This window comes from Mauremys mutica, chromosome 1 (assembly GCF_020497125.1).
Source record: "Mauremys mutica isolate MM-2020 ecotype Southern chromosome 1, ASM2049712v1, whole genome shotgun sequence".
In the NCBI taxonomy this organism is placed as follows: Eukaryota; Metazoa; Chordata; order Testudines; family Geoemydidae; genus Mauremys; species Mauremys mutica.
Window position 1 is genome coordinate 11,437,375 of NC_059072.1, and position 63,183 is coordinate 11,500,557.

The 63,183-nt window shown below is 46.5% G+C and overlaps 1 protein-coding gene and 1 non-coding gene across 2 annotated transcripts; both read left to right on the forward strand.

Moving 5' to 3' along the window:
* The first annotated feature begins 30,016 nt into the window (after positions 1–30,016).
* On the forward strand, positions 30,017–52,865 carry RBM17 (RNA binding motif protein 17). Its single transcript, XM_044989844.1, has 12 exons — positions 30,017–30,166; positions 33,623–33,764; positions 37,182–37,298; positions 38,540–38,706; positions 40,928–41,025; positions 42,361–42,417; positions 46,478–46,619; positions 47,895–48,046; positions 49,886–49,962; positions 50,485–50,583; positions 50,941–51,013; positions 51,166–52,865. The coding sequence occupies exons 2-12, from the start codon at positions 33,642–33,644 to the stop codon at positions 51,267–51,269; spliced, it is 1,209 nt and encodes a 402-aa protein (XP_044845779.1). The 5' UTR covers positions 30,017–30,166; positions 33,623–33,641; the 3' UTR covers positions 51,270–52,865.
* Positions 32,385–32,548, forward strand: LOC123362307. The gene has a single exon (XR_006576415.1). It is a non-coding gene; the product is annotated as a U1 spliceosomal RNA (small nuclear RNA).
* Positions 52,866–63,183: the final 10,318 nt, after the last annotated feature.

A 63,183-nucleotide genomic window follows, 5' to 3' on the forward strand; every position in this document is an offset into this window, starting at 1 on the left:
TAGATCAGGTTGTGAAGTTGTTCATATAAACATCAGTTTTTATGGCAATAACTGACGACCTCTCCTTTATCTTCCCCCCTCGATCTCACTCTGCAGAACACAGTACCTAACCCAACAGGGTCCTGTCCACAGGGCTCCTAGGCACTACAAATAATAAATAATAATAATTAACATCCACAGTAAATTCACTTCGATGCAAGTTGTGGGTGCTCTGAAAATCAGGCCATGACTGTATTGCCATGAATCTGAACACTTGGATGGAGTCGGTTTTCACTGCCCTCTCCTACTCATGGGCTTTCTCTGTTACTGGGTGGGAAGGTCTCTGTGCTGTGGATAAAGCAAGGGAAGCCAGTGTTATTGACTGCCAATAAAGGAGGCACGTGTGATAATGTTAAAGCTGCTCTTGAAGGTCCACCGAATCCCACTGTGAAACTGCAGCATATTTGATCTCATTGCCTAGCTACGGGGGACCACCTTTTCAAAATAAGAAACCAGGATGCCTTTGTGGCAACATTTTGTAGGCTTGGGTCTAAATGAACTCACCCCTGACATCCAGTGATGAGCTGGGGGAAAAGACTTGAAGACAAGACCACATAGGCACTGACTCCAGGGCTGGAGCACCCACAGGGAAAAAAATGGTGGGTGCTGAGCTTCCACCAGTGTCCTAGTCCCTCCCGCCCACTGGCAGGCCCTGCAGATCAGCGCCTCCCCCTCTCTCCCGACACCTCCTGCCTGCCACAATCAGCTGTTTCACAGTGTTCAGGAGGCTGGGAAGGATGAGGGAGGAGTGAGGACGTGGTGCACTCGGGGGAGGAGATGGAACTGGTCAGGAAGAAGCAGTGTGGGGGTGGAGCGGGGTGGGAAGAGGCGGGGCGTGGATGTGGCCTTGGGGGAAGGGGTGGAGTGAGGGCAGGGCCTGGGCAGAGCCGGGGGTCGAGCACCTCTTGCACTTTGGAAAGTCGGTGCCTGTGCCAGACCGTATTTGCATTAACATGCCTACTCTGCTTAGGTATCCAGCAAACTGAACTGCGTTGCCAAAGTGATCAATTTTGACTGGTGTTGAGTTACAAATCACTTTAGTATTGATTTGGGCCCCACACTACAAGAAGGATGTGGATAAATTGGAGAGAGTCCAGCGGAGGGCAACAAAAATGATTAGGGGGCTGGAGCACATGACTTATGAGGAGAGGCTGAGGGAACTGGGATTGTTTAGTCTGCAGAAGAGAAGAATGAGGGGGGATTTGATAGCTGCTTTCAACTACCTGAAAGGGGGTTCCAAAGAGGATGGAGCTCGGCTGTTCTCAGTGGGTGTCAGATGACAGAACAAGGAGTAATGGTCTCAAGTTGCAGAGGGGGAGGTTTAGGTTGGACATTAGGAAAAACTTTTTCACTAGTAGGGTGGTGAAGAACTGGAATGGGTTACCTAGGGAGGTGGTGGAATCTCCTTCCTTAGAGGTTTTTAAGGTCAGGCTTGAGAAAGCCCTGGCTGGGATGATTTAGTTGGGTTTGGTCCTGCTTTGAGCAGGGAGTTGGACTAGATGACCTCCTGAGGTCCCTTCCAACCCTGAGATTCTGATTCTATGAATGCAGGGGTAATGAAATGTTGTTAGCCTTATCGTGTGAGTAATGGGGCACAGCAGAACTGTGCTTAGTGTACCCTGATTGAGGGGGTCACCCTCAACTGAGCTGTACTCACTGAGCAGGGGGGTAGGGATGCCAAATCCCAGTGAAAAGTGAGGATGGGGACAGGTGTTCTTAAGTGGTGGGAAGGCTTTTGACTAAGAGTCCTAGACTCCACTTGGTCCTCTCCACTGTTTGAAGACAGAGCTGATTAGACTCAGCAGACAATCTCTATTTTGTTAAGTGATTGCCAGAGCTGAAATTATTGATAACCAAGTCTAGCGGCTGAGTCTTAGACCTGGAGTGGGACATCTTGCCGTGAAAGAGACTGCCTAGCCTGCACTACTCCTGAGGTTCCCTACGACCCACCATAATCACTGAGACCCGGCTCAAAGTGCGGCATTGCACAGGGCGGCAGCGGAGAAGCAGGGTCAGAGTGAGTGACAGCATCAGAGTGAACCGTGGCCGGAACGACCGAGTGAGGGATGGCAACTGTGAGTCACTTGTGGCGGTGTCAGCCGCAGCTGAAGCATTGCTCAATGCTTTCTCCCCACACATGAACACACCCTCTGGGTCTTTGCTGACCAAGAATAGCCAACTGTGTGCGTGTGGGGGGGGGCAGTGGAGAGAGAGGCGAGCGATGTGCTTGTGGGACATTCGTTTGTCAGACTTTCCCACTGCAAGGTGGGAAAATGAGACAAAGGACACTGCCCAATGCACTGTGGGGTCAGGCTGGCTTATGATCGCATGTTTTTGAATGTGGTGGTGGCGTTTTCCCAAACAAATGCTGGGTTCCCTTTCCCTTTTAAAAAAAGTTCTCTCTTGTTGGACACAGAGTCAGTGCTTGTGCATGGGGAAGTATTGCCTCTTACCAGCACCCGGGGGTGGTGGTAAGTTTTCCCAGATTAGTGGGTGGGAGCTCGAGCTGGTTCTGGTTGTAGAGTTAAGAGGAGCCCCTAGATATTGAACCCGGTCCTTCCTGCTGCCAACTTCACCTGGCAGATGGGTTACACGGATACTTAGTGAGCTGTATGAATTCATCATGGGACGCTGGACATGTATCATTAACATTCACTTGGAGCAAAAGAACACCTTTTCTCTCCACTCCAAACTGTTCATCACACTGAACTCTTGTTCCACCAGATTGTTTGCTACCACTAAACACAGAGCGAATGCTGCTCAGTACAGCAATATGTCTTCAGCACATATCACATGTGATAAAAACCCCAAACATTTTAACTGATGAAATGAAAAACTGAACACATTTAATGTGTCCTGAAAGCAGTTCCTGGCGCACTGGGATATCATATGAAAAATCAAGACTGTCCCAGTAAAAGCAGGACATAGATTTACTTTATATTTATGCTTCATTGTAACAAACCAGGAAAGGAAGGGATTAATGAGTTCTCTAGCCCCTGATGGGAACTTTGATAAACACTGTATAATACTGGAGAAACTTTCCTCTGCATGAGTCTTCTGCAACCCTGTAGTCACAAGAGCTGGATCGTTCCAAGCATGGTTGGACTGGGGGTTGGGAGGCTAATTTATCTTCCAAATACAAAGAACCAAACCCACCAATGTTTGCTACATGTGTGAATGCTTCGTGTGCAGCTCCCTCTGGGTGTGATAGAGTCTGCAGGAATTAAATTTCTCAGAAGACCAGGTTTCTAAGAGTTAGTCCCATTTCGTACACCAGCAGAATTCGATCAATATGTGCATATTCCGAACTGGCTGTTACAAACATGTAGACTCGTGTTTTTTTGATAATTTCCTCCTTATTGATTTTCTATTTTAAAAGTGCGATGAAAGTGGAATGACAGTGCAAGACGAATATCACAAGACATTTCAACACTTTTATGAAGAGGCGTGAGCTCTTCAGAGTACAGCGGTGACACCTGGTGAGAATAAACGTGAAAGCAGTTTAAATTGTTGCTTTATGTAAGCCTTTCCTGGGACTCCAGCTATTGCTGTGTATAGTCCACTCTAAATAATTTCTCTTTTACATTAGCTGGCTTGCTATTTATGTGGCTTTCATCACTGTGGAAGCGAGGCATCTCACAAACACTAATGTATTTATCTTCACAACAGCCTTCTGAGGTGAGGAATTACAATTATCCCCATTTTGCAGATGGGCAGAGAGAATATGTAACTTGCTGAAGATGACACAGGATGAACTCTGATGTCCTGAGTCCTAGAACACACTCTGTCTGACAAGACCACCTTTCCTCTATTCCCAGTGCTGAGGATGAGAGAGTTCTAGTAAACCCAGCCAGCAGTCACAGTATCATTCAGGCCTCCTCCATGGCAGAGGTGAAGTTGTCAGAGTTTAGGGGCAGGAATTGTACAGTGATGTATCGGCCTTCTGATGATTCTCTAACCCTACCTCTCCAGGATGCTTTCAAGAAACACTGAGCCACTCGGGATGTAGGATCCATCCTTGAGGGACTCCTTGGTGGTGACACACAATTGTCCATCACAACCAGTTGGACTCTGCCTCGTAGGTATGTCAGGAATCACCAGAGGGAAATCCCAGATCCAGCAGCATTCCCTGCTCCAAAATAACAATCCATGGTCACTCATTCAGCACGTAGCTTGTAAATTCATCACTCTGCTTAGCATGGTCTCAACCCTAAAAAAAGGACCGGAACCTACCCAGGATGTTGCTGGTACCCAGCTGGGCACACCTGAAGAGCTTGCACCTTCTCCACACAGGGAAGTATAAAGACTAAGGGGCAAGTGAAAGCTGTGCCAGCATGAAGAGACTGTTTAATTGAGGAATCCAACCTCTGTCTGTTCAAGGGTTGCCCGTCCCTTCTGCTTGCTGGGGGAGATGCTTGTAATGCTGCAGGCCAACCCATGCAGTCAAACAACCAGGAAGGAAAATTCCCATTTCTTCTAGAACATCACAATCTAGGGAAAAACATCCCATGGAGGAGCCTGGATTTTCACGGGATTAGCATGTAGCTGGTCTGAATCATAAGGAAGCATTGTGCCCCTAGGGGCTGGATCATGTAGTATCAGTCTCCCTCTCTGGGAGGTCTGAATCATAGGGGATCAATGTACAGCGAGGGGCTGTGCCATGTGGGACCAATATTGTCCTATGCAGTGTAGGAAGAGGGTCAGGAGTGCAATGACTTGGGGACAGACTATGTAGGATACAATATACATTAAGCTACCCCAAGATGCTCTTCATGGCAAGTACCGCCTCTGGAGCAAAGGCCAGAGGCTCATCCGCAAGAGATGTGTGATCTGTCTGGATTTGTCCTGTTGGGAAGCTGATTCTCTGCTCCTGGAGCAGTGGCCTGAACTGAACCCAGTGGGCCAGGGAGCACCAGTCTCTGCCGTTGAGGAGGCTGTGAGAATGATTTCCACTCCTCAGACCAAGAGCAGCCTGGTCCTTTAGTGTCAGTGAGGAAGTATTGGGTGTTCAGTGTCTCTGTCAAAGATGTACCAGACTCACTTAGTCCTGGTCTCCCCCTGCTGTGTTGGGCCTTGGGAGTCCTTCCTGCTCCTTCTGGACACTTAGCTCTCGCCCCCTTGGGTGTAGGGTGGCTCATTCCCTTTGTAGCTTGTCTGTCTCCGTCAGAAAAGGAGATGCTTCTCTGCCCGGTGGCCCAGGCTTCAGGCTGCCTCCCCCTAAGCGGGAAAAGATGTGTTGATTTTCTCCTTGTGATTCTGGGACCATGGGCAGTGGGTAGCATAGGCCGGGGAAGGCTCAGCCTCCCCAAACAGCCTGGGATGGCCCCACCTGATTCCAGTTCCCTTCCCACTTTTTCATGGCGGAGAGGCTCGGGCAGACAAGCTGGGGCCGGTGCTCACAAGGCTGGGGGCGAGCGCTGGGGCTAGGGCCATGCTGCGCCGCCCATCTGTCTACCTGGCACTGGGGTTGGGGGCGCTCCCGCTGCGCCGCCCACCCAGTGCTCTGGGGCTGGAGCTATGGGTGTGCAGTGGGCCGGCGGCCATGGGGGAGGAGATGTGCTCTGGACTCTGGTGGGGGAGAGGGGATGGAAGGGGAGGAGTGGGGCCTTGGGCAGAGGGGGAGGGGCTGGGGCCCCACCCCCCATGTCTGGGACCTGCTGGCTGACTCAGTGAATTCACATTGAGCCAGCTGCCTTCTTCCCCCTGAAGAAAATTCAATTCAGTGCTTCAGGTTCCACTACATGAAAGTCTTTGAAAGTATTGGCATCAGTGGGAGAAGTAACACTATGAAATGACCTTCCACACTGGAACCAAGAGAACATCAGCTCAGTCCCAACAGCGAATTAGCGCATGGGCCATGGCCAATTTGGGGGTCCCTGCAGAAGCGCTGGAACCTGGGGAAAAGTCGGGGGGCACAGCTGCTGGACCCATGGCCCTGCCCCTTGCTCCTCCTCTTCCCCCCCCCGAGGCCCTGCCCCCTGTAGGGTTGCCAACTTTCTACTCGCACAAAGCTGAACACCCTTGCCCCGCCCCGCACCCCTCCTCTGATGCCCCGCCCCTTCTCTGAGGCCCCGCCCCTGCTCACTCCATCACCCCTCCCTCTGTCGCTTGCTCTCCCCACCCTCACTCATTTGCTCATTTTCACCGGGCTGGCTCAGGGGGCTGGGGTGTGGGAGGGGGTGAGGGCTCCGCCTGGGGGTGCGGGCTCCGGGTCAGGGCCAGAAATGAGGAGTTCAGAGTGCGGGAGAGAGCTCCAGGCTGAGGCAGTGGGTTGGGATGTGAGAGGGGGTGAGGACTCCGGCTTGGGGGGTGTGGGCTCTGGAGTGAGACTGGCAATGAGGGGTTTGGGGTGCAGGAGGTTGCTCTGGACTGGGATTGAGGGGTTCAGAGGGTGGGAGGGGGATCAGGGCTCGGGCAGGGGGTTGGGGCCCAGGAGGGGGTCAGAGTGCAGGCTCCAGGCAGCGCTTACCTCAAGCAGCTCCCAGAAGCAGTGGCATGTACCCCCTCCAGCTCCTACGCAGAGGCATGGCCAGGCAGTTCTGCACACTGCCCCGTCCACAGGCGCTGCCCCCGCAGCTCCCATTGGCCACGGTGCTCGGACAATGGGAGCTGCGGGGGCGGTGCTTGAGGTGGGGGTAGTGTGCGGAGCCTCCTGGCTACCCCTACACACAGGAGCTGGAGGGGAGACATGCCGGCTGCTTCCCAGGAGCCACGCAGCACGGAGGTTAGCAGGGAGCCTGACAGCCCCACTGCGCAGCTCCACCAACAGCCCAGTGAGCGGTGCTGACAGGAGCTGACAGGATCCCTTTTCGACCGGGTGTTCTGGTCAAAAACCGGACACCTGGTCACCCTAATCCCCTGGCCAGACCAGAAGCCAGAGTCGGGCAGTGGTAAGAGCTTCCCAGGGAGCCCAGGCCGCTCTGGTGAGTCCTGGACCCTCCACCTGCCCTGGGCCGGGGCTGGAGTGCCTGAGAGCAGCCCCCAGCCCTTGTCTCCACCCCCCCCTGTGCCACGCCACTGCCGGTGAGATCCAGGGGCAGGGGCTCCGGTCCAACCTCCTGCCCCTTCCCTGGGATGTGCAGACACTCTGCAGGGAGAGGAGGCCCTGGCCCAGCTGGGAGGTGGCGGGGATCCAGCAAGGAGACGGGCAGAGAGCGCTCCTCCGGCAGAGCTCCTGCTGCTATGGCCTGGACTCGGTGGCTACCACACTCTCCCCAGGATTGCTCAGCGGCTGCGTCTCGCTCCCCCTGCCGGGTCCCTCCTGCTCCTGGTGACACGCTGCCCCCACTGCTGCCCGGGCTTTGTGCCCAAGGCAGCAGCCACGTACGGCACGGCTTCTCCTGTCACCTCTGGCCCAAAGCTTGCAGTCGGGCGGGGGGGGAACTATGCCCCTGCTGCCACCACTCCACACCTGCCCAAGGCTACTACGCTCGTGTTAAAAAATGAGCAGGCCTGGCCCGCCTGCCCCCCGCCCAGTTGTGGCAGCCCTGGTCCCCCGGGGTGTGGGGGGCCCAAATGTTCTTTGTGCTCAGGGCCCCAATAAATCTTAATCCGCCTCTGCTCAGCCCTAAATCTGAGCCTAGGCTGGCTCCAGAGCATGAGGGCTTTCCCCAGTTCTGCTGGCCAATCAGCAGAATCATTTCCCCACTCCCAGCAGGGAGTGAACAGAGCCCCCACTCCTCTCACTGTTATCACAGCAAAGCCCATGCATCCTACTGCCAGCACAGAGCTTTCACTTCCCAACCCCCATAGGGATTTTCTTTATTTTATCATTTCTCCTTCAGATAAACAGTGCAATCGTTATCGCTGATTTCTCAGTTCTTCCTCCTTTCTCTGCTGTAAGATCTGATTTGGTCCCTGCATTGTGCAACATAAGGAGGGTTTTGTATTTCTCCATTACATAAAATGAAAGGAGGAGAGGAAAAAGTAAACTCTTTGTAGCACAACCCTACTAGGCTGTCTTTCTCGTTGCTAGAGGGTGACTAGCCCCTCTAAGAGAAATGAGTCCAGCTCCTTTGTGGAAAGGCAGGTGTTTCCTAGCTAGACCCGAGTAAAGGGGTGAGGTGGCAGCTGGTGCTAATAAAAGGGAGAACAGGCTGTCTTTTTAGTGAGGGGGAGAAGGTTTTCGGGGAGTGTGGTGTGGCACTGGCTCACAGAGGGTTGGGTAGGAACTCAGGAGAGAGTTGGGAAAGAGAACTGCAAGAAGGTTTTAGTTCTGGGCTGTGGATAAAATGTCAAGGCAGGTGACTGGATACAGCTGAGAGATGTAGGAGTGAGAAGACCATGTATTCTCTCCTATGGAGCAAGCAGATGCAGAACGGACTATGAAAATAAGCTGCTGGAGCCAGGAATAGCTTTAGCAGTAGGCCCATAGGGACGGGGATGTAGCCAAAGATTTTAGTGTATTATCCATTTATTGTGTAATATGATTAATAAACATGTCGTGCAATATATATTCATTGTATGGTAAATAGAATTAAGTTGTAAGATTATAGAAGTATAAGGTTGATCAGTATTTAGAGGGAATCGTGTATTGGATATAAGTAAGAGGCTGAAATGCAAGACCTGTAGGCTGAGGCCTGCAAGATGTTAGCTTAGCTATTTTAGGCCTTGGAGATAAGGAAATGCTGACCGAAGCAGATGACTGAAGAATAACCCGATGCCCTAAGATTATGGGAAAAGAGTTACCAAGTGGTAATATTGCAAAAAATTGGCCAGAAGATTAATTTTAAAGCAGAAAAAAAGCAGTAAAGGCACATCTGTTTCCAACATGTGTCTTAACCACAGGATACAGGTGGTGCGTCAGTGCTAATAAGAATAAACAGAACCTACCTGGCCTATAGAATTTGGGTTCCCTTATGTTTCTAGGCAACACAGACCAACAAGGAAAAGAGGATTGACACTTTCATGCACATCTGCAGAATGTAGATATAGACAGAATCACATTATAAAAAAGGGGGTGCCCAGAATGGGAAAACTGAGATTCCCATGGGATAACTCCAGTAGGAACCATCCCTGTATTAATGATCAATCCATGAGAGAGCCATCAGACTCTAAGACTATCTAGGAGGATGCAAGTATGTCTGGAGTTCTAACTGGTGAATGAATATATTTAGGAGTATATGCTGTGACATTCACAACTTTGTTGGCAACTTTAATAAAAGATGGCGAACCTTGTTCTTGTAATTGTACATGTTACTTGTCTATGGTTTCATGTGTTCCTATGAGCTCCCAATCTAAAACAAGCAGAGATAACTCTGGTAAACTTAAGACAGTAGCCACCAGAGCTGAACTCTCAATCACGTAACATAACTAATAAAATTAACTTCAAATAAAATAAAAGGCTACAGGGGCAAGGACCTGAGGGCAAAGGGACTGTTCAGGCCATTGACCTGGTGGGAGAATGGAGGAAGAGTGAGGTCTCAGACTTGAAAGGCTGGGAGGGAGCAGTGGTAGGGCTTCTGTGGTACCCCTCTGGGAAGAGACTAAGAAGAAGTATGACTTTGGGGTTTGCTATCTGGGGGTTGATATTGGTGAAGGACTGTAATGATCCAGAAGGGGTAGTCTGCCGAGGGACCTAGCAGGAGGGCCAGGTACTCTTATGCCTTGAGATGGATGACAATGCTGCAAGGGGAGTGGGGGCTCCTAGCCAGGGAGTGAAGGCAGTGCCATGAGAGAGTATGTGAGAAGGTGAGGGATCATTGCATGCACCTTTATAAAAGCAGCAACAAATATTGCACCCAGAAAATATTGGTTCTGCAAGTGCAAGGTGTTCTTTAGGAGGAGCTAGTTTCCTTTTGGAGACACTGACCAGAACAGTGTCCCTTCATTACCACCTCTGGCCGGTCTCCATGATCCATGTCATTGGAGAACACCCTGTCAACTAGCCAAGCACTGCACAGCAGCATTATGATAAAGTACAGAATAGCTTCTGCAGGCTACTCTTGAGAAAATCCAGTGACAAATATCAGTGAGTTATGTCAGCAAACAAGGTGTGGGGGTACGATAAAAGGACCAGGGTTATAACCTGCTTGATCCAGCCCCACTCCTTAATATCGCCCTTTAACCACCACATTTTGAGAGCTGTGGGAGCTGCTGCTCGCTTTGCTGTGTCACCTCTTGTGCTGTGGGGCGCACACACTCCGCAGCAGGGACTTGCTCAGATTGTCGCAACACTCAACAGGCAGCAGCACTAAGGAAAGTTTTGGGTGCATTTTATTGCTGCAATTCCTGTCCAAAAAGTCAGAGGGAGTTAGACTCAGATTCAGAAAGACCATCATCTAGTGGCTAGGCCAGCGCTGTACTAATATAGGCTCTGTTTCCTATTGAAAGTCTATCACCCATTTTACAAACACTAGCAACCCATATACCTCGATTTTACATGTCTCTTCTCTCCATGGGAATTTCTGCCAGTGTCTCCCTTGGAGGGCAAGAAACAAAGAAGTGTTGTTGATAGAGGAAGGTTCACAAGTCTCCTTGCAAACAGCACAAAAGAGCAAAGTGTGTATTATGTTGAACCAGCTGTCATTACTATTGTTACGGTAGAGACACCTGATCATATGCCTTTAAGGAACTCCTCAGAAACAAGCAATAAAGTGATGGGAAGAGTGCAGTGTTTATATTCATATCTGCTTTTATATCACAGCCCTAATGGTTGGGACCAGCTTTCCTCCAGGGTGGGGAGATGTTTTGCAAAACTAGTGTTTAAGGTGAAGGAAGGAAATCACGTGATTAGCAGGAGGTACCTTGAGACCAAGGCAACAGTGCCATCTACTGAGGTAGGAGAGCTTGCTTTGCTGGCAGCCAACTCACCCCAGGTGCTTTCTTCCATTAATCAGTTGTCAAGCACTAAGGAAAAGGAATATGTTGAAGCCATTTCAGGTCAGCCAGGCAGCCAGTCAGCCTTTTTCATTCTCCCCTCCATCCCTTTGGGTACTAGCTGGACCAGCCTCGATTTTCACAGTGTCACTACCCTTATGTTCCTCTGTAATAGGCAACTAGGTACTTTACTGCTTTAAGTGTTCAAATAGGTACTGGTTTGTGCTTTGGCTATTTCTCTCTGCAATAGCAATAGAGAATTCCCTTTGCCTCTCAGCAAAAAAAGTGGGGCTTACACGTGTGCTGCGAGCCACAGCAACATGGCATCTGAGAATAGGGGTGAGAGGGACATGGGAGGAACAGAGAGAGGCGGCAGAGAGAAAGAATCCTGCTAGCAGACATCCAGTTTTTCATAGACGGCAGCTAAAAATCACACAAGAATTACTGTGGGGTTTCTGCAGCCTTCTGGAACGTAGCAGCAGGCCAGGAGATGTGTAAAATGTCCGAATGAAGCAAAATCCTCATAAGTCTATGATAGACCAGGATACTTTGAGCTGGAGCCCAGGCTCTAGGACCCTGTGAGGTAGGAGGGTCCCAGTGCTCAGGCTACAGCCCGAGGTGGAACTTCCACCTCACAACTAAAGAGCCCTGCAGCCTGATCCCCTGAGCCCAAGTCAGCTGGCATGGGCCAGCTGCAAGTGTCTAATTGCAGTGTAGACATACCCATAGGCTTCAGAGGTTTTAATTAAGCTGAACAGGAAAAGCAGGTTAACGCATGTATGAATTAGGTGGAAGGCTCTGTAGTAACAGTCTTGAGGACTACCCGGGGAGCATTTGCTGGAGGGGTGATGCTGCATCAACTCAGGAAGAAAATAATAAAAACACTAGTGTGTTAATTTCAAAGCTTAACACAACTTTTTTTCACTGCAATATTTGTCTGCGAGTGGCCTGAATTCTGAGAAAGCTCAGCCCATGTGCCTATATGTCTAGAAGTGCAGGACATACCTGGATATTGAAAACAAAAAGGTGATCAATTCTTCCCATAAGTAAGATGCAGTAATGGACTTAAGCTGCAAGAGAGCGGTTACTCTGGCCAAGCTGGAACAAGCTATGGAAGCTGTGAAATTGCCCTTACTGATTAAATTCCTGGCTGGACTGGACACCCATCTCTTAGGGATACGTTGGGTATAATGAAATGATAGACGACATGGCCCACTTCAGGTCCATATGTGCAGTGATGTTCAATACAATTCCAATAGCCTTTAATTTATTTTAATAATACAGTTGTCCATAGGCAAAAATTAATTCTGGTGGGAATCAAAGTAATAGGGAGCTGGTGTTAAGGTTGTCTGACTAACTAGCTGGGAAACCTCCGATGCCTGTTTAAGTGGGATGAGTAGCACTCCCCTTTCTTTCCTCCAAGTGAATAGCTACTTCTAGAACATTACTCAGTTCTTCTTTCACCGTGAAGGCTAGGACTATAACAGGGTTTAAAAGAGAACTGGATAAATTCATGGAGGCTATTAGCCAGGATGGGTAAGGAATGGTGTCCCTAGCCTCTGTTTGTCAGAGTGTGGAGATGGGTGGCAGGAGAGAGATCACTTGATCATTATCCTGTTAGGTTCACTGCCTCTGGGCCACCTGGCATTGGCCACTGTTGGTAGACAGGATACTGGGCTAGATTGGGGTAGGCAACCTATGACACGTGTGCCGAAGGCAGCAAACAAGCTGATTTTCAGTGGCACTCACACTGCCCGGGTCCTGGCCACTAGTCTGGAGGGCTCTGCATTTTAATTTAATTTTAAATGAAGTTTCTTAAGCATTTTAAAAACCTTATTTACTTTACATACAACAATAGTTTAGTTATATATTATAGACTTAGAGAAAGAGATCTTCTAAAAATGTTAACATGTATTACTGGCACATGAAACCTTAAATTAAAGTGAATAAACGAAGACTCAGCACTTCTGAAAGGTTGCCAACTCCTGGGCTAGATGGACCTTTGGTCTGACCCAGTACAGCTGTTCTTATGTTCTTATGACTGTATTGTCAGATTCTTGGGGGAAAGTCTGACCTTTTTAGGTAAACTGCATTAATTAAGAGGACTTTAAATTAGCTAATTCAGTCATTTCATTCACGATCAGTAGCGCAGTAAGACAAATAGTTGCTTAGGCAGGTGCCCAGGATTTTTACAGTTTGCTCGCCAACTGATAATCTATCATAGACTTCAAAGGGTAATACTAATGTGCATTGTAATTCTGCTTGGAAGGATTCAATTTTTATCGGCAAATGTCACTTTCACTGTCCATTCACAAATTGATTAAAACATATTTCCATAGATGATCATCAGTATTTAGAGGTAGGCAAAGTAAGAAAAATGCTATTTGAGAACATAGAGTTTGATCTAAGGATATTTATTTTGCATATTTTGACATGTGACATTGACAATTTGTGTTTTAACAGTTATAAAGCTTTAATATTTTGAATCTCAAATCTGTCATTAAATAATTGTCTGTCCCCATAGTTTCCTGTAACTGAACATTTAAATGGATAAAAATAGGGAAAAAATGCTTCAACAATTGATAATATTCATCCAGATTATTTAAAATAAAAAAAATGGAATGGTGCCAAGCTTAACTGCAGTGCCCTAGAACTTAATGGCTGGTGTGCATGTATTTTCTTGCGCTCTCTGGTTGAAATGTCTTTGCTGTAAACCCTAATACTTATGCCCTGATGCAGTGAAAGGACACCCTCAGCCTGGATTGGGCTGTCTGCAAAGGCTTTGCGAGCCAGTCCTGTCCTGTTCCCAGTCTATCCTAAAATACTCACTTTAGTCTCACGGCACGCCACAAGAATGTGGAGGGTGTTGGCCACATACCCAGCAGGATGCCTATGTAGATGTGAGTGAGCCTTCAGATACCAAAGGCACACTGTGCTGCATCCTACAGCTGCTTAGTTTGAGGCTGAATTCCCATTTTTCAGGGTGGTTGATGTCAAGGTAAGGTTTCATTAGCCAGGGTAGGAGTAGGTACTCAGGGTCACCATACAGAACCACATCATTTCTGGGGAATAAAGTCACTTCCTCCTCCTACAAGTACGGTACCGATCTCCTCTTCAACCTGGCATCATGAACCTTCCCTGTGTGTACGAAGTTAGGGTTCGTGAACATGCTTTTGTGATCCACCGAGCTTGGAAGGATTCATTAATAGTAACCCTTTCCACTCGCTCCTTTCAGTGGGCAAAGTATGGGGATGTGGGTGCCATCGATGGCCCATGCGCAGTTCAGAAACCTCATTCTCTGGAACTCAGTGACAATTTCCAGAACTTTAGTAATGGCAACTGTCCTTGGGTAGATGAGAGTGTTGACAGTGTCACAAACCTGCACCACTATGAGCCTGATGGTGCCCTTCTCCACCCCAGTGTGATTTGTAACTGACCAACTTTGCCAGCTTCTAGAGGGCAATAGTCACCCTCTTCTACATTGGTATGGGTCTACAGATGTGAGTGTTTTCTCACAGAACTCCAGGAACTCTAGGAACTTCTGCTTCCTCATTCTGAAGCTCTGCTGCCACTGGCTGTTATCCCGCCACACTGTATTGGTTCTTGTGGTCAAGAAGCAGAGGCCCAACTAGGAACATACAATTACAACACTGGCAGTCTCCTATAGCTCTGTGTTATGGGGTGACAGTGGATCAGTGACCCTCCTGGTCATCTATCTTCAGCTTGTGACAAAGTTGAGAGTCCATTCACCCAAGATTCTTGCTGATCGCATACTGCAATTCACAGACATTTGTCCTGCAAGAAGGAGCAGGAGCAGAAACACATCATTGGTCACCGGCTCCAGGTCTTCCATCAAGTTGGGCAGGATAGAGTTGATAGAGGGAACTGCCATTGATAAATATGTGAAGGTGGCAGAGAGTACCAACATTACACTGTAAGCTGGTTCCTAGTGTGTCTTCTGTGATGCACAGAACCCTGGGATACCGCCCTGGAAATGCTCATGCCAAATGTACATACAAAAAAGTGCCAGTGTCGACATGGATATATGTGCATATACCTCATGTATCTATGTCCAGCATAGCATAGGTGGACACTCAGTGAGAGTATAAGGTACTTCCATAGATATAAACATGAGTAAGTATCCAAGTATGTGCTCCAGCATAGATGCAGCCTTTGAAGCATCTATATGCTTTGAATTGCCATCTGTCAGGGCGAATTGGAGATGATTGTTAAAATAATGTCTCAGGACTGCTTGATGACAGTTCTGGTATATTATACAAAACACTGAAAGATTTGCTGTGTTCTTAAAGTTGAGAAGATTGCTCCCTGACTGCCTGTATGGCAGTATCAACTCCTTGATAAAAGAAATTCACACTCAAGCTCTGATAGGGTTGACAATTGGTCCATCGCGAGCCTCATAATCAAAGTGATTTCTTTTTTCTTTGGCTTTGGACTTGGATCACTTCTACAAAATCTTTCTTGTACGCCAAGCAATTCTGCTAATTCTCTAGCAGTAGCAAGTACAGATGCAAAACTGCAATACAACCAATAGTTTTGCAAGAAATTTGCATTTCTTATGATTTGCCATGAACCTGGCCTCTCCCAGTGACTGCAGTACTGAAGTTATGTGGACAAGATGTGATTGCCAGTCTGGGCTGAGGATCACACAGTCATCAAGATAGGCTCCTGCTAACTGTCAGTGGTGATGAAGTATGTGGTCCATGAGGTATTGAAAGGTGGCCGGAGGCCAATGCAACTTGAAGGGCAGAGCTGTAAACTGGAACAGCCCTAACGAGGTGGTGAATGCTGTTTTTTCTCTCAAATCTGGCATAGGAGTTATTTGCCAATACCCTCTTGTCAAGTATAACATTGTAATGTATTTAGCTTTCCCAAGTCAGTCCAGAAGCTTGTTGACTTGGGACATGGGGTAGGTGTCAAACTGTGAAATTGCATTCAGCCCTTGAAATTCCACAAAGAATCAGCCAGCCAGTTTAGGCACTAGCACAATTGGACTGCACCAAGGACTTCTGGATTCTTTGTTGATCCCAAGTTCTAATGTAGCCCGAATCCCTTGTTCCACAGCTCCTTGGAGTAGCAGTAGTAGCAGCAATTGGTCCAAGTTCAAAAAGTTTGTAAAAATGCACTTTAGGGTTTGGTTAAACCTTTCTACTAAACTGTCTGTTTGTGGATGGTATACAAACATTTTAAAGGGTTTAACCTTCAGGAGCCCCATAACTCTCGCAATAAACAGGACATAAAGTTTATTCCTTGATCCATAAAAACCTCTGTGGGTAAGCCCCTTGAGAGAAGAACTCCCTCCCTACAGTTTGAGCCATCACTGAATGCATGGGGAATGCATGGATACTGTGTGGCATAATGGACCACCACCCATATATGCTGGTGTCCCCTGATGCTTTTCTCTAAGAGGCCCACAATACCAAGCTGTACCCTTTCGAAGGATGTATCTGCTAAACCTAGGGGAATTAAGGATGCAAGTGCCAAACCATTCAGTGAAACTTGTTGGCAATTGGGACAGGAAGCACAATTTCACCAATTTCCTCCACTTCTCCAGTATTAACATCATTCCCAGTCGTCACATATGTTAACATAGAATCTTTCTGCAACTCACAAAAAAGCATCCTGTTCTGCTTTGTGTTTTCAATATTCCACTCCACACAAATGCTTTCTGTTGTCAGATATAGGGCTTGTCTACACAGCACCACAGACGGGTCTACGGAGATGTGAATTGCAGAGCACTCTGATGTAGCTGTAAGGGAGTGGGCATAGACAGTCTGGCCCAGCAGTCATGTCTGGGCTGGTGTCCACAAGTCATGGATAGCCACAAAGTGGCAATCAGAGAGCATGGATGGAAGCGATTGCTAGAGCTGGGCTCAATAAGCAAGAGTCAGGATCAGAGCCAGGCTGGGCTCAGAGAATGGAGATCAAAAAGTGAGATAGAGTCTGGAATTGCAGATGTCCGTGTGGTTTCCCAGACAACTTCCTGGGGGCACCCACCAGAGGTGAACAGTGCACATGCAGGACCGGCTCTAGGCACCAGCAAAGCAAGCACATGCTTGGGGCAGCACGATTTCAGGGGCGGCATTTTTTTTTTTGCTTGGGCAGCATTCCGGCCCCCCTTTTTGTTTTTTGCTTGGGCAGTTGTGCTCTTGGATCTTTTTGTTTTGTTTTGTTTTGTTTTGCTTGGGATGGCAAAAAACCTGTGCACATGGGCCAATCAGTGGGCTGCAGGCTGCTGTCACTTTGAACTCTTTGGGAGGTACTTCCTGGAGAACCTAATCTCCGCAGTGCTCCATGGATGTAACTCTGCATGGCCTCCTGGTGGCAATATCAGCTATCCCAGGTGCTAGTCCCACGAATCCTTACAGTAGCCCTCTAACTGCTTTGCTTAGCCACCTCAGGTAGGAGTTGATTATTTTAGCATTAGTGAGTCTGGTAGACTGTTTTACAATGAATAACCGAATTGGAAAACTGTCTCCTCATTCTCAACTCAATTTCAACAGTCGAGCATTAAAAAAAATGATTATCTGCCGCCCTAGGCAACGGCTTCGTTTGCTTATAATTAGACCAGTCCCTGTTAATAAACCTAAACTATCATGAAGCTATTTCTTTTCCTTTGTTTTCAGCCTCATTCTGGTTTCCCTTAAAATATATATCCATTATGCTGAATCTCCACTAGATACTGCTAAGCTGGGGGAGCTCCATGCGGAGCGACAGGTTGGGTTCCCAGCTGGGAGCTCCATGTGGCGCTGACAGCCTGGGTTCTCAGCACCAGGCCCGCCAACGGGGGTGGGGGGGCAAAGGGGGCAATTGCCAAGGGGCCCAGGTGATTCAAAAGGGCATGGGGGCCCCCGGCTGCTGCTGCTGCTGTGGGAGCGGGAGTGGCAGCCTGGAGCCCGGATGGGCCACAGGGCTCCTAGGTGTGCGCAGGGTGGTACAGGCAGTGGGGAAGGCAGCTGGGGGGGCATGTGGAAGTCCTGGCCGTGCCAGAAGAGCACATCAAGCAGCGCAGCCGGCAGCTCGCTGGGCACCAGCCAGCGCAGGCGCAGCACTGCCCAAATGTCAGGTGGACCTTTCTAGGGGGCCCATTGACTGTTCTGCTCTGGGCAGAGCCATCCCTAGGGTACAGTGAATCAGGGCGACCACTCTGTGACCTGATATAACACAAATTCAGATATAACGCGGTAAAGCAGCGCTCCGGGGGGGCAGGGCTGCGCACTCTGGTGGATCAAAGCAAGTTTGATATAACACGGTTTCACCTATAATGTGGTAAGATTTTTTGGCTCCCAAGGACGTTATATCGTTATATCGAGGTAGAGGTGTAGTCTGAAATAGTGACTATTTCACTATTACTGTAGTGCAAAAGGTGTCCCTATGTGTGCTTGGGCTCAAAAGTAGGCTGAAAAACTAGATGCTGTTTAATAGAAATATAAACCTCGTGAAAGCACAATCAAATATGGGTGGTTTCATGTATTCTATATTACAAAGACAGGGGTGCTGCCAGGGAGCAGGGTTGGGGCATGGGGGCTTCCGGCTGCAGGCGGAAGGGGTGGGGCAGGGCCCCCACTTGCTCTGGCCCAGGGCCCCACAAACCTTTAATCCATCTCTGTAGAAGATATTCTGGGCTCAGTTTTTCTCTCTCAGTATCCAGACAATTCTTCTCCAATGAGTTTGAAGAAGATGCATCCTTTAGTGTGTCATTTCATTTTTCAAGCATCCCTGAGCTGAACTGTTGGATATTGTATTACAATCAAATATTATTTAAAAAAAAACAAGAGAAAACAAGGAACAGAATTTATTTTGTTTTTATTCATTCCAGTGATTTAAAAAAACCTGTTTTTGTTTCTGTCTCAAAGATCGAAGCTATTTTCCCCTCACTGTCTGGCTGGCAAGTATCGGAGGGGTAGCCGTGTTAGTCTGGATCTGTAAAAGCAGCAAAGAATCCTGTGGCACCTTATAGACTAACAGACGTATTGGAACATCAATGCTCCAATACGTCTGTTAGTCTATAACAGGGGTCTGCAACCCGCGGCTCCGGAGCCGCATGCGGCTCTTCAGCCTCCTTGTTGTGGCTCCCTTCGGCCTCGACAAAAGAAAAAAAAAAGAAAAAAAAAGAATAACGGTTATTTATTAATTTATTTTTTATTTATATATTATTTTATTTTTGTTTATTTTGTTGCACAGTTATCTTGGAGTTCGAGGTGATACTTTAACATCGAATTTTTAAAAAGTGTTTATAATTTGTCAATTAAAATATGCATCACATCCACGTCTATAGCCCTCGCCTTTACCTGCAGACGGCTTCTTGAGTGTGCGACCCCCGCGGTAAGCTAACCATGAATACATCCCAAAAAAGAAAAATCTCAGAAGAAAATAGAGAGTTTAATTCTGCATGGACAGATTCCTTTGCCTTCACTGCCAACGATGCTGGCTTACCTGTGTGCTTGATATGTGGCGAGAAATTAGCAAACAACAAAAAATGTAACGTTGAAAGACATTTTCTAAACAAGCACTCAGCATTTTCTGAAAAGTACCCATCTGAAGATGGGCGAAAGAGAGCGATTTCGGAACTACTATGGAAAATTGAGCAGAGCAAATATACTTTCAAGAAGTGGATCAATTCTCCAAACTCAACTACAGCTGCTAGTTTTGTGGCAGCTCATGAGATCCTAAGGAGGGGGAAGCCGTTCACAGACGGAGAATACATGAAAGAATCGTTCATAAAAATATCAGAGCATCTATTCTCCAAATTCAAAAACAAACAGGAAATTATTCAGAAAATTAAAGAAATGCCTCTCTCTGCAAAGACCGTCAAGGACAGGACCATTAAAATGGCAACAAACATCACCAGTAAGCAAATTGATGACATCAATTCAGCTCAAGCATATTCAATTGCCTGTGATGAGTCAAGTGATGTAAACGATATTGAGCAGACAGCACTGTTATGCAGATATGTGAACTCTGATGGGCCGCAGGAAGAACTGATTGAACTCATACCGCTAAAGGGCCAATGGCGGGGACAGGACATTTGTGAGGCTGTTTTGAGTTGTCTAAAAGCCAAAGGAATAAACACCACTCACCTGGTGTCAGTATCTACTGATGGTGCACCCAGTATGAGAGGAGCACAGAAGGGCTTTGTGAATTTACTTCAAAAGTCGCTGGATCGAGAGCTGATGATGTTTCACTGCATCTTGCACCAAGAAGCACTGTGCGCTCAAACATTCCCCCCTGAATGTGTGGAAGTGATGAACCTCGTTATTAAGATAGTGAACAAAATAATTGCAAACGGGTTAAACCACCTACAGTTTTGTTCATGGTTAGATGAAGTCGAGAGCGCATATTTGGATCTCCTGCTGCACAACAGAGTTCGGTGGCTGTCAAGGGGAGATGTGCTGAAACGCTTCGCTGCTTGTCTGGAACATGTGAAAACCTTCTTGGAAAGCAAAGGCCTCAGCTATCCCGAACTGGGAGACCTCGATTGGCTGGAAAAGTTTTATTTCATGGTGGATATGACAAGTCACTTAAACACGCTGAATAAAAATCTCCAGGGAAAGGGAAGCACGGCCCTGCAGTTGCTGGAGGATGTTCTGGCGTTTGAGCACAAGATGACAGTGTTTGCCAGAGATGTACAGAGAGGTACGCTCTCTCACTTCCCCTCCCTGAGAGAGTTCAAAGAAGAGAACAATCACATAAATTGTGATTATTTACACCGTGCAATTATGGCAATGCAAGCTGCATTTGGAGAAAGATTCAGCGAGTTCAGAAAGGAAAAAAACACTCTGTCCTTCCCTGTCACACCGCTGGACATCGACCCATCCCTGCTGAACATATCTGCATTCACAGGGATAAGTCAACCCGATCTTGAAATTGAACTGGCCGACATAGCGGATAAAGACTTATGGGTGTCCAAGTTCAAAAGCCTGACAGCGGATCTCGAAGAAGTCGCCCGTCAGAAGGCCACTCTCGCTAAAGAGCACAAATGGAATGATATTGAAAACCTCCCCAAACCCGACAAACTTGTTTTTGAAACATGGAGTGCCATTCCCGACACGTATATGAACATGAAAAAGTATGCAGTTGGAGTCCTGTCCATCTTTGGCTCAACATACTTATGCGAGCAAGTTTTCTCGAGCATGAACTTCATAAAGTCCAAATATCGCTCCCGCCTCACAAATGAGAGCCTACAGTCCTGTGTGAAGATCAAAGTCACATCTTACAGCCCCGACATAGGGAAGATCAGCATCGAGCTTCAGAAACAGAAGTCACATTAAACAGGTGAGAACACTAGCATTTAATAGGCTATTATTATTCAGAAAAAAAACATTTATTTCAGACCCGGAGCTGATATAGTTTTTTATTGCATGTTCAGGTGCTTTGGTTGATTGCTGGCTGAGAAAGAAACCCAAAGAGGATGAGAGCACACTGAAATGGACTTGTCAAAAAACGTTCCTAATTTTATGTTTACTTTTTTAAAACTGCTAAGCTGCAACTATATGTTTTTTTATATTAAAATGGGCTACGTTTTATTTTAATTTTACACAAATACGGGAAGGACTCAAAAAGGCCTGCATAGTTCAGTGTTTAATTTATTTCAAAGTAGGCCTACACATGCACACTGCACTTCTGTTTGTTGTATTCTGTTGTTGTAACAGGTAAAATTAAAAAAAGATTAAAACTTTTAAAAGTTTATAAGCAGTGTTATGTTTTGCGGCTCCAGACTATTTTTCTTTAGTGGAAGAGGGGGCAAAATGGCTCTTTTGATAGTAAAGGTTGCCGACCCCTGGTCTATAAGGTGCCACAGAACTCTTTGCAGCTTGTCTGGCTGGAGGAGTCATGGAGGCAGACACTGCACAAGAGCGCCCCCTCTCCGTCATCTCTTTCAGACACCCTTTTCCTCCCAGGCAGTTAATGGGATAATATGATGCAAGGTGTATCTGTGATCTCCAAGAGTTGTGCACTATGGCACATGAGTGTTATGTCACCCACTAATGACTGGCCCACAGGGAGGACAAGGGACTTATTATTACAGCTGGCAAGGGGAGATGTCCTTGAGCAGAGAGGCATGTGTCGTTGGAGAATGACCTTGGGCTTTACATGCACAAAGGACTTGATTTCCCCCGCTCCCCACAGTGCAGGTGCAGAATGTTGCACAAGGTATAAAAGGAGGAGCAGGATTGGAGCACAGGGAAACACGGTGTGGAAGCAAGGAAAGAATTAATAAGGATTTGAAGGGGATTTTAATGCATGTTAGTCAGTTAGCAAGAGTCAGGCCATACTGTGACCCTTATGACGTGAGATTTGTAGAAGCAAGATAATGTAAGACAGAGTGAACTGTGTGAAAGTATTACGACCTTGCAATGTGCAGTCTTGCTTTTTCTAGTAAGATAGCAGAGAAGCTTATGTATAAACAAAATGTATTTGTTGCTTTTTACTGTCTCCATGAGTGTCTAAGCTTGTCCGTAACAAAGGTATAAAGGCTTGATGTAATTGTTTACCAGTTGAGAGACCTGTCCAGGACCCTGTGTCCTATGGCACTCTCTCCCTCCATTGTAATTACTGGAGAAATAAAAGTATTTGATTTTGCTGCACCCAAACAAAAAGCGAGAACTGAGTTTTTCTTCGACAATTTGGGGGCTCGTCCGGGATGGCAACGCCCACGGACCCACAGACGGCTACTACAGATCATTCCCCTTCGAACCCCATGGCGCCACATGAGAGGTATGAGACCTTTTGAAATCTCTATTGGGGTATCGGAGGAGGACTGTCCCTGAGGACATCTGTCTCTCTGTTGGGCTCACGCCATCTGAACTTATTGACTGTGCAGCAGGATCAGATGCAAAGTGGTATTGGGGAGAGGCCCCAATAAGGTTAGTTTATAGCAGTACTGGGAACTGCTGAGTTGGCCAAGGTAAATGCATAAGGTAATGCATAAGGTAATGCATAGGTAATGCATTAGAATGCACCGGTGCTGAGGGGTTTTTACCGCCTCAAGAGGGGTTGTCATACCGCCTCATGGTAATGGTCCGGACCAGGTAAAGATGCATTGTGGTTAAAAAAAAATAAACAAAAAAAAAATTTAAAAAGGTTAAAAAAGGGTTAAAAAAAAAAAGAAAAAGGAAGAAAAAGAGGCCTTGGTGTGTGTGTGTGTACACCAGTGTGAGTGGCTGTTACCGGGCTAGCCCGGTAACTAGTGGATCTTTAGGAGATCCGACCCACGGTGGGCTGACTCGGCCAGGCATTGTCCGGCAAGGAAGCTGCCTGGGTCTAGGAGTGTGTGAACCCATCTTCCCTCCCCTTTCCTTGTGAGTCTCTCCTGTGTGAGTGGAAAATGGGTAAGGGACTGTCTAAATATTCCACCTTACCCCCTAAGGGTACCCCAGCATATTACATGTACGTACATTATGGTCCTAAAACCTGCAGGTATTTAAATGATTGAAATCTGTACACGCGTGAAAATTCATTTAAACAATGCCCATTAGAAGGCACCTTCAATCTAGATGAGATCATATATCTAAGAGGAGCTTTTAATCACCAAAGAAAAGCCTCTGACACGGTGTGAGCAATTTGTCTAGGAACGGGTTAATTTGAAATTCGGCTTCACCCAGAGATAGGAGAAGTTGTTTTGTGTTCAAGGTCATGTATCAGTGCGGACTATGCTAAGTGCAAAGAAAACTGCTTTCAGCCCCAGCTACTTGTGGAAAATTGAAACTGAGGCAAACCAAACGCAGTACAAGTTACAGAATTGGAATTATATTTGCAAAGCTTAACTTCCCAGTGAGACATGTGTGAGTATTGAAGTGGTTTAAGGCTTGGGGCATTCATGTTTTTCCTGTGTGAGGTGGGAGCATTCCCAATACTCTCCATTGTTGTTTTATTATTTTAATGAAGCTTTAAAATTTGATTGTATGCTCTGTCAGTCTGATCACCTGACATAAGGGATAAATTAGTAACAGGAATTTGTCACAGTTTGGTGTGCAATTAATAATGGGGGGGCCCTGCAGAATTTACACCATCTATCTGTTTTACCCTTGTTATTTTGTGTTTGCTTTGTTTGGTATTGTTGGTTGCATGATTAAAGGTGAGCTCTAATAGAATAAGGAAACACTATTTAGCTTTGGCTCTGTTTTGTTTAACCGGTTACTGTTGTTTTTCTGCTCTGTTCATTTGGGCGTTAGGTGTGTGAGCGGAACTGAACTTCTCGTTCGTAATTCCTCAGGGTGGAAGCCATGTGTGCGATGAAGCTCTGAGGTTGTCCTGAGATTTTACTGTCCCGCCCCCCCTGTAACGGATAATGTAATAGAAGTAGGAAAAATCTGGCTTAGACTGTAATTTTCTTTGCTCTCTGTGTAATTTTCTTTTCTGTTTAAGTGTCAGCAGACAAATGGGTGGGTCTCTGGGTAGACCCCCAAAGGGGTTTGGATTATGTGTTAAGTGAATGGCCATGTATTTTTGCCCAGGTGGCAAGCCTTACTAGGGAGGACTCAGGTAGTCTTGTGAGTAGAAATGTTTTGGGGAAAAGACCAGTAGGGTGGGGCTAGTTGAGAAGCTCACCATCCTAGCTAAACTGGTAGTGGAGCAAATTGGTGCAAAATGGAAGGGACGGCTCAGCGAGAAAAAAAAGGATCGGGCCCAGGCGAGCAGGCAACAGACAGAGTGATTGGAAAACAGGTTGGAAACTTTTGAGGGTGTAGTGGAAAAAAGGAGTAAGTGAATATAAGCATGAGAATTTCAAATACTCAGAAGTATATTTGGAATGGTGATTTGAATTGGTAAAGTGGCTGTTGGAAGGGAAAAGCAAGTGATTTTTAAGAGAACAGTTTTTTTGGTGTCTTTGAAATGTTTGTAAATAAATTCAGGCAAATAAATTTATTAGATTGTAATAATTTGGCTGTGACCAATTTTGTTAAATCAGTTGAAGACTGTATACAGTGCTATGTAATGAAAATTTTATTAGGCTCTACAGGCACTATAAGTGGTGATGTTTTCTTTCAGTGTTTAAAAGCAGGAGTTGAAAATAAAAAAGCAAGCCGGAAAGCATCTGTGTTAATGCAAATTAACTAACTGATAAGGTAGAGGCCGCTGAACCAGGGCTGTCTAAGAAACACATACGAGAAAATATGGGGTAATTCCTCTGTTTTGCCTAGAATCAACAAGAGTATTTGTATATTTTAAGTATTTAACTGCCCGGAAGGGGTGGACCTCTGTTTTTGTCTTTCAGATAATCAAAGAAAACTAATGCCAGCTGCACAACATTCAACGTACCTTGATTTACTGGCACAGTAAAAAATTATGTTGTGTGTTCTATGTTCTGTCTTGTCGTGTTTGTCTAGTGGCCAGAATTGTTGTGTTTCATATTTTCATGAGATGGTCTGATTTGAACTCAAGCGGAAGTGTTGGATTGGAATGCAGATACTTGTTTTGTTCAACTTGGAATACAAAGTGTTTGGTTACATCCTGCTGACTACCAACACCGTTGTGCAGTGCCACAGACTGACTGCTTGGACCCAGGATTCTCACTGAAAAAAAAGACCCCTCCGCATCAGGAGAATTTTCCTACTGATGATTACCCTATTCTTTCTTCTAGTTCCACTGTGCTTCTGGACAGCAGGAAAAAGGGCAAGGTGCCAAACTGGCAATCTCTCCCTTGTCCACTGACAGACCAACTGTGCCTTTAGACTTTTCTAGAAAAAGCAAAGCCATTACAGGGTGATATGTGCTGGAAACCTCTCCCCTGTAGGATGCTAAACCACGATTGTTTTGGGAAAGAAGAAGAAACACTCGCTCCACTGACATTGCCAAAGTCCAGGAATTCCTGACTAAAAGGACATTGAGAACTGACCCTGGTGAAGAAACAAAGAATTGTGCACTGGGAGGAAGAAATTTGTGGGGCCCATGATTGGGAATGTGGTATTAATTGGATTTTGGGGTTTAATCTACAGGCTGTGCCCTGTGTTTTGGATAAATCCTTCAGTATGTATTGCCCTCCCTAATTGGATTTTAAATGACATTGCCCTTATCCAGTTTTCAAATCACTTCTACATACCCAGATTGCTCACAAGGGGCTGCCATTCGATTAGCACAACAGAGGGCCTGGGTTATTTCCTCTGGAAAGAAAGAGAATTGAGCAGATCCCTGTGGGCCAGGGCCAATATCTTAAAAGCCAAGAACATGATAAGAAATTGGGCCAACTAGAAAAGGCTACTAGCCTTATTCTTGAAACTCAGCTATCTTACGTACAGGCTGGAGTTGGTGAGTTACATGTCATTTCAGCCCTTAGTTCTATGACCCAGAAGTTACTGACAGAGATGGTATTGAATACCACTGAGGCTGGGAAGGTATTGCAGTGGGATCTAGACCAGACTTGGCCCACTGCCCTTACAGATGCATCAGGAGTACCATCTGATCTGTGGTCATGGAGACATACTTGGACACTTTCTGGATGGAAGTGGGGACATTCAGAGTGCTCCTTCCAAGCATATGGACCGGCTAGGGTGGGTGTGGGTTCCCACATACCGAATCCTGCTGGGTCCATGGGGAGGATGCATGTGGAACTGAATTATTTGCCGAGCCATCTGGGAAATTAGACCACCTGGTATACCTACCTGATTTCTAGACAGTACCCCTAGAATAACACCTGATGAGATATACATATTGATCTTACCACTGCTGCAGGCAATTATATCATTTACTGGCCTGCAGATAGATTGCAGATAGAATGTTGTCAGTAGCTCTTAGATTTCAGGTATATTTTGATTGGACTAGGGTAGTGCCTGATCGGTTTCAAAAATTTGCTTTCATTGTTACAGAGGTTCGAAGAATCTCTGAATTGCAAGGGCAAATTCACATGCTTTAGAATATATATTAAGCTGAAAAGAATGCCTTTCATACAGCTTATAGAGCGTTTACTTTATATACTAGGTATGATGTTTTATGCTTTGTGATTAAAATTCTACGACAGCCCCGTTATATTATTCCTATGAGAATGTTATTGTTTCTCGTGTTGTTAGTTTAGGATTATGTTATTGTTGTTGTTTTTGAAAAAACATAATTATAGTAATAATACCTTTTCTGATCATGCTAATCATGCATTGTCATTACATCCCTTGACAACCCCTCAGGTTGACATATCTGCTGTAGAATCTAAACTCCATGGTTTAATGCGAATTGAGGTTTGAAATTGTTTGTTGTACTAGAAGTACAAAAGGGGGGAGTGTGGAAGCAAGGAAAGAATTAATAAGGATTTGAAGGGGATTTTAATGCATGTTAGTCAGTTAGCAAGAGTCAGGCCATACTGTGACCCTTATGACGTGAGATTTGTAGAAGCAAGATAATGTAAGACAGAGTGAACTGTGTGAAAGTATTACGACCTTGCAATGTGCAGTCTTGCTTTTTCTAGTAAGATAGCAGAGAAGCTTATGTATAAACAAAATGTATTTGTTGCTTTTTACTGTCTCCATGAGTGTCTAAGCTTGTCCGTAACAAAGGTATAAAGGCTTGATGTAATTGTTTACCAGTTGAGAGACCTGTCCAGGACCCTGTGTCCTATGGCACTCTCTCCCTCCATTGTAATTACTGGAGAAATAAAAGTATTTGATTTTGCTGCACCCAAACAAAAAGCGAGAACTGAGTTTTTCTTCGACAATGGTCCTATATCATTGTGTTGCTGCTGAGGTCCCCAAGCTACTCCTGCCTTCCAGAGTTGCAAAGTGAAAACCAGGGCATCTGCCCTGGGGCATGAATGAGGTGGTGGTTTAGGTCAGTCTCAAGGAGGTGTGCATCAGAGGGTGAAAAGCAGGAACCCACTCTTCATTCACAGCCGGGCAGCCCCCACCCTTTGCTAGTGTCCTGTGGGACTAGCTATGTGTGTGGGATAGGGATGGTTCAAGCAGCTGATTGCAAAGCACTGGGGGCTTGGAAGTGGAGCTGGTAGGATGTCCACACATGAGAAGCCTAGTGGAAGGGCTCTTATGCAACTTTCGCTAGCCTAGCTGCTTACTGGCTCCTTCAGGTGGCCAGTTCGCCAGGGAGTGGTTACAAAAATCAGGACAAAACAACCAACAGGGCCTGTGGGCGGAGAGGATGTTTGCAGTATTGTGAACCTCAAGGGATCAAAAATCATGATCTGTCCAGGACTCAGTAGCACTTCTGCAGCCCCCCTCTCACTGTCCTGGGACTTCTCTGCCAGGGACTGGGCAGCACTTCCCTGAGACTACCCCCTCCTTTCCTTCTGCTGCCCTGGGACTTGGCAATACTTCCCTGACTCTCCCCTGCCTCCCCGACTCTCCCCTGCCTGCCTCCTGCTGCTCCAGGACTTCTCTGTTGCCGGACCCCCAGCGGTGCTGTCCTGGGAAGTGTGACCAAAGCGGGTCCTGGGCAGAGGACAATCCCCAGGGCAGCAGGAGGCAGGGGAGAAGAGTCAGAGAAAAGCCGCTGTTGCTGCTGTGTGGGGGCAGCCCTGATCATTGCAGGGTCACAGGAGCTTCTTGCATCATTGCGCCAGTGGGTCCCAAGATTCGCGAGCCAGTCATGAGAGTTGGCAATGCTGCCGTTGTGATTTCCTGGGACCCAGGGTCATGGTGGCAAGGCCTATATGGCAGCGCTGGGTGACGTGATCCCTGTGTTTAGTGTGTGTAATGTTTGGGAAGCCTGGTCCCTTTCGCTCTCCCATGGGCTTCTCTTGCAGGGGCATTAGAGAGACAAGGTGGGTGAGGTAATATCTTTTATTGCAGGGGTTCTCAAGCTTTTATTTTTCTGAGCCCCCTTCTCCCCCATGCTATAAAAACCCCACGGCCCACCTGTGCCACAACAACTGTTTTTCTCCACATAAAAGCCAGGGCCAGCGTTAAGGAGTAGCAAGCAGGGCAATTGCCTGGGGCCCCACATGACAAGAAGCACCACGAAACTGAGCTGCTCAGGCTCCAGCTCCAGGTGGTGGGGCTCAGGGCTCCAGGCTGCAGTCCTGCACAGCTGGGTTTCAGCTCTCTGCTCTGGGCCCTAGCGAGTCAAATGCCAGCTATGCTTGGCGGCCCCCCTGAAACCTGCTCGCGGCCCCCCAGGGGTCCCCCGACCCCTGGTTGAGAACCAGTGTTTCATTAGATCAGTGGTCCCCAACGCGGTGCCCGGGGGTGCCATGGCGCCCACCGGGGCATTTATGTGCACCCGCCTAGTGCCCAGCAGGGGAGAGAAGCCATGGCCCGGCGCCTGCCACGGACAGAGAATTCCAGGGGCTGCAGGCTGCGGGCGGCCGGTGTTCTCTGTCCCCGGCAGGTGCGGGGCTGCGGCTTCTCTCTGGCTTCTCCAGGGCTGCAGGCTGCGGGCACAGTTCTCTGTCCCCAACAGGAGAGGGGACGCGGCTTCTCTCCGGCTTCGAAGCTGGAGAAAAGCCACAGCCCCGCCCTTGCTGGGGACAAAGAACTCCGGGGCTGCAGGCTGCGGGCGCCGGTGTTTTCGGTCCCCGGCAGGCACGGGGCCGCGGCTTCGAAGCCGGAGAGAAACCACGTCCCTGCGCCTGCCGGGGACACAGAACTCCGGGGCTGCAGGCTTCATTCTATGTTAAAGTAAGAATAATAAATATATTTGGACCAGCAGTTCAACAATGTTTTACTTTTTTTAATTAAATAAGATGAAAACTGTTTATGATATTTATTTTGTAAAAACTCCTTCATTTTTCTTATAGGTAGATAAAAAAGAGCAAATTCACTTGGTAAGGTGAAAGAGTAATTGCCGAATAATTTAATTAATACCTTTTACATGTAAAATTACCCTTTTTATCTTATGGATTCATATATTATGTAATATTAAATATGATGTTTTTCGTATTATTTAATGTACAAATAAGCCTTGAAAAACTGTTGGCGACCGCCACACTCTTCTGAAAACATGAATGTGCTACTAGCCACAAAAAGGTTGGCGACCACTGCATTAGACCAACGTCTTGCTGCAGTTGTGGGTCTCCCCTCTGCATGCAATATCAGGTTGCAGACCCTAGGGGTCAGCAGTGGGCCGGTGCCTTAGGCTGAGCTCTCTATGGCCATGCTACGTCATTTGTGGCACACCGCCCCTCAGCTACGAAGTTTGCGCAGTACTCTCCTTCTGCGCAGTTCTCGCAGAGCGGCCAGCTTTCCCCTTACGGAGTTTGCGTAACTCTTCCCTCGCTCCCCCGATGTCCCGCCGGACTGAGTTTACGCAGCCTGCGTACAAGGTTTGCGCAGTGGCCGAGTTGTGCGGCCCGGGGCGCCACAGCCTTTCCCGGCCTCCTCGGCGGCGCTTCGCTGGCGGGGCTCGGCCTGGGGTGAGCGATGCCCGCGGCCCGGCGCTAATCGAGGCCCGGGCGTTAGGCCGCGCCGGGAGCCCCCATTTCCGGGGGTGGGGGTGACCCCGGCCGGCGGGAATCCTGGGGGGGCCGGGCCCCGCTCGGGGGCTGCCGGGGGTCGGGTGGGAGGTTCGGGGCGGGGGGTAATCCCGGGGTTGCTGAGGGGTAGATTGGGGGGTTCGTGGGGGGCAGATCGGGCCGTGCATGGGGGGGCTGTCGGGGTAGGGTGGGAGGTTCATGGGGGGATGGGACAATTCGGGGGTTATGGGGTAGTTTAGGGGGTTCGTGGGGGGCAGATCGGGCCGTGCATGGGGGGGCTGTCGGGGTAGGGTGGGAGGTTCATGGGGGGATGGGACAATTCGGGGGTTATGGGGTAGTTTAGGGGGTTCGTGGGGGGCAGCTTGTGGGCAGATCGGGCCGTGCATGGGGGGGGCTGTCGGGGGTAGGGTGGGAGGCTCATGGGGGGGATGGGACAATTCGGGGGTTATGGGGATGGGGTACTTTAGGGGGTTCATGGGGACGGGCCAGCACGTGGGTTGTTGGGGGTCAATCAGGAGGGGTTATGGGGGGCTGGGCCCAGCCGTCTGGGGGGCTACATAGGAGGCTTGGAAGGGGGCCGGGGCTGTCAGGCTTGAAGAGCTGCTCTGCCAGCAGCTCCCAGGGCCAGGCTGTTCTGGGGACCAAGGGGGGGGCCAGATCCAGGCAGCGGGGGTGGTTGGCTGCAGGCGGATGTGTGATTTGGGTGACGGCTCTGTTCAGGGGCGAGTGCCCATGGCCCTTCCCATCTAGGGTGACCAGATAGCAAGTATGAAAAAATTGGGACAGTGTGTGGGGGGTAATAGGCACCTATATAAGAAAAATCCCCCCAAATATCAGGACTGTCCCTATAAAATCAGGACATCTGGTCACCCTATTCCCATCAGAACTGGGGTTTGTCACTCTCTCACTACTGGTGTTAGATGTTATAGACTCCTCAGGCAGGGGTCACCCCGGTTGTGTGTTTACATGTGACCAAGTGATCCTGATACTGGCTTCTAGGGGGGCTACTGCAGTACAAACAATAACAATAGCCCCCGTGAAAATTCACATCTGTTTCTATGCAGTGTGCTCTACCCCAGGTGACCATCTTATTTCCATCCCAGTGTGAGATTAAATCAGTTTTCTATGTGCAGTGAACTTTGTTACATGATCTTCGATTTACTGTATAATCAAAGGTTTCAGAGTAGCAGCCGTGTTAGTCTGTATCCGCAAAAAAAAACAGGAGTACTTGTGGCACCTTAAAGACTAACAAATTTATTTAAGCATGAGCTTTCGTGAGCTACAGCTCACTTCTTCGGATGCATAGAATGGAACACACAGACAGGGGATATTTATACATACAGAGAACATGAAAAGGTGGAAGTATGCATACCAACAGGCAGAGTCTAATCAATTGAGATGAGCTATCGTTAGCAGGAGGAAAAAAACTTTTTGAAGTGATAATTAAGATGGCCCATAGAAGGTGTGAGGAGAACTTAACATAGGGAAATAGATTCAATTGGTGTAATGACCCAACCATTCCCAGTCTTTGTTTAACCCACAGTTAATAGTAACTGCTGAACTTGAATTAATATGCAAACTAGATACTATTAACTGTGGGTTAAACAAAGACTGGGAATGGTTGGGTCATTACACCAATTGAATCTATTTCCCTATGTTAAGTTCTCCTCACACCTTCTATGGGCCATCTTAATTATCACTTCAAAAAGTTTTTTTCCTCCTGCTAACGATAGCTCATCTCAATTGATTAGACTCTGCCTGTTGGTATGCATACTTCCACCTTTTCATGTTCTCTGTATGTATAAATATCCCCTGTCTGTGTGTTCCATTCTATGCATCCGAAGAAGTGAGCTGTAGCTCACGAAAGCTCATGCTTAAATAAATTTGTTAGTCTTTAAGGTGCCACAAGTACTCCTGGTTTTTTTTGTATAATCAAAGTGTTCATGCACTGCCTCTAAGAGCACAGCGTTAAACATAAATTATGCTAATTATGCTTACAGTGAGTTGTACAACAATACCATCATGGCTCAGAGTCCCAATGTGTTTGAATGATCAGATTGCTAGGAACAATGCATCAAAATTAACATGATGCTGAATAATGTTGGATGATGGTCAGTCCTGACCATTGTTCAGTGAAGTTAATAAAGTTTTTGCTCACATACTTACCTGGCAGAGGAGATACCATGATCATGAAGGTGGTTTTCTAAGGGTGAGGCTCATCCATTGAACTGTGGGTCTGCTGACCTCTGCGATTTCCCCAAATAGGGGAAACTCGACTTTATAATTTGTAGTAGTGCGGGACTGCATTCATACTTTCCCCTGGCTTTTTTGGGGACTATTTTCTTTTCCTTTACAGTACTGCTCTGGGCCCTCCTCCTACCATCAGTCATCACATGGCATAAATGTCACTTTGGCTTCAATCCTGCAGTTGGTTCCACACAGGAAAATCCTTGGTCCTGTGTCATTAGGGTTCCACTGTGGATCTGATTGCAGGATCAAAGCCTTAATAGTGAGAGACCCATGACCAGAAGGTGTTACTGATGACAGTAGGCTGAGATCTCTTAATGCAGCTGGGGTGATTGGCTGCAGGCCGGTGGTGACTTTTGTCTGAATCCTTTTCAAATTCAGGTGTAACATCACATGGAGAATGTGTTTTTTCCCTATGCTGTTAATGTTATGCAGTTTTATTGTCTATAATTTGAAAAGCGTTTGGGGGGCCTTTTTGTGTTATGGAAACATCAGGTGATATTTTGGCAAACATAATTAGTGTAGAAGGATATTGGCTTTTTACTTAGTAGGGTGATACAAAAAAGTTCTCAGGTGTAGCAGGAAGAGTTAAATTTAAAAATCTACATATATGCATAGATTTAAAGACATTATGATCATCTAGTGTTACCTGGATAATGCCCCGGGAACTCACCCAGTAGTTTCAGCATTAACCCCATAGCTTCGCTTTCAGCTGTGGCATACATTTTAAAAATACAGCTAGTCTTGATTTAAAAGTTTTGAGTGATGGTGAATCCACTGCATCTGACACCACATACATAATATTAGAAAATATCTAATATCACTTGATGCCTGGGTGACGTTTATGGAAGCACTGCACAGCTTTTTGAATGTTAGCTTGTTTCATTGCCCTATGGTCTTTATGAGAGAGTGAGAGAGACAGACAGACACAAGTACCACTGTCTGAGAAAAAAAATTAGGGACTAATATTTTGCTATTTCTTCAGAATTTGCCCTTGTTTTGGAAAGGAAATTGACTTTAGGTCTGTTGATGATCTTTGATATTTCCTAAAAAATAAATCCCCTCCCCCAACACCTTGGAGTCCAAATGTGTCCAAAATAATATTTAGTTAATTTATTAATTCAGCCTAACTTTTTTTTTCTCTTTTAGTTTTAAACAGAAGGGGAAAATGTCACTTTATGATGACCTGGGAGTGGAAACCAGCGATTCGAAAACAGAAGGCTGGTCCAAAAATTTCAAACTACTGCAGTCTCAGTTGCAGGTGAAGAAAGCGGCTCTCACACAAGCAAAGGTACAGATATTGCTGCTCCTGATGGCTCAAGCTTGCTGGCCATTGGGAATGCTGTGTTTTTTAATTTTTCTTCTGAAATGCTGGTCTCAGTAGAATTTCCTTTGTACTGAGCACTCTGTGGCGTGTACATTTCCCCAGCTGTACAGACTTTTGGATGCATTGTCAGGCTTTGTCCTTCAGTTGGTAGTGGGTGGCACTAATAGAATACTCTTGGGGGAATTCTGCGCCAAAAAATTAAAAATTCTGCGCGCAATATTTTGTCAAAATATCGCAGTATAATCAAGCTGGCTTCAGTATTTTGGTAATTTATTTAAACTGCAATACAATGGATGGAGAATGGGAGTGGGGAGCGTTGGAAGAAATCACCAAACCCTTTCTGTCTAATAGTAGTGTAGTTAGTATTGACCCTTTACTTTTAGTTATTAGTCAACAAATATATGCAGCCATATGCTCAGTGTTACACCATAGGCAACTGAAGAGCAAGTGAGGACCGAGGACTCAAACTCACAATTTATATTGGCTACTGACCATCTCCAAAAAGGTCAGTAGCAAACAGTTCATGGAGCACATTTTGATAGGAATTTTTTTCAGTCAAAAAATTTAGACCAGTTCTAACCACTAAAGCACCATAAGTATTTATAAGGTCATACTGTCCTTTACAATAAGACTCCTTTACACCACTCTGGCAATGTAAAGGAGCCTTAAAATTTTTATACTCCTGGTGGAATTCACTAAGAACAACGGGAACAATTCACTAAGCAGGCAGGCTGCTATGTTCTGCCCTGCCTGAGGGAACAGAGCCTGCCCCGCACCTGCCTCTTGGAAAACACCCCATAGCTCTGCCCCTCCACGCCGAGAGTGCCACAATAGTGAGTGAGAGGGATAGTGTCTGTCTCTCTCTCTTTCACGTACAACTGTCCACCCCTCCCCTCATGGTGATTTACATCTCTACCTGCTGCTATGGGTGCCCAGACTGACCTGCCTGCACTGCTGGGGAGCGAGTGCATGACTGCTCTTGTGGCTTCCTTTTGCTTCCCCATCAGAAGTCATTTTTCTGCGGGGAAGCAAAGAAATCTGCGGGGCCATTAATTCTGCACGCATGCAGTGACACAGAATTCTCCCAGGAGTACACAGTAGAAGCAAGAACAAAGAAGTATAAGTTCTCTGAGACCCTTCATGTAAAGTATAGCATAATCAATATATGCACAGCATGGCTTTGGGAGCTGCTCTCATTTCTTAAATAAATAATGGAGTTAAGTGTTGACATGGAGCCCAGCTTTAACCCTGAAGACATTAAATTAGGCACTTAAGTATTTTAAAAATAAGTGAATAGGCAAGACTGCTTCAGCCTGTGATGGGAAATTGGAGATGTTCAATATTTTGTGCTTCTTGGTATTTGGTAACTGTTGCCGTTGGCCAACTTGCATCATTTCTTGCTTATCATTTTAAAAGCCTCCAGAGGCTGTGGTGTGATTCACGGTATTGCCAGTCAGGTCACAAATTGCTGCTGAGAATATTTCCAGTCTACTTAGAACAGTGATCCCCAACCTTTTTGTGGCTAGTAGCACATTCATGTTTTCAGAAGAGTGTGGCGGGCGCCAACAATTTGTCAAGGCTTATTTTCATATATATTCATAATATATGAATCCATAAGATAAAAAGGGTAATTTTACATGTAAAAGGTATTAATTAAATTATTCGGCAATTACTCTTTCACCTTACCATGTGAATTTGCTCTTTTTTATCTACCTGTAAGAAAAATGAAGGAGTTTTTACAAAATAAATATCATAAACAGTTTTCATCTTATTTATTTTAAAAAAGTAAAACATTGTTGAACTGCTGGTCCAAATATTTATTATTCTTACTTTAACATAGAATGAAGCCTGCAGCCCCGGAGTTCTCTGTCCCCGGCAGGCACAGGGCCGTGGTTTCTCTCTGACTTAAGCTGCGGCCCCACGCCTACCAGGGACAGAGAACACCGGTGCCTGCAGCCCTGGAGAAGCCGGAGAGAAGCCGCAGCCCCGTGCCTGCCAGGGACAGAGAACACCAGCGCTTGAAGCCCTGAAGTAGCCGGAGAGAAGCCACAGCCCCGTGCCTGCCAGGGACAGAACACCGGCTCCCGCAGCCTGCAGCCCTGGAGTTCTCTGTCCCCAGCAGGTGCGGGGCGGTGGCTTCTCTCCCCTGCTGGGCACTGGGCGGGCGCACATAAATGCCCCAGTGGGCGCCATGGCACCCGCGGGCACCGCGTTGGGGACCACTGACTTAGAAGGTTGAAAGGAAGGCAGAGAAGGTATAAACTAATTCCTTCGGGGAAAACTAAGAAGCAAGTTTGTACTGAGCTATCTTCTCTCTTAATATATTGCAACATGACATCATCATTGTCCTACTTCTTTTGTTGATGCTGAATGAATGTATTTTTCATGTGCTTCAATCACAGGCTGCTGCTGTCAAAGTCCCCATAATTTCTGGTGCAAAGAAGATCAGTTAGAAGAAGGAAAATTATAGTTAAACTTTTAAATAGTAAAATCCTTTCTTGGGGCTAAATCCTGTTTTCAGTTACCCTTGTGGAAATCAATGCAATTCCTCCAGATTTATGCTGCTGTAATTGAGAGCAGAATTTAGTCCTTAATTTACAATGAACTCTGTACAAATGAAACCTGAAATAAGGCTACAACTGATACTTGTGTTCTTTTAAGGCACCCCCTTCTGTATGGTTCTGAGACACGATGCACCAATCTCAGTCTGTCTTCCCTTGGATACCCATCCAGCTATATATATAAAATAATGTATTAATCCTGTTTTTAAAAAGTTTTATTTTCCTCATGGTGAAATGTGAAAAGCAACAGGACTTTAGTATAAGAACAAAACCTGTTCTGCTGCTCTTATTCAAACAAAACTCTCCACTAAGGAGATCCTCTCAATTTTAAAGGTATATTTTCAGTTCTTGACTTAGAAAACCAAAGACACTTCTGGTCTGATCCTGCTCCCATTTAAGTTAATGGCAAAACTCCCATTGACTTCAGCGGGTAGGATCAAGCCCTTTAAGAATAGTCATGGTTTATGTAGGATCTTTGTTCCTGTATAAGCTTTACAGCAGCAGTCAATAAACTCTAGCCATAGAGCTGTATTGTTACCCATGGTGCTGGTGCATAAATAACACGAAATAAACAGTCACAACATCAAGCACTGTTAGAAATGCTGAGGAAGAACTATAGGTTGGTAAAATGAAAATGCAAGTGGTATGGTGAGTTTTGCATGGGGCAGAGAGGCAGGATTGAGGCCTGAGACAGTATTCATCCATTTTTAAGCTTTCTTGAAATCAAGAAATGTCTAGTTTAGGAATATGAAGTAAATACCCCCTTTTTAAAAAAATGAACATATTGACTTCTGCTTTTTTTGTATTTTGATGGTTTCAGAGTCAGAGGACAAAACAAACGACAGTCCTTGCTCCAGTGATTGACCTGAAGCGAGGGAGCTCTTCTGATGAGAGACAGATTGTAGACACACCACCTCATGTAGCTGCTGGCTTAAAGGTAAGGCTAGATCAGCTTGAAAACACAGCAGATTACATCTGATTCTGAATTCTCATTTTCTGTCTCTGCTTTCTGTAGTAGTCTGCATTTTACTTAGTCATTTAATTGTCCTACTGGTCTAAGTTGTTCTCCTTGCTTTTAGCCTCTCTCCTGTTCAGACTTATTCTCACACATGAAAATTCCAAATGTATGCAAACTTCTCCCAGTGCTGTAATCTGAAATCTGTAGATCACTGAGGGCTTGTCTACACTGGAGGGTGGGAGGAGTTATGCGCTCTGCAGGGATGTGATTTCTAAAGTTCACTGATACGTTGCACATCATCTGGCCCATGTAAACCCTGTTGGTGCGCTTTAACGTAGTACTATTTGAAACAGTATAATGTTAAACTACAGTAAGGAACCTTTAGTGCGCACCAGGAGAGTATACACAGGCCAATTAATGTGCAACTTATCAGTGCGCTTTAGAAATCATAGCTCTGTAGAGCGCATTACCTCACCTTGTAGACAAGCCCTTAGTGTTCTTAATTGAACTAAAAAGTATGTGTTTACATAGCACCTTTCTTCTGAGGAGCTCAGGGCTCTTTGCAAGCAACCCTGTGAGGTAGGTAGGTAGGTTAAAAAAAAAATTAAATTGTGACCCTACCATGCTTGGGAGTGGTCTTTTAGAAGAAGAGATCTAATGTTTGACCATTAAGTAAGAAAAACTATTAAGTGCTTGGTAATGGGTCAAGACAAACTTTCTTAATGAAGCTTTTTTGAAAGTTACCTGCTGCAAAGTAGATATTCCTTCCAGATGGAATAAGAAGGGCTGAGGATGTCAGTCCATAATATAGTAGCAGACAGATGGTGAAAGAAACCTGTGAGCTTGCATCTAAGCATCCCTCCCAGCCATGTGCAAGCAGGATACAGTTTCGGATAGAGAACTTATTGGTTATTAATGTGACATTAGCTCTGCTTGTTTGGCATCTCTTTGTGTTTGGAAGGGAAAGGTGGTACAGTTGTTATCGGCACACAAAAATTTGAGAGGAAAGCGACATAGGGTAAAATCTCGGCCCCGTTGAAGTCAATGGCAAAACTCCCATTGACTTCAATAGGAATAGGATTTCACCTTCTATCTAAGCAGTCTAAAGATGTTAAACTTTTTTGTTGGTAGTGGTAAAAACAGCTGGCTTATTCCACCTGAGTACCATTTCATGCTCTCAGGTGCTGATCACATTGATATTTATGCTTTTTCTGTGTAAGGATCCCGTACCTAGTGGTTTTTCTGCAGGAGATGTGCTGATTCCTTTGGCTGATGAATATGATCCGATGTTTCCTAATGACTATGAGAAAGTAGTAAAACGCCAGAGGGAGGAACGACAAAGACAGCGTGAGCTGGAGAGGCAAAAAGAGATTGAAGAAAGAGAAAAGTAAGACTTTAGTTTGGGTTTCTGCGATGGAACACATTTTTGTTCAGTATTCAGTTAAAAGAAGTTAATTGCATATTGTTATTCATGGCTGCTCAAAGCATGAGAGAAAATAGTCCTCAATCCAGATAAAAGCATTGGTGTCATTAAAATAAGCATTTACTCTACAGCTCTTTGGTTCCTGTATGATAGTGTATTTTAAATTAGTAGCTGATTAATCTTCTTGGATAGCTGGCAGATGTTTCCCCTGCTATTTCAATACAATATTGAAAACATGACCAGCTTTATTAGTAGGATTAATGGGCCAAATTCCTCCATGATGTGTGTCCTCTGTAGTCAGTGAAGTTACAAGAGGGATAACCTAGGTCCTTCTTCTGCTAATTCCCTCCACCTGGTCAAGTAGACGGCTTCCTCTTCTTTTAGTCGTGATCACCACCCTTCCAGTGAAAGAGGACTACCTGGGACTCTCTCCGAGGCCCTTTCATGCTATTTCTTAATTGGCAGAAAGGGTCACTGAAATCTGAATTAACCGTAAGGTAACTCTACACTTGGGCTGGAGGGGTGGTTTCCAGCTTGGTTAGATGTGCACACACTAGCTTTGAGCGAGCTAGCATGCTAAGAGCAGGTGTGGCTGGACAGGTTAGCTACCGGAGTAAGTACTGAGGGTCCTGGGCAGGTTTGTACTCAGGGTGGCTGACTGCCTCGGCCTGTGCTGCCATGGCTATACTGCTATACTGTCTTGCTCAAAGCCAGCACATGTTCATCTACCCAAACTGGAAATGACACCTCCAGCTGCAGAGTTAGATGTACCCTTACTTACAGCCTCACCATTGATTGCCAGGGCTGCTTTTTATTTTTCTGTAAACCCAACAAAAGAGAGGAAAATAACCACACAATGAATGTTGATGGCTCTACAACAGTGGTGGGCAACCTTCAGCATGCGTGCCCACGCGCCTGCCAGGGTCATCCGCTGGCGGGCCATGAGACAGTGTTTACATTGACCGCCCGCAGGCACAGCTGCCTGCAGCTCCCAGTGGCTGCAGTTTGCCGTTCCCGGCCAATGGGAGCTGCAGGGCACGTGCTGGCCGCTGCTTCCCGCAGCTCCCATTGGCTAGGAATGGCGAACCGTGGCCACTAGGAACTGCGGGCGGCCGTGCCTGCGGATGGTCAATGTAAACACTGCCTCGTGGGCTGCGCGTGGCCCGTCAGGGTAATCCACTGGTTGGCCGCATGCAGCTGGCGAGCTGCAGGTTGCCACCACTGCTCTACAACCTCAGGAAACAAACCGTCTTCAAAAATTGATTTTATGTCATGAGATTTTAACACGAGATTACTCTATAATGTGTTGAATGTGTTTCAGTAACCAAATCTCTACTGTGCATTGTTGCGGCAACACAAATATTTGTATGGTGCAGTCTCTAGAAAATATATTTGGGAATATTTGCTTTTTAACATAGTGAGTCTCTTGAGAATATTGTTTGTCAGGTGCCTCGATACCTAACTGTGAGACCTCTTCTTAACTAACCTCTGTTAGCACAACTTTCATGGCTAGTGCTGGGGATGGGACTTTTTTCCCCTTTCTGTTTGAGACTGTTGTGTAATAGTTGTAAATGTCTTAGAAGTACCTACTTTTTTCTTTCTTAAAAGAACACAATCAGGGCTGTCATGATCTCCATTTAAGATTGTATTAAAGTACATGCAGATATTACATGACTTAAAACATGACCCTAAGATCAAAACAAATATTTTTATTTTACTAATACATTTTCACCAATTTGAGATTTATATATGGTGTATGTTTTGGCTGATTGAACCATGGTGATGTTCTTAATCTTTGTAGCAGAAAACCAGTAATGCTATAGGCATACTGTTCAAAGCAAGACAATCAGCTAGGGTCTTCTGTTACCTTCCTAGTAATTACATCCTGCATGTCTTCCATTGCAACCATCTAAATTTGGGGTTTGGTCTGCAAACAGATCCACCTGTGCGGATCTTCATTTCTGTGCATCCCCAGTGACTTGATTTCAGTGTGAAAGTAAGTGTGAATCTTTGTTGGAGGATTGGACCCCATCTAGTGTTTAAAAAATGATTTGTTCTATAAAGGATCATATGAAATGCAGATTAGGAGCTGGTAATGTGATTCACACTGCAAGCATTTCTCTGAAACATTAGTTCTTTTTTCACTTGATAGTTTCTTCCCATAAATTCCTATTCTCATTATTAGGAGACGTAAAGACCGTCATGAAGCCAGTGGGTTTTCAAGAAGACCAGATCCAGATTCTGATGAAGATGAAGATTATGAGAGAGAGAGGAGGAAAAGAAGTAAGAGGAGAATTGTCTAACTCAAATACTTTGCAGTCAGGTTCTTTCTGTTTTGCTGTAAACTATTCCTCCCTTCTCAACTCAAGAATCTAGTGTTCATTGGCCTCCTATGATACATATGTCACTTTATTATGGAGTAGCCGTTGTAGAGTACAAAACCACATTCTTTTTTAGGGGTAAAAGAGACCCCTTTTTTGCCTGTGAAATTCCCTTTTAACATTAGTTTTTAGATATATGCATTAGAGATTTCTGAATGATGTAGGCTCCAGTGAACAGAGATGCATGAGCTCATTCTTGTGGTTTGATTTTAAAAGATTGAGCTTTGACTGCTCTTAATGTGTGCAATCACTGCACCTCTCCTTATTTGAAAGCCCTTGGAGCCAAATAATAAAATGTGGCTCTGTATGGATGGATCTCTCGCTCAGTTCAGAGAAACTAAAAATCTGCTCTGAATTTCAGTAGGGGATTCACTGTTAGTAATACAGACCCACTTCTTTAAACCTTCATTTTTGAAACAGGGTTATGTTTAATAAAATGTGTATGTTCTGTAATGTATGTTCAGAACTACTTTGCCATTCGCACTTCCCTGACTGGAAAAGGTCCTCTGTTTCGCACTCTTGTGTTAATGTAATTGTTCTTTAGTACAATATAATTTTTAGTTGGCTTGATGAGCAAACAATCTTTGAGTTGGAGCTCCATTTTAATGCGGTCTTTACTGCTACAGTCTTCCAAAATCACCGGTATTGATTTTAAGGTAATTGTATTGCATAATTTGTATTGTTCACATCCCTGTAGCACATCAGCTTGGTACGATATGGTACCCTTTGATATATTAGAAATCTTAAGTTTGCAACAGTTTATTAACTATCATCACTAAGATTTCCAGAGTCAGATGCTTTTTCCACATCTTATAATAATAATAATAATAATAGGAGATATACCAATCTCTTAGAGCTGGAAGGGACCTTGAAAGGTCATCAAGTCCAGCCCCCTGCCTTCACTAGCAGGACCAATTTTTGCCCCAAATCCCTAAGTGGCCCCCTCAGGGATTGAACTTACAACCCTAGGTTTAGCAGGCCAGTGCTCAAACCACTGAGCTATCCCTCCCCCCATCTTCAATGCTTGTTATTGGCAGCAAGATATATAAAAATGTGGCTGCAAAGACCTTCAGCGAGCACCATGATTTCTCGTAGGAGTCCTGGGGATGTATGTTTGCGCTTTGGTGGGTGCCTTGCATTAATGTGTCCGGAAGAGTTTTGTTATCTAAATGACAAAACACTTCATCTGCATGAATGTCTTACATTCCAATCATGTGATTTATAATTTCATTCACAGGCATGGGAGGTGCTGCCATTGCACCACCGACGTCTCTTGTTGAGAAGGACAAAGAACGTATGTATACCAAAATCAGTGGTTTGACCTTTACAGTCTCTAAGCCTGGCAAAAAAGTCCCTACTTCAACTTTCTGCTCAGTGAGGGACAGATCCTGCGCAGGCATGGCGGTCCCTGGCTGCAGTGGAACTGCTGCAGAGGGTAGGGGGACAGGATGCTAGGAACTTGAGCAGGGGATTTGCACCACCTGCATGCTTCAGAGCTGCAGTTCACAGGGGTTTCTTCTGTGAGGAGTGGTATAAGTGGCTGATCCATGATGGCATGGATTGTGTCAGCCACTCACATGCTAGATAAAGGCGGAAGTGCAGCAGTAGACCAGACATGCAGCTGCAGAGCTGTTTCGCTCCATTGGTGGGCAGGGGAGGATTTCTCCACCCTTCCCACACCCCTGGGTACTCTTGTACATGTCCTGTTTCAAGGGTCTGTGTGTAGGGATGGGAGTTTATCCCTTGGGAGGCAAGGGCTGGGTGGTTCTCAGTTTCTCAGTGAGATTAGTTTTAAAGAAAAGATTGTAATGTGTGTATCAGGACATTTAAATCAAGGCGATTTAAATCACTAGGCCTCAGTTTAAATCATCAATTTAAATCAACTTTTCCATTTTTATTTCAATTATTTTCTAAAGAAAGGTGGATTTTTATTGGCTGATATAACCGTTAAAGCATGTTGCTTTACAATTAAATAGAGCCTTTGCATTACTTTTTACTATCTGGGAAGGTGCGTTATAACTACCGTATATACTCGTTCATAAGCCAAATATTTTTGGTAAAAAAGTGACGCATCAAAGAGCGGGGGTCGGCTTATAAACGGGTCTACACCAAAATGTGATGATTTTAAACTCTATGGAATCACTGAATTGAATATCTAATACATTGTTGTTTTGTTTACCTGGAGTGTCTGCCGGCATGGAGCCCCTCAGCTCCCTGTGGATGGCTGGGAACAGTGAACGGGGGCCACACGAAGCCGGGGGGGTCCATGCCTGCTAATGAACGAATATATACAGTATATACCTTTATTTAAGCAATTATATAGCTTAATATTTTCTGATTCTTATTGTGTATTTTTATTGTGTTAGAAAATAGTGAATGATACATTTCTTGTTTACTAGATAATTAACTCTTTGCTCATGATTTACTTCAAGCTGCATTAGGATGGTAACTAGAATTTAATTAAACACACAAAATAGCGTATACATTTTACTTTTATTAAACAATACAAGTCCTAAATACGGTACACCTCTACCCCGATATAACACGGTCCTCAGGAGCCAAAAAATCTCACTGTGTTATAGGTGAGACCGTGTTATATTGGGGTAGGGAGAGGAACCGCTCCGCACCCCAGCTCACCTCCGCTCTGCCTCCGCCTCCTCCCTGAGCGCGCCACTGCAGCTCCGCTCCTCCCTCCCTCCCTCCCTCCCTTCCAGGCTTACCGCGCCAATCAGCTGTTTGGCCCAGCAAGCCTGGAGGGGTGTGGGGGGAGTGGAGCGGCGGCAGCGCGCTCAGGGAGGAGGCGGAGATGAGCTGGAGCGGGGAGCGGTTCCTCTGCGCCCCCCCCCCCCCCGTTACTTGCTGCGGCCCTCCCCAGGGCCTCCCCGCCCCAGCTCACCTCTGTTCCACCTCCTCCAACAAGCGCTCTGCAGCTCCGCTTCTCCCCCCTCCCTCCCAGGCTTGCTGCGCCAATCAGCTGTTTGGCATGGCAAGCCTGGGAGGGAGGAGAAGTGGAGCTAAGCGGCGTGCTCGTGGGAGGAGGTGGAGCGGAGGTGAGCTGGGGCGGGGAGCGGTTCCTCTGTGCCCCCCCCTTACTTGCTGCGCCCCCCCCCCCCGCTCACCTCCGCTCCACCTCCTCCCACGAGTGCACCTCAGCTCCTCTTTTCCTCCCTCCCAGGCCAAACAGCTGATTGGCGCAGCAAGGCTGGGAGGGAGGAGAAGCGGAGCTGCAGCGGGCTCGTGGGAGGAGGCAGAGCGGAGGTGAGCTGGGGTGGGGGGGGCCCCGGGGAGGGCCGCAGCAAGTAACGGGCGGGCGCAGAGGAACCACTTGCGGTAACACAAACTTGGATATAACGAGGTAAAACAGCCCCGTTCCTCGGAGCGCTGCTTTACTGCGTTATATCCAAATTTGCATGATATAGGGGTAGAGGTGTCCATTACCTTTTGTGCCATATTTATAAAGCTTGACCTTACAGGTTAAAATCAAGGGGAAAACATTTTTCTTGTTATTGGCAGCAGCTTCTAACTCAGAATTTTTTATAGAAGCGTATCGATTCAGCATATTCATTTTTTATTTGAATGTTTTAAGAGATTCTGGTAAGTTTAGGTCTTAACATATTTTGTATTAAATTCAGATTTCATTTCAAACGGGTTTATTTTTTAAAAAAAAAACTTATAATTTAAATGAAATAAAAAGCACTCTCAAACTTTTTTGACATTTGTTTTGTAGTTTTAACTTTTAATTTAAAAGCATTAACATCTCATTATGCATGTACAAGTATAAATGTGTTTATCTGTGAGTATTTTATACATAAAGAACTCTTTCGCTTGGGAGTCCTGAAATGATTTATCAGAATAAGGTGGTGGGGGGGATTGAGATATAAAGGTTGACTAAACTGAGGGCCTCAGTGATTGATCCAGCAGGGGTCGATTTATCACATCTAGTATAGACGTGATAAATCGACAGCTGAGCGCGCACCTGTTGACTCCAGTACTCTACCAGAACAAGAAGCGCAGGTGGAGTCAATGAGAGAGCATCAGCTGTCAACGTACTGCAGTGAAGACATTAAGTAGATCTAAGTACATCGACTTCAGCTACGCTATTCAAGTAGCTGAAGTTGCGTATCTTAGGTCGACCCCACGCGGTCGTGTAGACAAGCCCTAAGACTAAGTGGAGACATAACTGTCAGCAAGTATGTTAAGGTTATAAACATCAAGGACAAAAGAATTGTTTAGAGGAGTATAGTTAAGAGCAATTGGATGCAGTCCAGGAAAGTTAAATATAGGCTGGAACTCAGAAAAAATAACCTAAGGGTATGAGCTCTTAAAGTGTGAAATGATCTCATAAGGGAATCAATGTAAGCCTTATTTCCTGAGACACTTGTATCTAGACTGGACAAACCCTAAAAAAAAAAAATTACTACAGGAAACGGTCTTGCATTTGGACAGCAGATGGACTGGATTACCTGAGTGAAGTCTCTTCTGTCTCAGCTTCTCTGATTTCCCCAAACTTGTTTGGGTACAATTAGTAATTAACAGAAGTAATCACTCTGAAATAAAATCATAGTATTAAATATGCAAACAAACTGTCAAATTCACACTTGTCTGCCACTTTCCTTAGCACCGCCACAGTTTGACTTGACTTGTAAGACTGATCTGCTCATCTCACTTGGGAATTACAAACTTACAAATTACAAATTACTCACTGTTATTCCAAAGCTATCAACAGAAAAGGAGCCTTTCAATACACAGTTTTAAAGCTGCATCAGTCCTGTCTTAAGGAGTCATTCTTCCTATGCATAAGAGTACAGAGCACTCCTTTTAAGCCTCTTGTTACCAAATGGTGCATAACCCAGTCTTTCCATAATTCAGTTCGTGATTAAAGAACATTTAAGTTTGGGTTCCCTCTTTCCAGAGAATTTACGGTTGAGGAGACAAATGGCCTCAAGATGCAGCGGAGAATTGAAACAAACTAACAAAGGGTAGCTAAATAGAGATGATGAAGCCTTTATTACCTTTAGAAACAAAAAATCAGTGTAAAATGCCATATAAATATATCAGAGGTTAAACCTGGTTACAGAGAGAATTCATAGTGGAAAGGAGACATAGTAAGTTGTATGAGCAAGGAAGACAAAGGGCTTGATTCTCATTTACACTAAGACCGCGTTGTCTTACTCTGGCAGTGTAAAGGACCTTAAAGGTAGCGTAAATATAATTTGCCTGTTAAGAGGCCTCAATGTAAATGAGAGAGAGGCCCATGATCCTCTTAGATGAGATTTGAAAATGGTGGGAGGTGATGACCTATAGTTCTTCAAATATATTTTGACCAACCAGTAAATGTCTCGTGTTTCTTCCAGCTGTACCATCTTTTCCATTTGAAGAGGAGTCAAGACCTCGTGCACCATCTGCCAAAGCAGCTATTCCTCCCCCGGTATATGATGAGCCAGAAAGACCACGGTCCCCAACCGGGCCTAGTAATTCTTTCCTTGCTAACATGGGGTAAATATCATTGACAGGTTAACATTTCATGAGAAGTGCCTTGCAGGAGGAAAGGATGAAAGTTAAAAATGTTGTGTCGGTATGGAGAACACCACACAGTCCTTCCATGTATATTCTTCACTGTAACAACTTAATCTGAATGCATACATGCCCACCCGGCAGGAAGTGGAGTGCACAATGGTTTTGTGTGAATTGGGCCAATGAGTTTGAGGAGGAATGGCCAGTTTTTAGTGAGTTGTGGAGCCCCCTCCCATATAAAGGTTTATGGTTTGCCCTTGCCAAGCTGGTGTGGCCAGTTTGTAAGTACGTGTGGCTAGTTCAAGACCCCGAGTGCTTTTTCCTGCTTTTGTCAGAGGCATGTTGTGTGTAACCTTGAGCAAATCACTGATTTGTTTTCAGAGGCATTGAGCATCTCAACTCTGTTTGAAGTTAGTGGCAGCTATTGGTGCCACCCCCTTATCCACTCTGTGCCTCCGTTAACTCTCCTGTAAAAATGCTTATAATTCCACCTAGGGGAAATAGCGAGGTTTAATTAATGTTTATAAAGTGCTTGGAGACCTCAATTGAAAGGTGAGGGGTGAAAACATTATTTATTTGTGATAACTATGGTTATATTATATAAAAAGGGATATGGAGCTTCAGGACCTAAGCCTATCTGTGACCTAATATGGGGGACAGATTGCCCCACACCTGCTACTGCAGAGTTCTTATGTTTTACTCTGAAGCGTCTCATGCTGGGCACTGTCAGAGACAAGATACTGGAGTAGCTGGACCTTGAGTCTGATCCATTCTGGCAGTTCTTATGGTCCTGTGGAATCTGTGACACTGATGTTTGTTGCTAATGAAAATCATGCTATACCTAACAAATGCAGGCAGCTTTATTCAGTGACTGAAGTGTCTGTGTCTCTGTCTGTAATACGGGGATGATAATAGTTAGTCAGCTTTGTAAAGTGCTGTAAATTTGTAGGTGTTATAAGCTCCTATATAAGCTCTTATAGTCGATCTGCATGTAATAAGATTTTAGGAGTTAGACTATTTTCTATGTTCTCTTAAATATTATGGCACCACTAAACTAAGACATGGGTTGTAAGCTCCATGGCAGAGCAGCTGTAGATACCATCTGCACACAACAGTTGGTATTGCAGGGAGGTATCTGGAACTTGCTTATCGCGAGGGCCTGTGCTGAGTTCCTTGAGCACTAAGATGAAATGTGTTGACAGTGCTGCTTAAGAAATGAAATGAGTGGTTGACAACCAGTCCTTTTTCTCTCAACAGAGGCACCGTAGCTCATAAAATCATGCAGAAGTATGGCTTCAGAGAGGGCCAAGGGCTGGGGAAGCACGAACAAGGGCTAAGCACAGCACTGTCAGTAGAGAAAACAAGCAAGAGAGGTGGCAAAATCATTGTTGGTGATGCTGCAGATAAAGGTAACTTGGTTCCATTCCGTTGGAAGTGGGAAGCTGTTCAGCTTGGCGGTTTCTGAGAAGGGAACAGGAGTTGAGTTCGGGATCCGGCTCAGTGGTGGCTTTTCTTGTTTTATTTACCCTGTATCTTTGTACACAGTGTCGACTAGTTGTGGAACATGATGGCTGGTGACAGTTTTCTTGGTGGACGTTGAAGAATTTAAGTGTTAACAATTGCACTGGGCCCTACTGCTTTAAATTTTCAGCTCTTCATCCTCTTCCCCACCACGCTCTCCAGCTCCATCCTGTGCCTTTCCTGGGTGTAGTCAGGCACCTCTCCTTCCCCCATCTCATCTCCCTGTTAAAATGTGCTCCCTGCAAAAGCAGGTTTCCTTCTCAGCAGGCTCCTTTGATGCAGCCCTCTTTTCCGCTGCTGCTTTCCAGCCCAAAGCTCAGGTCAAGAGCACAGCCCAAGCATGGAGGAGGGGTGCCAGGGGTGGAGTGAGCTGGGACACAAGCCATGTAAAAATCCTCCTCCTCGCTACAGTAACACCCTCACATAGCCCTTAAAAACAGCCCTCTTCTGGGTTATCACCACTGGGAGATTAAGAGGTAAATGTAATGTGCAAAAGCTACTGCAGATTTGTAAATGCTGCTTTTTGTTCTGATTTTCTTCTCCTTCCGTTGTTTCCTGGTAACGCTTTATAGCAGGGGTGGGCAAACTTTTTGGCCTGAGGGCCACATCGGGGTTCCGAAACTGTATGGAGGGCTGGGTAGGGAAGCCTGGCTCCCCGCCCCCTATCCACCCTCTCCCATTTCCTGTCCCCCTCAGAACCCCTGACCCATCCAGCCCCCCCGCTCCTTGTCCCCTGACTGCCCCCTTCTGGGACCCCCCGCCCCTAACTGCCCCCCGAAACTCCACCCCCTATCCAACCCCTCCCGCTCCCTGTCCCCTGCCCGTCCCCTCCCGGGACCTCCCCCCATCTAACTGCCCCTCCGGGACTCCACCCCCTATTCAAACCCCCCCCCATTCCTTGTCCCCTGATCACCCCCTCCAGGGACCCCATGCCCCCCCCAGGATCCCACTCTCTATCCAACCCCCCCTGCTCCCTGTCCCCTGACTGCCCCAACCCCTATTCACACCCCCGCCCTCTGACAGGCCCCCTGAGACTTCCACACCTATCCAATCCCCACTGTTCCCCATCCCCTGACTGCCCCCCCCACCCCATCCAATCACCCCCTGTCCCCAACTGCCTCCTGGGACACCCTGCCCCTTATCCAACCCCTCCGCTCCCTGCCCCCTTACCATGCCACTCAGAGCAGCAGGACTGGCAGCCACACTGCCCAGCCGGAGCCAGCCATGCTGCCGCGCTGCTCAGCAGGAGCTTGCAGCCCCGTTGCCCAGAGCGCTGGCGAGCTGAGGCTGCAGGGGAGGGGCTGGGGGCTAGCCTCCCCGGCTGGGAGCCCAAGGGCTGGACAGGACGGACCCACGGGCCAGATGTGGTCTGCGAGCGGTAGTTTGCCCACCTCTGCTTTGTAGTCATGGTTGAAATCATGCTTTCTGAGCAGAGTATCTGGTATCTGTTAAAATTGACTGAGGATTATTGGCAAATACATTGTCTGTATTTCAGCTTGGTATTTGTGCTGTCATAGTGATCTGAACAGCCTGTTAAAATGGAGCCAATTGTTTTAGTATTTACAAGTAGCCATGAAGTGACTTGGTTCAGTGGAAGGCTGTTACTCAGAGACTACATTTAGTGGTTTGTAACTGAATGCAGCTATCGGAACCGTTCACTGTAGGCCCCCCCAATGAACATGTTTTAAAATTTTTAACATGTACCATGACTTACTCTCTTTTTATAGTCGATGCATCCAAGAAATCCGATTCGAATCCATTAACAGAGATACTAAAGTGCCCAACAAAAGTGGTCTTACTAAGGGTGAGTCAGGAGGACATTTAACTTCACATCTTGTAATATATACTGTGTTTCAATTTTAGTGCTCAAACCCCTTTCTCCTGTTATAAAAGCTCCGTGAGATGCAAACTTCTTTTCCCCGCACATGGTGGACTGTGGTCACATTCTTGTCCTGCTGTGTTGTTGGAAAACACCTGACAGTTGCCATAATACCTGTGATTATTAAGAAGTTTTGGGTTTTTGCTGTTTCAGAGTACATTGAAAGTACAACGTTTTGATCAGTAACTTGTGATAACATAGCTGATCTGTGCTGTATTAAACAGTTAATATGACTTTAGGCCATAAAAAGGAAACAATAACTTAAGGGTAGTGTATTAGTGCCAGGGAGTTGACTGGCACCATATGATGCTAGAATGGGAGGCCTATAATTTGCTGAACTGACACTTAACTCATTCATAGTTTCACTATAATGCTCCCCCTGGTGGCAGGATGCACCCTTTGTTTAGCATCCATCTGTTGAATTAGTTTTCCTCCTTTTACTTGCAGAACATGGTAGGGGCTGGAGAGGTTGATGAAGATCTAGAAGGTGAAACCAAGGAAGAATGTGAAAAATACGGCAAGGTTGGGAAATGTGTCATCTTTGAGGTAGGAATTAATTTACCTCTTTCTCCACCACATCTATAAATGCTTAACTTTTCAGATCAGGAAGGAGGTAAAAACTCTGAGAGGGGACTGTCTGGTTCTTTCTGCGATAGCCACGCCTTGTACATCATGTTATTGTAAAGTTTGGCATCTAGCGATGTATGGCTATAGACCTGCTCCAATGAACAGCCTTTCCATACAGAGAAGTGGGACTCAGCCTTGGTTATACTGAGCATCACATGCAACTCGATGGGACCACACTTGGTGGTTGTGTGTTTTTAATCCTACCTGATTTTCCTTTAAAGCCCAACAGTTCATAGCTGTATTTTGATCATTCTGATCAACTGTCTGTTTTGTCAGATTCCTGGTGCCCCTGATGATGAAGCAGTGAGAATATTTTTAGAGTTTGAGAGGGTGGAATCAGCAATTAAAGGTCAGACATTGCACATAATTCCCTGCTAATTTTCAAAAGTTGATTTTTAAAAATAGTTTTTTGTTTTTTGTTTGTTAAGCAGAATCGTGTTTAGCTTGAGAATTGCTTACCTTACTCGGTGTTTAATGACCTGTTTTTGGCTTGGATTCCAGCTGTGGTGGATCTGAATGGAAGATACTTTGGTGGACGAGTGGTGAAGGCTTGTTTCTACAACCTGGATAAGTTCAGAGTACTGGATCTGGCAGAGCTAGTCTGATTTAAGGACCTAGGTCAAGTTGTCACCATGCCAGCGATTGTGTTTTCAGCTGGAGGCTGGGAGTAGAGAGGAGACGGCAGCATTCCTAGCAAACTGGAAACAAAGCCCCCTTGAATGTTTTTTTCACATTCATTGTGACTGACGCTTGTTTTGTTTTGTTTTTTATGTATAAATCCTTTGAAAGATTCACATCTGTGTGTTTTGATTGCACAAGTTCTGTTTGCTGGTCTGGAATCCTGCTTTTTTTTGTAGCTTTCAATTAATTGCACTCTCTTGAAACCCACCGCTGCGGAGCTGTTTTCTTTTTCTGGTTTCCTTGTTCTAGTGCTGTAGTATGGAGTGCATCATGTGACATCTGCTGTGAGCAGCGAGCTTTGGAAAAGAACTGTGGGCTGGGATATTTTTCTTTTCTGGTGCTTCGTGGCAGAATATCTACTCAGCTCATACACCTCCAGTTTCCCCAATCCAAAGTAATTTGGGGACTCCGGACAGGCAGCAGCTTCTCTGTTCTCTTCTGACTCATTAAGGACTTGTTTTAGGGGAAATCCTTTGCATACCAGAATGCAAAGAAAAGTACCAAGAAAAGAATTTGAAATTCTTATTCCTCCCCCTAGACAAAACACATACATTAATCCCATGAGAGCCGGGAGAGAGAACTTTATGCAACTAGCCATCCAGAGCTGGAGACCTGTGTATGAACCCCAGTTTACATTTGGCTTGAAGGTCTCCAAGTGGACACTTCCTCAGACTGCCATGCTATCCGGTATTGTTGGCCGTCTGCTTGAAAGGTCCAGGACTGATATATTAGGAGAGTTACAGGTCAGTAGTGAGGGGCGTGTAAAGCTGGGGGAAGCTGTCTTCTTCATGCTTGGTTTTAGCCAGTGTCATCTGTGTTTTCACTTCCACTGAACACCAAATCTGTCCACTAATTGTTTTTTTAAAGTGGCATGGTTATGGCACTTGTAGCTCTGTTTAAGTCTCATTAAATCTAGTAAACATTTTTTTAAGGGCCGAGCATTTGAACTCATCTTGAAATATTGCGTGAGCTGTATCAGTGTGTTGAAAAGAATCCATGTGTAAGAATCCAAAAGACTGGGAAGAGTTGGATACAAAGAACAGTAAAACTCTTCTGTCTCACATTGACTTGTACATAACAGCTTACTCCAGTGTTCTGCGAAATAACTAATGCCTTGGGCTCGGGGCACTGTGTGTGTGTGTGTGTGTGTGTGAGAGAGAGAGAGAGAGTCGGGGAGGTGGCACCCTGGATCACAGTAAAAGTGCCACAGGAATCATACAAAGGTTTAAAATGGATACCAGCCTCAAGAGCCTTTTAGCTTGCTGGATGGTGAGATACTTGGACGTCTTTTCCCCATGTATGAATGTATTTTTATGGGTGTAGGCCAGTAGTTGATCAGTGCTGTGAATATCTTGTATTGCTGCATTTTTTCAGCTGATCCCTTAAAAAACAAACACCTTGATCTTGCTGGGTTGTTTTTGCTTATGATATTTTTGTCTATTTACTTTCCAGCAATCTCTGTATGAACTTTGTGTCCTGATGTACAAGCTTTTTTTAAAAAAAAAACCACTTGTATTCTACCTTGTGTGTCTGCTTCTTCGCTATTTTAAATGCGGCTTTTTCTGTTCTTCAGGACATAACCTCCAAATCAGTCCACGTGCACATTGTGTTTTGGACTGTTAAGCACACAGTCTCTTGGTGGCGATGGTTGGGATCTGCTCTTACAAAACCTTGACTGCAGACATGAAGGAGTTATTCCTGAATGAGCAGTAGTATGGCCTATGGATAAAGCACAGGATTGGGGGCACGGGATCCGGGTTCTATTTTCAGCTCAGGGATTGATTTGTTTTGTGACCTAAAACAACCTCATTGGGTTTTAGGTTTCCCATGTTTAAGATGAGGAAATGCCTGTAATAAGGATGAGGCTTAACTTGTTTGTAAAAGTCAGATCATTCGAACGAAGGCACTGTTGAAATACCCTGAGCTGAGCATCCCAATCTACTCAAGCCTGCCCTAAAATGTCCTTTAAGCTGTGTCACTTATTAATGGCACTTGCTTCATCAAATAAAGATGCCCTAATTTACTGCCTTTAAGCATTTCCTGAGTGAAGGGGTGTGGACTGTGTTTGTGACCAGCTATTGGTGTCCAAGAAACAAAACTTTAAAATTACTCTTCCTGTGAGTGTCAGAACGACTGTCCACTGGTCAGGGCCCCCACCTGGGAAATGGCAGACCCCAACTGTGGTCTCCCCTGCTCCAGTCACTCATCAATGATCCACGGTGGAACAGGTTCAACGGGAGAAAGCGAGGGAGCGCCACATCAGACTATCCTCCAGCTCAGCGGTTAGAGTACACTCCTGAGAGGTGGTTGGTGTCTGTCCAAATCCTTTGGGGGGAATTGAACGTGGGTCTCCCACATCCCAGGTGAGTGCTCCAACAACTGGGCTAAAAGTTCTAAGGTGGACACTGACACCACCACCGCGTTCTCCTGTTTATGTGGAGTGAGACAGGTGATTAATTTGTTTCTGCAAAAAATGCTTTGGGTGCTGGAGCCACCTGGCTCCAGATAGCAGGTGTCCTTTCATGGTTTGCTTAGCAGAGACAGGCATCTCCCTGCAGCCTGGACCTAGGCACTTTTTTCTGAGAGAGGCATGGGTTAGTGCACACACCACTCCTTAGCACCTCCCACTGGCTAGCTTAGGTGGCTCTCTGCCTAGGGTGGTGGCTTTTGTGGATCGCATTCTTAAGCACCTCTCCCCATTCGTTGTACAAGAAGCCTGGCCACCTAACTTTGTGGATTCCAATGTTCCTAGACTTTCTAGGTGTCTTAAAATTAGGTGCTTCAATGCTCAGTGTTGCAATGGATCTCGCCTGCCAAGTAATTTGTGCAACCACCTCACTTTAATTATCTGTATTTTTTTCCCCTCCAACATTAAAAGCTCTTATTGTGAGTGCCTGCTGATGTTCCCATTAACTCCTGAAATTACTTTCCACACCTACACCTTAAACCGCTACCGTCTCAAATCATTTCTTATTCTCTCAGCTGTTCATCGCCTTATGTAAATGCACATCGCCCACAGGATCCAATCATCCCTCGCTCTTTTTTTAAAGTTTTACTTATCTTCAAGTAAACAGTGACAAGTGAGTGACACATTTCACACACACAAATCTCTCTGTGTGTCTTAAATAATCTGATTAGTGTGGGGCTTGAATGTGTTACTTTGTTTCTTTAACGCTCCTGATGCCTTAAATGGGCAACCATTTAAACCAGAGAGGAAAGTAGCATTAATTAAGAAGAAAATGAACATGTTTCTATTATGTATCCACTTGCCAAGGAAGAGTCTAGGTTTTACAGCATGAAGTGTTAAGGCCTGCATTTTCAATCTTGGCTGCCCAAAGTTAGGCATTTAACTCTATATTTAAGGGGTCTGATTTTCAGAGGTGCTGGACAGTTGTAGCTCCTGTCAGTCAGTAGACGCTTCGGCTGTTCGGTACCTCTGGGAATGGGGCTTCGATGCTTAACTCTAGCAAGACGTGGTTGGAGATAGTTTAAAGCCAGGATAAGATATGCATGGCTGTGAGGTGGTAGCCAGGCAGGAAAAGAAAAATACTCCAGGCTCAATATCAATCTTGCAAACCAACATCCAGATCAAACAGGCAAGCAAAAATGTTTTGCATTATTTGTATTGATAGCACCCAGAGACCCAAACTGCTCAGGCCACCATTGTGCAAGGCATTGTACAAATAGGAAGAAACAGTCCCCACCTCAAAGAACTGAATCTAAATAAGCATAACAGACAAAGGGAACGTCTACATTACGGGATTATTCTGATTTTTACAGAAACCGATTTTTGGAAACATTGTATAAAGTCGAGTGCACGCGGCCACACTAAGCACATTAATTCGGCGGAGTGCGTCCATGTACCGAGGCTAGCGTCAACTTCCAGAGTGTTGCACTGTGGGTAGCTATCCCATAATTCCTGCAGTCTCCCCCGCCCATTGGAATTCTGGGTTGAGATCACAATGCATGATGGGGCCAAAAATTTGTCGTGGGTGTTTATGGGTAAATGTCGTCAGTCAATCCTCCCTCCGTGAAAGCAACGGCAGACAATCATTTGTGCCCTTTTCCCTGGATTGCCTGGGCAGACACCATAGCATGGCAACCATGGAGCCTGTTCAGCCTTTTTTCACTGTCGCCATATGTCTACTGGATGCTGCTGACAGACATGGTACTGCAGTGCTACACAGCAGCATCCCCTTGCCTTTGCAAGTTAGCAAAGACAGTTACCAGCCCTACCGTACTGTCTGCTGCTTTGCAAGTTGAAAGACGCTTACCAGTCATACTGTACCGTCTGCTGCTGTCATGGATGCTCCTGGACAAAAATGGAAATGACTCCCCAGGTCATTCTCTTCTTTAAGTTTTGTCTAATGGAGAGTCAGTCCTGCCTAGACTATCAGGCAAGCCTACTAAAGAACCAGAGAGGCAAACGGCCGTTCTGGGTGAGAGCCCCAGACATCCCGCAGAAATGATGAGCTGCCATTCTAGGGGGTGCTCCTGCAACAACCCCACCCGTTGGTTCCCCCCTTCCTCACCCCTTCTGGGCTACCGTGGCAGTTATCTCCCCATTTGTGTGATGAAGTCATAAAGAATGCAGGAATAAGAAACAACACTGACTTTATTGCCTCTTCAAGCAGAGATCAAAGTGGGATGGGGAGGGCAGTTGGCTTACAGCGAAGTAGAGTGAACCACCATTCTGCACTTGCTCAGCCTATAGCTGAAAATGGGAATCTGTGACAAGCACTAGGGATGGAAGCACAGGCAGGACTGAATATCCATTTGTGTGTGGGCCTTTGGTTGACACTGGTAAAATACAAAATGTCCCAGGATATATAAGTTGGGGGACAGTTCTAAATGACAGCTTAATTTTTTTATTTGCAGCAAAATGTAGAGGTCTAAGTATCTGATTGTGAGCCCTGGTAGCAAGGGCTAGGCGGTGCTGCTGACTGGGAGAGCAGCCTGAGGCAGAAGCCTCCAGCTGCCATGATATCCCAGGCAGGACTGAATCTCCATTAGACAAAACTTAAAGAAGAGAATGACCTGGAGTCATTCCCATTTTTGCCCAGGCACCCCCGGCCGACCTCACCGAGGCCAGCCAGGAGCACCCACGGGATGATGACAGATATCAGTGATACTGTACCGTCTGCCGTCCGCAAGGCAAGGGGATGCTGCTGTGTAGCACTGCAGCACCGCGTCTGCCAGCAGCATCCAGTAGACATACAGTGACATTGAAAAAAGGCGAGAAACAATTTTTTTCCCTTTGCTTTCACGTGGGGGGGGGGGGGGCTGACGACATATAACCTGAACCACCTGTGACAATGTTTTTGACCCTTCAGGCTTTGGGAGCTCAGCCCAGAATTCAAATGGTTTTCTGAGAGTGCGGGAACTGTGGGATAGCTACAGTCGTCAGTCGCCCCTCCCTCCGTGAGCGTCCATTTGATTCTTTGGCTTTCTGGTACGCTTGTCTCAGGTCCTTAAGTTTCACTCAGCACTGTGTTGAGTCCCTGTTGTGGCCTCTGTCCATCATGGCCTTGGAGATTTTTTCAAATGTTTTTGCATTTCGTCTTTTGGAACAGAGTTCTGATAGAACAGATTCATCTCCCCATACAGAGATCAGCTTCAGTATCTCCCGTACGGTCCATGCTGGAGCTCTTGGTTGATTCTGGGACTGCATGGTCACCTCTGCTGATCAGCGCTCCACGCTGGGCAAACAGGAAATAAAATTCAAAAGTTCGTGGGGCTTTTCTTGTCTACCAAGCCAGTGCATCTGAGTTCAGATTGCTGTCCAGAGCGGTCACAATGGTGCATTGTGGGATAGCTCCTGGAGGCCAATACCGTTGAATTGCGGCCACACTAACCCTAATGCGAAATGGCAGTGTCGATTTCAGCGCTATTCCTCTCGTCGGGGAGGAGTACAGACATCGATATTAAGAGCCCTTTATATCGAAGTAAAGGGCTTCGTTGTGTGGACGGGTGCAGGGTTAATTCCATTTAACGCTGCTAAATTCGAGATAAACTCGTAGTGTAGACTAGGCCAAAGAGAAAGAGAGGCACAGAGACAGGGAAGTAAATTGCCTAAGGTCTCCAAAAAGACCAGCGGCAGAGCTGGGATTGTAACCCAACGCCCTGGGGTAAAAGCGTTGAAATTCAATAGAAACAAAAGAACCCACTGCTGGCAGAGTTTTTTTTTTTAACTGCCAAAAAATGTCAGATTCTCTGCATAATCTTCTAAAATAAGAAAGAGGTGGGTGCAATTTTTGTGCTGCGCTCTGCATGAACGCTAGCCATGCCTGACTCATTTATAACTTGAAATCAAACTCCTCTGTTTGCTCTGGGTGTGAGTGCGCAGGCCAGTTTATCAGAAGAGGGTACAATAGAGAATGTGCCATTAAAAGAAAATCCATGTTTCCATAAGGCTAATGTGCACCTTCATGAAGGCTTCCATGTTGTCTTTCTTTCAAAAGCTTTATGGAAATGAAATCAATGCTTTAGTGTTGAATGTGGTTCTGGAATTGAATGAATTCTCCCAAGCAAGAGAACCACAAGGGGTTTCTTTCTTTCTGTGTTTGTTCAGCAGCTAGCGCATTTGAAATCTGGGTCCTGCTTGAGGCCTCTGGATGCTGCCAGATGGTAAATTAGGAGTAGTAAAACAAGATGATGCTGCAACTCTAAAACCCACTGAGAGGGAAATAAAAAAAAGCCCTATTTCTAATTAATCCCTTTTTTAGTTCCTTTTTTTAGTTCATCAGAGTAACACTTTGTACTTCTGTCGAGCCTTCCTCCTTTACTCAGGAGGGGTGTGTGTAGGAGCTGATTTTACAATGGGGACAACAGGCAGAGAAGTTAAGTGACATGCCCATAGATTCTTGGCAGTTAGGACTGGAATCTGTATCTTAGGGCTCCCTGGGGTCCAGCCCCTGGCTTCCAACTTGAGACAATTTCATGCCATGAATAATGCTCCTGCTGCTATACGAATGCTCAGAGCTCATGCTATTTTGATCATATGGTTCAGCGATCTGTGGGAATGGATGAGTGGCTCTTTGCACCAAGTATATATATGGAAGGTGGAGGATGGGGAATAGTTTTGCTGCCTCTTTCTCCATTTGTACAGTGGACCTAAAGGCCTACTGTTGCCAGTGAAGCTCTACTAATATATTGGGCTGACGTTCATAATCCACATCACGTAAAACAGCCTCACAATTGGCTCCCATATTGGAAGGCTGAGGGTTGAGTGGACCATGGAGGCCAAACTGGCTTCTTCGCCCTAGAGAGTCAGCTTCCCCCCGGTCAGGGTTGTGGGGCAGCGTGGGAAAGTATCCACTGTCCATGCTCTACTGAATAGAGGACTTGCTGTCAAACCAGCACTTTTCTCGTACACTTAATTCACATAAACATTACAAACAAATGAATAGGAGGTTTGATAATATATTGGAAGAGAGTGAAATATACATCAGTGCAGATGCTTATCAGAGTGCATTAGTGGATTGGACTCTTACGAGAAAGTCTGTTTCTCTCATGATGCCGTGCCTTTGGCTTTTACTACATGAGCCTTGCGGACAGACACTAGTAGAGTATATACTCATGACTTAATTTGATATTGTCCAAGGCCTGGACGTATGGCCTATTTCTGACTTGAGGGTTTTATTGATGTACTATTTTTGCTTTGAAAATTCCTGCAGTTTGTCATGCAATGTTTCGATTTATAAACCAGCTGTCTGCAATTCCACATAAAAGTGGAGTCTTCTGCAGGCCAGGCAGGCAGTGCCACAGATTAGCTGAGTGACCGGGGTTGTCTTTTGATACCACCAATCTCCATTTTCCTGCTTGGCATCTGTCAGCATCAAAATTAGGGGTTTTCCACTGTGCCAAAGCAAATGCCTTCTATTTTCTAAACACTTTAATTACCCATGTTACAGCTTCTGGAAAAGGGACTTGGTTTTGCCTGATGCTGGCAGGACATTAGATGAGCTTGTGTAAGAGATGGATTCCCCACAGCTGGGATAGAGAATAGTAAACCCCTCTTTTTGCTGATTCATGTAGCCAAGAGCTTGTGATAAATTTACTCCTTGTTTAAAGAAACAGCTTTGGTGGTTGCGGCTGTGATAGAACAATCCTGAAAATAACACTAGCCCCCGTGTTGATCAGTGATGCTAACGATATGATTCTAGTCACCTACTCATGAATGGTTCAAAACCAGGGTCAGAAATGGTATGTTCAGAATCCTTTACCGTCTGATCAGGTTTGTGGCTTATGTGAAATGACATTGGTTTCAGTTCAGTTCTTCGGTCGCTGTATCGGTGTCACGGAAACTACATCTCCATTGACACCTTGGCTGGAAATCTCTACCGAGAGGCCCAGGACTGAAAGAACATGGAGAATCCACGTCATCATTATGCCTAGAGGTGGTCACTCCAGATCAGTTTGGTGGCAGTAACCGGGAAGTTTGTACTAAGCCCCGGTGGAGAGAGGATTTAATCTGCAAGGCCGGCACCAGTACTGAATTCACCATGAACATTCTGTAACGACAGTATTATGGAAAGGCCATGCTCCGTTTGGCCCACAAATCTTGGCTCATTGCTTTCCAGTGTAAATATTTATTATTTGTATGCAGTAGCATCTAGGAGTCATGGACCCCCCCCCCCATTGTACTAGGTGCTATACCAGGGGTCAGCAACCTTTCAGCAGTGCTGTGCCGAGTCTTCATTTAGTCACTCTAATTTAAGGTTTCGCGTGCCAAACATACATTTTAATGTTTTTTAGAAAGTCTCTCTCTCTATAAGTCTATATATTATATAACTAAACTAGTGTTGTATTGTAAAATAAACAAGGTTTTCAAAATGTTTAATAAGCTTCATTTAAAATTAAATTAGAATTTTGATCTTACGCCGCCAGCCCACTCAGCCCGCTGCTGGTCTGGAGTTCTGTTCACCTAGGCCGGCAACGGGCTGAGCGGGGCCTGCAGCCGGGACCCCAGCTGGTAAGGGTCCGTCAGCCAGAACCCCAGACCGGCAGCGGGCCGTGCGGGGCCGGCGGCCGGGACCCCAGACCGGCAGCGGGCTGAGCGGGGCCTGTGGCTGGGACCCCGGCTGGCAAGGGTCCGGCAGCCAGAACCCCAGCCCGGCAGCGGGCCGTGCGGGGCCGGCGGCCGGGACCCCAGATCGGCAGCGGGCCGAGCGGGGCCGGCGGCCGGGACCTCGGCTGGCATGGGTCTGTCCAGGAGCTAGAATGAGGGAGGGGGCTCAGGGTTGGGGCAGGAGGTTTGGGTGTGGGGGCACTTACCTGGGCAGCTCCCATTTGGTGTGAGGGGTGCAGGTGGGAATGTGTGTGGGGGGTGCAGGAGCTCCCATTTGGTGCTCAGGGTGGGGTTGTGGGGGGTACAAGTCAGGATGTGGGGGGTGCATGGGGTGTGTGGGGGAGTGCAAGAGTTAGGGCAGAGGGCTGGGGGCATGTGAGGGGGGTACAGGTGTCAGGGCAGGGGGGGGCTGGGTATGTGTGGGGGTGCCAGAGTCAGGGCTGGGGTCGTTGGGGGGATGAAGGAGTCAAGCAGAGGGCTGGGTGTGTGTGTGGGGGGGGTACAGGGCTCAGGGCACTGGCCTGGGGGGGTGCGGGGCAGAGGGCTGGGTGTGTGTGGGAGGGGGGGTCAGGGCAGGGGGCTGGAGGGGATATGCCCCTATTCCACCCACCCCCTTGCTCCAAGGCCCTGCCCCTGCTGCTTCTCTGCCTCCGCTGGGAGCGAGCTCGCTGCCTCTGCTCCTTCCCGACCCCCTCCCTCCCTCAGGGAGGGAGGGAGGGGGGGAGAGGCGGAGGAGGGGCAGGAACCCAGCACACTACGGGAGCCGGCAGGACCAAGCTTCTGCCCATAGGCGTGCGCAGCCCATTTCATTAGGGTGTGCACCCAGGGAGCCCTGCCCTAGCCCCGCCCCCGCCCTGCTCCCATCCACTCCCTCCTACTTCCCGCCCCCTGACTGCCCCCCTCAGAACCCCCAACCCCCCCGTTCCTTGTCCCCTGACTACCCCCTTCTGGGACCCCCGCCCCTAACTGCCCCCCAGGACCCACCCCCTATCTAAGCCTCCCTGCTCCTTGTCCCCTGACTGCCCCCCCTAGGACCCTACCTGTCCCCTGATTGCCCTGACTCTTATCCACACCCCCACCCCCAGACAGACCCCCGGGACTCCCACGCCTATCCAACCGCTCCCTGCCCCTGACAGGACCCCCAGAACTCCGGACCCATACAACTCCCCCCCCCGGCTCCCTGCCTACCCCAACCCCTGTCCACACCCCTGCCTCCTGACAGCACCCCCAGAACTCCCGACTTACCCAACCCCCCCCAACTCCTTGTCCCCTGACCACCCCCTCCAGAGATCCCCCCCAACTACCTCCCCAGGACCCTCCTTGCTCCCTGTCCCCTGACTGCCCTGACCCCTATCTGCCCCCTGACAGACCCTGGGACTCTCATGCCCCATCCAACCCCCTCTGCTGCCTCACTGCCCCCTCCAGAGACCCCCGCCCCTAACCACCCTGCCTGGGATCCCACCCCCTATCCAACCCACCCTGCTCCCTGTCCCCTGACTGCCCCCACCCCTTATCCAACTCCCCCCCGGCCCTGGACCCCTTCCCATGAGACTCCTAGCAGCATGATCTGCTCCACACAGAGCCTGACACGCTGCCCCACGGGAGCAGGCAGCCCGACCCCTCAGAGCGCTGCACGTGCGACGGGCATGGCTCCGGGGGGGGGGGGCAGCGGCTTGCTGCTCTCCGGCCCGGGAGCACGGACCCTGCAGCTTGCGGCACTGGGAGACTGGGACCATTTGCCCACCCCTGCATTAGGGTCTGCCTGGGCACACCCCGTGCGCATGCCTATGCTGCTGCCCCCTGCCCCCATGGTGAGGGGGGGAGCGGAGGGCGGAAAAGAGCAGGCCAGGTTGGGCTGGGCAGGATTTTTAATGGCACCCTGCTGCCTGCCGGGACCCCAGCAGGCAGCAGCATGCCATTAAAAATCGGCTCGCGTGCCGTCTTTGGCAAGCGTGCCATAGGTTGCCGACCCCTGTGCTATACAAACACACAACAAAAAGACAGTCCCTGCCCCAAAGTGCTCAACAACAGACACTTTGATAATCAATTTACTTTGAAAGACAACATGGCCATTGAATTACAGAGAATCCAGCATTAAACCAACTTAAGTCCGGTTGTAGTTTCTATCAAACGGTTGCACAGATACTGGAGGAAATCCACCCCTATCCTGTCCCTCAGCAGAAGGGTGAATTTCACCTTTGGAATATTGAATGTCTTCAAGGGGTGGTTGTTTCCTGTTCCTCTCACTTGCAAGCAATTTATTTGAAAAATACATTTGCTTTCCCAGTTTTCTGATGTTGGCCTGGGAAGAGCTGGTGCATTATTTTGCCAGGGACAACTGGATGGCTGGGGAGCATCTAACATGGGGAGGGAGTGTGGAGTTCAGTGCTTAGAGCTGTGGTTAGGGAGGTAGGACTCCTGGGGTCTGTTCCTGGCTCTGTTACTGACCTGCTGTGAGCACATAATCTCCGGGAAATCTTTTTATTTCTCTGAAGCTCCATTTATGCATCTGTAAAATGAGCTTAATAAACATTGACCTCAAAGGAGTTTGTGCTTCTTAGATGAATGATGTTAGAGATGGGCAAATTGTGTGTAATTATAATAGTTTGTTATAACAATCTACTGCAGTGGTGCTGAAAATTTTAGCCCTTTTGGAGACTTTTGTACACACGCATGCGTGCATCTATTTATTTATCAGGTAGTCAGGAAAATGTTTTTATCCTAAAGATTAATTCTGCCTCCCGTCTTTTCCCCTCAACCAAAGTCTC

Coding starts and splice junctions, on each gene's coding strand:
- RBM17 (XM_044989844.1), top strand. CDS start 33,642: ATGTCACTTTATGATGACCTGGGAGTGGAAACCAGCGATTCGAAAACA. Junction 37,299..38,539: donor ATGTAGCTGCTGGCTTAAAG/GTAAGGCTAGAT, acceptor TTTCTGTGTAAG/GATCCCGTACCTAGTGGTTT. Junction 38,707..40,927: donor GAGATTGAAGAAAGAGAAAA/GTAAGACTTTAG, acceptor TCTCATTATTAG/GAGACGTAAAGACCGTCATG.